The sequence below is a fragment of the Rhinatrema bivittatum genome, chromosome 9 (assembly GCF_901001135.1).
Source record: "Rhinatrema bivittatum chromosome 9, aRhiBiv1.1, whole genome shotgun sequence".
Classification (NCBI taxonomy): domain Eukaryota; kingdom Metazoa; phylum Chordata; class Amphibia; order Gymnophiona; family Rhinatrematidae; genus Rhinatrema; species Rhinatrema bivittatum.
In genome coordinates, this window is record NC_042623.1 from 31,740,257 (window position 1) to 31,811,886 (window position 71,630).

The 71,630-nt window shown below is 46.1% G+C and overlaps 1 protein-coding gene across 3 annotated transcripts; it reads right to left on the minus strand.

The window, feature by feature from the left end:
- Nucleotides 1-1,521: 1,521 nt before the first annotated feature.
- LOC115098745 (D(4) dopamine receptor-like) lies at nt 1,522-58,362 on the minus strand. 3 transcript variants are annotated; one of them, XM_029615620.1, is made up of 5 exons: nt 58,253-58,362; nt 26,606-26,889; nt 21,427-21,539; nt 18,951-19,549; nt 1,522-1,903 (listed from the first exon to the last, which is right to left on the minus strand). In XM_029615620.1, the coding sequence occupies exons 2-5, from the start codon at nt 26,852-26,854 to the stop codon at nt 1,698-1,700; spliced, it is 1,167 nt and encodes a 388-aa protein (XP_029471480.1). In that variant the 5' UTR covers nt 26,855-26,889; nt 58,253-58,362; the 3' UTR covers nt 1,522-1,697. The 3 variants fall into 3 exon arrangements, with proteins under 3 accessions (XP_029471480.1, XP_029471479.1, XP_029471481.1); XM_029615619.1 differs by lacking the exon at nt 58,253-58,362 and adding an exon at nt 44,255-44,353; XM_029615621.1 differs by lacking the exons at nt 1,522-1,903; nt 58,253-58,362 and adding exons at nt 4,547-5,013; nt 44,255-44,353.
- Between the last annotated feature and the right edge of the window lie 13,268 nt (nt 58,363-71,630).

The following is a 71,630-nucleotide window of genomic DNA, read 5'->3' on the forward strand; positions in this document are numbered from 1 at the left end:
GATCTGAGGTCTCTCCCATGAGTGGGGGGTCAATGCATGACTGCAGGGATGCAGCATTTCTGTGCTAGATCTGAGGTCTCTCCCATGAGTGGGGGTCAATGCATGACTGCAGGGATGCAACATTTCTGTGCTAGATCTGAGGTCTCTCCCATGAGTGGGGGGTCAATGCATGACTGCAGGGATGCAGCATTTCTGTGCTAGATCTGAGGTCTCTCCCATAAATGTGCGGCGATGTTCTGTCAACGTTTGCTTTCCACACTTGGAATAAACTCAGGTTTGAACCTCTGCGTGAGGAGGGAGCAAGAATTACTGGAACAATGAAACTTTCTGTGATCGCTCTATGGACTTTGTTACTAGCACAGTTGTTTGAGGACCTCTTACCTCAGGGTTTCTCAAACTGTGGGTCGGGACCCCCAAATGGGGTCAGTAAACTTTTAGCTGGGGTCCCGTGTCACAACTGGCAGCAGTCTTCAGGCACCAGCAGCAGCAGCATGAGCAGTGGACGTTGGCAGGGGGCCTGGGGTCAGCATGCTCACAGGTCCTGCAGTTCCTCTGCCCTTGCAGGAGATTCTGTGGTAACAGGAAGTCCTGCACGAGGAGGGATCAAAGCCGCTGCAGGGCCTATAAGTCTGCACTATCTCAAGGCCCCGTGCTGAATTTGTAGTAATGCTGCTGTCCCTTGAAGATCACCATTAGGCACTTGGGATCAGCTATGAGGGGAAGGGAGGGATGCGAGTGCATGGGTCACTGGAGATTGCCACTGTTCTTTGCTCTTCACCCAGCACTGAACCTACCCAAGAGAAAAGTGGTGCCCATGTCATCAGCTTACTCTCTCTTCCCACCAGCTGTCATCCACCTTTAACCCAGAGCCCAAAGAAAAATATTATCACTGGCCCTGGCCAGTGGCTGTTTGGAGGAGGGGCTATTTGAAGGGATGAGAGAGAGGAGGGCTTGAGGGATGGATAAGGTGGATAGGGATTGTCTGTGGAGGGTGAGAGAGAGAGAGGGGAATGTAAGAGGAGCAGAGTGGTGAGAGGAGATCAGCTAGGGGGATTGCAAGAGAGGATTAGAGAGGAGGAGGGAAAGCTAGGATGGGACAGAATGGAGCGAGAGTTAGGGGGTGACAGGATAAATTAGGGGTTATAAGAAGGGTTTGGGGGTGAGAAAGGATCAGCTGAGGGATGTGAAAAGGGCTAGAGGGGGTGAAAGAGGGGAAGGGAGATGAGAGGAGGTTGACAGAGTAGATATGTTGGAGGGGAAGAGATGGGGAGAGGAGGTCCGGTGGAGACTGAGAGAGAGAGGATCAGCTGGAGTATGGGGAGGGTGAGGAGTGATTGTTGGAGGGGACTGCACCCCCTTCTAAGGTCTTTTGATCATCCTCTGAGGTCCTGTGAACTTTCAAGTGCTAAAATGGGATCACAATGGCTAAATATTAGGGAAGTCCTGACTTATCTCAAGCTGTGTAAATATTCCTGCATTTTGATTGTCAAACCCATATATAAACAAATAAATGTCTTGAGGTAAAAAAAAGAAATTAAAAGTATAGTTATTGTACATCACAGTAAATATATCCTTAAGCTGTAGTATGAAAAGGATTCCCTGGAAGGGAGCTGTCTTTAATTATAGTTTTCATTTTGTGGAATAATCCACCTCTGTCGGACAATTTCTGTCTTTGCATTTTCCCCTTCCCAGCACTCTTATGTCTGACAGCCAAGAAGTTTCTGGAAAACTTTGCGGAACTCGATGTTGAAGGCCGTGTAGATGATGGGGTTCACAGCGCTGTTCACATACCCCAGCCAGGTCACCACGCTTATTAAAGTCGACCCGATATCACACGAGAGGGTACACAGGACCTTCATCACGTGCACCACAAAGAACGGCGTCCAGCACGCCAGGAACACACCTGCAAAGGAGGAGAGAAGTGAGAGTCATGGACCTGCAGAATTATCACACAGCTACAGCGTCAACTCTAGGCCGTGAAAGACTCAGGTTTGTCACAGAGAGGCGGAGCCTGTCGCCTCGAGGACCGCGGCTGGCGCAGCGCTACGGAGCCTCTCACGTCTAAGACTGCATTGCTTAGGGGAGGGGGCACAGGGTTGCGGATGGCTGAAGGGATGAGTCTAGGGGGTCCAGAATCTTTCACTCCTAGAACTGGAGCCCATCTTATCTTGGACCGGATGGCTCAGGAGCGGGCACCTTCTGCTGATGCGCCGCTGCCCATAACACTCCTTATGTAAAGCTTCTGCTTCCAGCCCTTCCCCAGCCTGCAAGCCCCTCTCCCCCCCCCCATCTCGTCACCTCTACGCTCCAGGGGAGTCATTGCTTCCAGTTGCTCCCCCCACCCCCAGCTCAGCCCAGCCATCTCAGACAGAAACCTCACTAACAATACCCAGGCATTTTGTCCTGGCTCACCCGCTCCCTTTCTGTGACTGCAGTTTGCCTTCACTTCTCCGGCATCCCCCCCACCCCCATCCCCCTTTTTCAGCACGTTCCCATTGCCTGCATGCTGAACAGAGTCTGCTGCTTTTACGGCTACGGTTTTCCAGGCTCTGCTCTGCCTACCTACTCTAGGGACAGGTGGGGGACCAGACGTGATCCATGCTGCCTGCCTTCCTTTGGGGTTAAAAAAAAAAAAAAGAAAATGTAGCTGTGGCCGAGATTACACGCATCACTGCTGCAGCCAAGATTGGGGAAAGCTACTGACTCAAAGCAGCACAGCTCCAAGTGAAATCCTGCTTTCCCACGTGCAGCCGGTGCAGCCAGGGCTGGTGCATGGGGATTAGGCACCCTAGGTGAACCTTTCAGCCTTGCACCCCCTCCCCACACAGAACTAAAAATTATGCATTTATAATGACAGATTTTACATAAAGGACATTCAAAGTACAATCTTCTGAGGTAAAATTATAATTTACAACAATATGTATATTATATTTATATGCACTGCTCTGCTGCCAACTAGTAAACCCTGCAAAAAAGATACTTGGAACCCATGTTCCCAGGCCAATTGGGACATGTGTTGGGAGTGAGCTTTGCATAAACTGAATTACAATTACTATATAATAAATCTCCCATACTAAAACAGCACTAACTGCCAGCTCTCAAACAGTAACAACCCTACCAATGAAAAAGCAACACGGCAAATATTACACCAGGCCCTAAAACACCAATACACCTCCTATTAGGAAACAGAACTGCTATAGATCCCTACATAGAAACTACACACTAGCAGAATATCGCACCTTGGTTACAAATGCAAAACACAGACTTTCAGCAAATACAGAATAAAGAGACCATACAGTTTAAATAGAAATGCGGAGACAAAAGCTGAACTGGAAAACACCACAAGCCAGACTTTGCATGCAGTGCAACAGTGGAAAAACAGAAACATCATAAAACATCAAACAATACAATCAAGAAATATAAAACATCAATCATAATAGTAAAATCATACTAATAAAAGGAATACATATTTCAAAACAGTTGAATATCAATATTCAAATGCCATTTAGACGGATAAAGTAATAGTAATCCATCTAAATGGCTTACATGGTTACATTAATGCCATATCCAGCTAAGTTCTAGCTTGGTAACGTTTTACCTGGCTAGAATTTAGCCGGATAACGTGGGAGGCATTCTGGGGAGGAGTGGAGTTAGCCGCATAAGTTAACTGGCTTACGCTGATATTCGGAGTAAGCTGGCTAACTTATCCAGCTAACTCTGGTCATGTCATAGGGCTGTCCTAGAGTTAGCAGGACATAACCAGCTAACTTTTAAGATAGCCAGGCATATTCAGCGGTGTGGCTATGCTGTTCAATATACACCACTGGTTAGCAGGTTATGTACAGGATGGCCCATGGAAAAGTAGCATCTTGTATTACTGGCTAACTAGCACAATCGCACAGCAGATGAATGTGAACCCCTTGATGTTTTTTAAGGAATGTTGTAAACCCCAGGGATGTTTGTCAGCACGGTCCAGGAGATATTCAGGCTTGCAATAGTGTTTAGTGCTGGTTGTGTGAAGAGCAGTGGTGGAAGCAGCTGAATTAATGTTGCCGAGCTCCCTGAGAAGCCTTACTTAGCTATGACATTACAGCTGTAGGACGTCTTCATTCCGGAAGGAAATATAAATACCCATCTTCACAACTTCTGAAACAGCATGACTGTGCGTATGAATGCAAAACTTTCCATAGTGCAGCCCTGGGACACAAAGGAGCCACTGAGTTGTGCCCTGTGAGAGGGGTTAGCATTTGGTAGATGACGAGTCAGAAGATCGTGTCTTTGGGGAAGCTGGGGAGAAGCTGAACGCTTTGAAATCCCAGAGCTTCATAGTGACTAGCCCCCGTCTGAAGATGGAGTACGAGACAATCACTGATTAGTCTGTGGATGTTAAAGCTATGCTAGAAAGAAGTCTTTAATGGAAGGGAAAGAGGAAAATATATGATCTCAATGAGATGTATAACACCGACAATCTGATTTACTCTGCACCGGAACTGAGACTTGTACCGCTCACTGCTCCTGTGAAAAGCAACTAGGACATCGGCTGAGCTAGATACCCAGAGTCCATTGCACCAGTGTTTCCCCAATCCATCCAGTCAGGCTGGTTTTCAGGCTTGCCACAATGAATATGCATGAGATAAAATGTGCATGCTGTGGAATCAATGCATGTAAATCTATTTCATGCATATTCATTGCAGATGTGCTGAAAACCAGACTGGCTAGAGGGTACGCCAGGACCGGCTCAAGACACACAGCACTGCACCACCTGACCCGCCACATTTGAAAAGAGAAACCTCATCCTAACTGCCAGGAGCTCTGGATTCAGTGGTGACATGAAGTTAATTACAGTTTCTTTTGAAGCAACCTGGATTTTAGAGTCTTTGATAAACAAACATGGGTTCAAGGAGGTCCTGAGATCTTTATGTCGGGCTTGGCTTGCTGCTAGATGTTGGTGAAGGGAGGTAGTGACTGATCTGAGCGTCTCTTAGCTGCAGCTTGATGTTGTAGAGCTGGTTTCTGGAAAAAAAAGATAATCCGCCAAGCATCCTGTATTAGAAAGCCAAATTTAGGGATGTACATACTCTGGAAAAGATCGCAGCAGAATGAAATATCAGACCACAGACAGTCCACAAAACCGGGGTTCTGTTTTTGCCTGCCATGGGCTGCCCAGTGGCTGAGGATCTTTATCCTTTCCTTTTCCTTCTCGTCTTACTAATAGGTTCTTTTATATATTTCTTTAATTTTCTTTTTTTCCCCCTAGGCTTTTGACCCTACTGGTTTGCATAATAAACTGAATTTATATCTTAATTAACAAAGAAATAAGCTTTCTAATGCCTTTACTAGTGTACAGACTGCAATGTTTGCTGATGCACTGGTGAGCTTGTGGTGCACCACTGATACCTTGGAGTTGCTCGGTACCAGTCATTTTGTACTGAATGACTTCAGTATGAAAATAAAATTTAAAAGAAACCAAAAAAAAAAAAAAAAGGAGGTCCAAATGCGATAAACCGGGGAGCAAACAAGTTACGTGACTAAAGTTAGCTCATCGCAAAGATTCGGCGGGACAAGTCTCCTGCCATGAAAATACTCAGCTAAAGCTACCTGGTAGTGCTGGATAGCTTAGAATTGAACTGAATTTATTAAGTATAGAGTCGATTAAGTAAAAAACCGCTGCAATTTTTTCAGGAAGCTGCAGCCAACGAACCTCATGGTAAAATGTGTCCCTTTTGTTAGGGGGAGGGGGAAGATCCGATATTATAACCCCACACGTTTTTCATTCTTTTGGAGGTGGAAGGGTGGGGGTGGGGAAGGGCTTGCTGGCAGAGGGGACATTCTTTTTTTTGTCTGCTTAGTTTCTAAATTATCCAGGTTCACCCTTACCCGAATTACTTTAGGACTGCTCTCCCCACAACCAGTCTTAGCCGGCCAACGCCGATATTCAGCCCTGCTCCTGGAACACCCTTGCACCACCTCCTTTATATCTACACTGAGCCGGTCATTGGAGGAAATATTTAAACCCCAGATTTGTCCAGTTAAGTCCCTTTTGTAGCCAGATAAATCCTTTTGAATATTACATGAGAACATAAGAAATGCCAAACTGGGTCAGACCAAGGGTCCATCAAGCCCCCAGCATCCTGCTTCCAACAGTGGCAAATCCAAGTCACAAGTACCTGGCAAATACCCAAACATTACTTAGATCAGAAGCTACTATTACCATCATAGCAGTTTATGGATTTATCCTCTAGGAACTTATCCAAACCTTTTGTAAACCCAGTTACACTAACTGCTGTAACCTCATCCTCTGGCAATGAATTCCAGAGCTTAACTATGTGCCCCCTGGTCCTTCTATTATTTGAGACAGTAAATAAACGATTTACATTAACTTGTTCAAGTCCTTTCATGATTTTGTAGACTTCTATCATATCCCCCCTCAGTCATCTCTTCTCCAAACTGAGCAGCCTTAACTTCTTTAGCCTTTCCTTATAAGGCAGCCATTCCATGCACCGAACAGGTCACATCATGCTGGTTTACATAGAAACGAGGGGTGCATAGAACAGTAGAACTAATCTGGTGCAAAGGGGAAGCAGTTACAAAAAACCAGGGGTAGCATAACTTGGAGAGAGAAAAAAGAGGAACAGTGGGGAGTAAAAAGAATTGTATGGGGATAAGATAAATAACTTAATGACTATTTACAGTACCAAATGGTAACATTGTTACAGGAGTTGGAGGTGGTTATGAGTTGTCCGGGAAGGCTTGTTTGAACAGCCAGGTTTTCAATCTTTTGCGGAAAGTTGGTAGGCAGGGTTCTAGGCGCAGATTTGTGGGGATGGAGTTCCAGAGTGAGGGTCCGGCTGACGAGAATGCCCGATCTCTTGTCGTTGTGTGTCGGGTGGATTTTGTGTTCGGTACCTGGAGGGATCCTCGGTGGACTTCTCTGATTGGTCTTTGAGAGATATGAAGGCTAAGCTGATACTGAAGGTCCAGGGAGGTGTGGTGATGGATTGACTTGTAGATGATGGTGATGGATTTGTAGAGGATTCTGGCTTGGATGGGGAGCCAGTGAAGATTTTTTAAGATGGGTGAGATGGGGTCTCTTCTTTTGGAATTTGTAAGGATTCTGGCCGCTGTGTTTTATACCATCTGTAGTGGTTTGGTGTATGAAGATGGAAGGCCCAGAAGTATGGCGTTGCAATAATCTAATTTTGCGAAGGTTATTGCTTGAAGTATGGTTCTGAAATCTTGAAAGTGGATAGAGGCTTAATTCTTTTTAATACTTGTAGTTTATAAAAGCAGTCCTTGGTGGTGCAGTTTATAAAAGCTTTCAGGTTCAAATTGTTGTCAATAATGGCTCCTAGGTCTCTGACTTGAGAAGATAGGGGGATGTTTGAAGTGTGAGAGTGGTGATTATTGCTTTCAGGAGTAATGAGAATTAGTTCAGTTTTGGAGGTGTTTAGGATGAGATTTAGGCTGGAGAGGAGGTCATTGATTTTTGATTGGCAAGATTCCCAGTATTCAAGTGTTTTGACTAGTGATTCTTTAAGGGGAATCACTATCTGAACATTGTCTGCATATATAAGGTGTTTGAGGTTGAGATCCGTTAGAAGGTGGCACAGTGGGCGTAAGTATATGTTGAACAAGGTAGGTGATAGGGAGGATCCCTGTGGTACTCCTATGGGGGCATTGAAACAGGAGGATTCCTTATTGTGTATTTTCACTTTGTATCCTCTGTTGTTAAGGAAAGTTTTGAACCATATATTAGTTTTGAGATGCAGTGACCAGAATTGCACACAGTATTCAAGGTGTGGTCTCATCTTGGAGCGATATAGAGGCATTATGACATCCTCCATTTTATTTACCATTCCCTTCCTAATAATTCCTAACATTCTGTTTGCTTTTTTGATCGCCGCAGCACACTGAACCGACGATTTCAATGTGTTATCCACTATGACCCTAGATCTCTTTCCTGGGTGGTAACTCCTAAGATAGAACCTAACGTCGGGTAACTACAGCAAGGATTATTTTCCCTATATGCATCACTTTGCACTTGTCCACGTTAAATTTCATCTGCCATTTGGAAGCCCAATCTTCAAATCTCGCAAGGTCCTCCTGCAATTCATCACAATCCGCTTGAGATTTAACTACTCTGAATTATTTTGTATCATCCGCAAATTTGATCATCTCACTTGTCGTACCCCTTTCCAGATCATTTATAAATAAATTAAAAAGCACCAGTCCAAGTATAGATCCCTGAGGCACTCCACTGTTAATCTTTTCCCACTGTGAAAACAGACCATTTAATCCTACTCTCTGTTTCCTGTCTTTTAACCAGCTTGCAATCCACAAAAGGACATCGCCTCCTATCCCATGTCTTTTTAGTTTTCTTAGAAGCCTTTCATGAGGGACTTTGTCAAACGCGTTCTGAAAATCCAAATATACAAATCTACCGGTTTGCCTTTGTCCACATGTTCATTCACCCTTTCAAAAAAATGTAGATTTGTGAGGCAAGACTTCCCTTGGGTAAATCCATGCTGGCTGTGTCCTGTTAAACAATGTCTATCTAAATGTATTGTGATTTTATTCGTTCTAACAGTTTCCACAATTTTTCCCACACTGAATTCAGGCTCACCGGTCTATAAGAACATAAGAAATTGCCATGCTGGGACAGACCAAGGGTCCATCAACCCCAGCATCCTGTTTCCAACAGAGGCCAAACCAGGCCACAAGAACCTGGCAATTACCCAAACACTAAGAAGATCCCATGCTACTGATGCAATTAATAGCAGTGGCTATTCCCTAAGTAAACTTGATTAATAGTCGTTAATGGACTTCTCCTCCAAGAACTTATCCAAACCTTTTTTGAACCCAGCTACACTAACTGCACTAACCACATCCTCTGGCAACACATTCCAGAGATTTATTGTGCATTGAGTGAAAAAGAATTTTCTCCGATGTTAAGCGTCCGATTAGTCTTAAATGTGCTACTTGCTAACTTCATGGAATGCCCCCTAGTCCTTCTATTATTTGAAAGTGTAAATAACTGATTCACATCTACTCATTCAAGACCTCTCATGATCTTAAAGACCTCTATCATATCCCCCCTCAGCCATCTCTTCTCCAAGCTGAACAGCCCTAACTTCTTTAGCCTTTCCTCATAGGGCAGCCATTCCATGCCCCTTATTATTTTGATCGCCCTTCTCTGCACTTTCTCCAGTGTAGCTATATCCTTTTTGAGATGCAGTGACCAGAACTGTACACAGAATTCAAGGTGCGGTCTCACCATGGAGCAATACAGAGGCATTATGACATTTTCAGTTTTATTAAACCATTCCCTTCCTAATAATTCCCAACATTCTGTTTGCTTTTTTGACTGCTGCAGCACACTGAGCCGACGATTTTAAAGTATTATCCACTATGAACCTAGATCTCTTTCCTGGGTGGTAGCTCCTAATATTGAACCTAACATCGTGTAACTACAGCAAGGGTTATTTTTCCCTATAAGCAATACCTTGCACTTGTCCACATTAAATTTCATCTGCCATTTGGAAGCCCGATCTTCCAAGGTCCTCCTGCAATTCATCACAATCCACCTGAGATTTAACTACTCTGCATAATTTTGTGTCATCTCCAAATTTGATCACCTCACTCGTTGTACTCTTTCCAGATCATTTATAAATATACAAGCCGTTAAGCCCGTTAAAACGGGCTACATCCCTCTGTCTCTCACCTCCCCCTCATTCTCTCTCCCCTCACTCTTCACCACCCCCTACCTCCCTCCCTCACACTCACCCACTCCTCCCCACCCTCCCTCTCCTCTCACTCAGTCCCTCCCTCCCACTCAGTCTCACTCACTCCCTTCCCCCTCTCTCCCTCCCTCTCACTCACACTCAGTCCCACTCCCTCCCTCCCTCTCTCTCAGTCCCACTCCCTCCCTCCCTCTCTCTCAGTCCCACTCCCTCCCTCAGTCCCACTCACTCCCACTCACTCCCTCCCCCCCTCACTCAGTCCCCCCTCTCCCTCTCACTCAGTCCCACTCCCTCCCTCCCCCCTCTCACTCAGTCCCACTCCCTCCCTCCCTCTCACTCAGTCCCACTCCCTCCCTCTCCTCCCCTCTCACTCAGTCCCTCCCTCTCTCTCTCCTCCCTCACTGCTGCCGCCTGTCTTCGCCACCGCCGCTGCGGCCCTGTCTCTCACCTCTCCCTCATTCTCCCTCTCCCCCTTCCACTTACTCACATCCCTGACTCTCACCTCTCCCTCATTCTCACTCTTCCCCACCCCCTACCTCTCTCCCACACACTCACCCACTCCTCCCTCCCCCTCACTCAGTCCCTCCCTCCCAGTCCCTCCCCCTCACTCAATCCCTCCCTCCCACTCAGTCCCTCCCTCTCACTCAGTCACTCCCTCCCACTCTCTCTCTCCGTCCCTCCCACTCAGTCCGTCCCTCCCTCTCTCTCTCGCCTCCCTCCCTCGCTACTGGCCGCCGCCGCCGCCCGCTGCCGCTACCGCCGCCGCCCGCTGCCGGTACCGCCGCTGCCGCTACCGCCGCCGCTGCCCGCTGCCGCTACCGCCGCCGCCATGTTTTGTTTTTTTTTTGACGCTGCCTAAGACCGACGTGCTCGCCTGCACATGCGCAGTAGAGCTGCTCTCTACTGCGCATTTGCGGCACGTCGGTCAAGCGTCGTTTATCTAGTTAGATTAAAAAGCACTGGTCCAAATACAAATCCCTGAGGCACTCCACTGTTTACCTTTTTCCACTGTGAAAACTGACTAATCCTATTCTCTGTTTCCTGTCTTTTAACCAATTTACAATCCACAAAAGAACATCGCTTCCTATCCCATGCCTTTTTGATTTTCTTAGAAGTCTCTCATGCAGGACTTTGTCAAATGCCTTCTGAAAATCCAAATATACTACATCTACTGGTTCACCTTTGTCCACATGTTTATTCATCCCTTCAAAAAAATGTAGGAGATTTGTGTGGCAAGACTTCACTGGGTAAATCCATGCTGGCTGTGTCCCATCAAACCATGTCTATCTAAATGTCTTGTGATTTTATTTTTTATAACAGTTTCCATGATTTTTCCCGGCACTGAAGTCAGGCTCACCGGTCTATAGTTTCCTGGATCACCCCTGGATCCCTTTTTAAATATTGGGGTTACATTGGCCATCTTCCAATCTTCAGGTACATCGGATGGTTTTAAAGATAGGTTACAAATTTTTACTAACAGGTGTGAGATTTAATTTTTAGTTCTTTCAGAATCCTAGGGTGTATATTATCTGGTCCAGGTGATTTACTACTCTTCAGTTTGTCAATCTGCCCTACCACATCTTCCAGGTTCAACGTGATTTGGTTCAGTTGATCTGAATCATCATCCATGAAAACCTTCTCCGGACAGGTATCTCTCCAATATCCTCTTCAGTAAACATTGAAGCAAAGAAATAGTTTAATCTTTCCACAATGGCCTTATCTTCTCTAAGTGCCCCTTTAACCCCTTGATCATCCAAAGGTCCGACAACTCCCTTGCGGGCAGTTTGTTAATAACATTAAAGAGTCTTTCTGGCTGTTCATTTATAACGCTAAAGAGTCTATCATTGACATACTCTGAGGATTGAGGATATTTCTACTAAAGACATAAAAAAGAAAAATAAGCATTTTTTAATTAAAATTAAAAAACTTTTTTTTGAAGATGAATGATTAAAAGACCGTTTGGTTTCTTTGAAGTTACACAATATCAGGCTTACTGGTATCTACATATTTATTTTGTTTTTTATTTAAAGTTTTAATACATTATTCTCTTTGGACCTTAGCATGGTTTGTATTAAATACAGATTTTATTTAAACAGGTGTATTGTTACAAGCGCGTCCTCCGGCTGCTGTTACGAACCGCGGGCTTGGGGGCTTCGGATTCAGTTACGAGCGTGAGGAGCGCGGTTGCCTCTAAGTAGGTGTGGTGAGCCCTTGGGCCACGGCGAGACTCAGGGAGGAGCCCCAAGCCACACCGTGGGAGGTGAGCTGGTGCGAGCATGGAGAACCAGACAAGGCATAGCTGAAGCAAGGAATAGAGAACAAGGTCTGACCCTCAGCCGGACCTGCACGCCCAAGACAACCAACAACGCAATGTTGATTGATGAACGGTCCTCCGACTGCTCCAAGCCCTTTCGGACCTGCCGCTAGGTAACGGCAATGGGCAGCAGGCCGGACAGAGGACGAGGGCAGACAGAGTCCTTAAAACACAGAAGACATCACAGGCGAGGGCTGAGGCGAAGACATCACAGACGAGACAGGAACTTGGGCGGAAGGACAATGGCACTGTCTCTCAGGGCGCCCTACTCAGCCCACCTACACGGGCGGACCCAATGAGCTGGTCGCGGACCACCCTGCCCCACTGCACGCCCTACACAGCCCGAGGAGGCTGGTCACGGATCACGCTGAGAACGGGACGAGCGCAGGGAAGATAAGGTGCTGCAAAAAGCAGTCTGAAACGGGTTACTGTACTCCTGGCAGTCTGAAGCTGGTTGAAACATCAGGAACTGGATCAGGAACAAACATCTAGGAACATCTGGAACCATCATCAAGGAAACAGGCAGAGACACAGGATAGGGCGCCATCAAGACAAGAAAAGACCACGGAGGACCTGGATCAATGAAGCAGCACAGACGACTGTGAGATTCAATCCAAAGGCAAACAGGAACTGAAGTGAAGGTCCTTTTATACTGCTGTATGCAGGCAACTCCTTGGGAGTACACATGGACCGCCCCTCATTGGCCCTATAACTGAGGAGGAGTGCTGCGGGCTGGCCCCTAGGGAGAAGGGCATGGCCCGAACCAGGAAGTCCAAGCAGAGCCAAGCAAGCCTCAGGCAGGCCCCAAGAACATTGAGGCCTCCCAGGCCCTGGAGCAAATCCTGGATAGTATGTAGACGAGGCCCTGGCTTCGGAGCGGCCTCCAGAGGAAAAGGTGAGATGCCTCCTGTGGTACAGCAACAGGAGGGATCGTATCATGTATTTTAAAAAAAACACCTTACTATTAATTTTACATTTTAAAAATAATATGTGGTTTAATAGTGAGGTGAAAGGCAATTAAAGCCAAAAGAGAATAATTTAAAAAATGGAAAGCAGACCCAAATGAGTAAAATAGAGAAGAGGATAAACACTGGCAAGTTAGATGTAAGAAAGTAATTAAGCAAGCTAAGACGTTGAAAAGAAGCTTGCCAGAGAGGTAAAAACAAATAAAACCTTTTTCAAGTAAATTTGAAGCAAAAAGCCAGTGAGTGAATGAGTTGGGCCCCTAGATGAGTAAAAGAAGAGGTAGGGAGGACAAGGAAATAGCAGAAAATTCTTTGCCTCTGTCTTTATTAAGTTGGATTTTGGGGTCATACTCACATCAGAAACATTTTTTGATGGTGAAGATTCTGAGCGACTAGATGGAATCACTATGAAAGTGGAGAACATAATAACTCAGACTGACAGATTGAAAAATAACCAGGACCGGGTGGTATTCACCCAAGACTTCAGAAGGAACTCAAACATGAAATTCCAGACCTGTTTTTGGTGATTTGCAACCTGTCATTCAAACAACCACAATACCAGAAGACTGGAAGATGTCCAATGTGAATCCAGCTTTTAAAAAGGCTCCAGGGGTTATCCAGTAAACTATAGACTGTTGAGCCTGACGTCAGTGCCAGGCAAAATTATAGAAGCTATTCTTAAAAACAAAATTGCTAACCACATAAAGAGATATGGTTTAATGGGGAAGAGTCAACATTGTTTTTGCAATTTGCCAATTTAATAGATCTTTTTAAGGGGATAAATAAACATGTGGACAAAAGTGAGCCAGTTGATATAGTGTATTTGTATTTTCAGAAGGCACTCATGTGAGACTCCTCTGGAAATTGGGAGGCCATGGGATTGGAGGCAGTGTCCTATTGTGGGTGGCAAATGGATAAAAGACAGAAAACAGAAGGTAAGACTAAATGGTTAGCTTTCCAGATGTAAAAACGGTATTAGTGGAGTGACTCAGGGACTGAGTACTGGGACCTGTGCTATTTAGCATATTCACAAATGATCTGGAGAAAGGAACAATGTGTGAGGTGACCAAATTTGCAGATGACACAAAATTGTTTTGAGTTGTTAAAATGGCAGCAGATTGTGAAGAACTGCAGAAGTATCTTATGAGACTAGGAGACTGGGCTTCTAAACGGCAGTGCAATCTAATGTGGACAAATGTAAGTAATGCACGTAGGTAAAAATAATCCCAACTGCAGATGCACGATGCTAGGTTCTGTGTTAGGAGTCATCGCCCAGGAAAAGGACTTTAGAGTCTTTGTGGACAGTATCCTGAAATCTTCAGCTCAGTGGGCAGCAGCGATCAAAAAGGCAAATAGAATGTTAGGAATTATTTGGAAAGTAATAGAGGGCAAAACTGAGAATATCGTTATGCCCTTGGACAGATCCATGTTGCAACTGCACCTTCAGCATTGTATGCATTTCTGGTCACCCCATTCCAAAAGAGGCATAGTGGGTATAGGAAATGTAAGGAACCATAGGATTCCTTACCAGAAGGAGTGAACCAAAACATCAGGAAGCACCAGGAGAAAAGCGAGTAGAGGTTGGGATATGGGCTCCCTCCCTCATGTGGGAGAAGTAGATGATGTGTGCTTGAGTCTCTATAAACCCTTGCTAACATTTTATAGTGTGGATTCTTAGTTCAAAAGTTTCCTGGGTTGCCCTGCTGTGGGATAGCCCTGTCTGTGCAGTCCCCACTTTTCTCAGATAAGGACTCAGTCTTCTTCACAGAGACCTGGGTAAAGAGAATTGGAAGAGAGTGCCTTAACCCTATTTTTGGTCAAGACGTTTGGTGATCCTCATTTGGTTGCTCTTTTGAATAAGATGTTTATGGACTGAGAACCCTAGGGCCTAGGGGCTCAGATTTTTGGATATTCAGAGAAAGAAGTGTATCTCACCTAGAAGGACCTGAAGAGAAGCTGTGTCATTGCAGAGGAATGGATTCACATCTGTTACCAGAAAGAAAGAGTTAAGAAGGTATCATTCAAGAGTATTTTTTTTCTACTGAGCCAGGTGTGTTGCACTTGGGAGAAGAGTGCCAACTCGGTCCTGCCAGAAGGAGATCTAGAATAGTGAAGACCACAAGAGAGGTATGAGAAATGGAACTTCCATTTCATTAGGACTAAATTTCTAACCATTACACAATGGGAAGAATCTTCTAGTAAATTTGGAAAAAAGTTTACACTTTCTTTAATCTGATTAATTGGATGGACGAAGGAGATAAAATTATTAAGGAACTGTTTTTTCTAAATTCTAAAGACTTACTGGAAGAGTAAGTTCACAAATGTATTGAATTCTCAACACTGCAATCAACTGAATTTAACATGAAAGAGTTGTAAATTCATCTTATCAACTATCAGTAAAAAGAAGTTGGAAACCACTCGGCTTCCAGCATGATTTATAGCAGCTATAGACTTTGGAAATGATCAGTGCTGTTTACGGAGGGTCTGAAGGGGCTGTGTAATGGTAACCAACACAAAAGGGCTTGAAGTTAAGCTTTCCCCCACAGGGGGCCCTCGACACTCAAATTGATTTGAACACCTTTGAGAACTTTGCAAATGGGGTCCAACCCTTAGATTATGAGCCTTTGGGTTACAGAAAGGTACAGAGAAGGGTGACAAAAATGTTAAAGGGGATGGAAAAGCTCCCTTATGGAGACAGGCTAAACACATTAGGGCTCTTTAGCTTGGAAAAGAGACAACTAAGAGGGGATATGATTGAAATTTATAACATCATGAGTGGAATGGAACGGGTAAATAGGGAATGGTTATTTACTCTTTCAAGCAACACTAGGACTAGGGGCACTCCATGAAACTAGCAGCCAGCAGATTGAAAACATATCGTAGGAAGTATTTTTTCATTCAGTGCACAAAAAAGCTATGGAATCTGTTGCTGGATGATGTGGTCAAGGCTATTAACATAGTGGGGCTCAAAAGAGGCTTGGACAAGTTCCTGAAGGACAGGTCCATAAGCAGCTATTAGCCAGGTAGACTTGGGGAAAGCCAGCACTTATCCCTAAGAAATAGATCAGCTCATGGGTATCTGACGGGTAACTTTCAGAAACCAATTGAAAGCCCATTACTTTCAATTGGCTTTCACCTAAAGTCCTGTGTTCTTATGATTAATGTATGATATTGTTTTATTGTATGCTTTGTATTTTGATTGTTCTATTATTTGCCTGTATTTTTACTTTTGTTGTAAACCACTCAGCACAGTTTGTCTGATATAGGCGGTATTTTAAAAAATCCTGTAAACCCTGTAAACATGTGACTCAGCATGGCCACTGTTGGTGACAGAATGCTTGGGCTGGAGGGACTTTGATCTGACCCTGCATGACACGTCTTATGTTCTTAGGACAAAATCCATTAATTAGCACCTGGTGCTTATGCTTACTTGACCCTGCAGTTAGAAAGCTCTTCCTTGTGTCAAACCCAACTTTGCTTGCTGCAATTTAAGCTCCTTACCTCTCCTGTTCCCAGTGGAAACAGAAAACAACCGATGGTCATCCTCACCCTGAAGCCCTGCCCCCTTTAGGTGTATATTTTTTTTTTTTTTTAATGGTCTGCCCTTTGAGCACACATTTCCAGCTAGTTATGTACCCACCTTCCCCCCCGTGGTATAAATCATAAAATACAAATTTCTATATGAGCATATCATGAGCCAAAATAAAACATCTGACTGAAGTAAGCTCTACGTGTTATGTTGTGTTTGTGTTTATAAAAGAAAATAAGACTTGAATCCAGGAACCTTACTGAAGTTCCATATGTCACAGCTCCGGCTTCCCCCTGATCTACAAGACTTGGTTAATCTGGCCTGATCTTGATCATCAGAAATCCTTATTAGGTGCTTGCAACTTGATAGTTTTAAGAATTCGCTCTGGTATCTTTTAGAGATGTGAATCGTGTCCTCGATCGTCTTAACGATCGATTTCGGCTGGGAGGGGGAGGGAATCGTATTGTTGCCGTTTGGGTGTTTAAAGTATCGTAAGTATCATGAGCCGGCACACTAAACCCTCCGTTCAGCGGGGGTTCCGGACCCCCGCTGAACGACCTCCTGCAGTCGATCTCCTGCCGGCGCCATTTTCCGTACGGAAAACGATTCGCGGCAGGAGATCGTTTTCCGGACCCCCGCTGGACCCCCAGGGACTTTTGACCAGCTTGGGGGGGTCTCCTGACCCCCACAAGACTTGCCAAAAGTCCAGCGGGGGTCCGGAACGACCTCCTGCAGTCGAATCGTGTTGGTCTATGGCCGCCGCCATTTTGCGCCGCCATTTTGAAAAATGGCGCCGGCTGAAGACAACACGATTCAATTGCAGGAGGCCGTTCCGGACCCCCGCTGGACCCCCAGGTAATTTAAGGCATTTGGGGGGGGGGGTTCGGGAGGGTGGGGGATTTAATTTAAAGGGTCGGGGGTGGGTTTTAGGGGGTTTTAGTGTGCCGGTTTTCCTGCCCTCCCCCTTCCCCCGATTTACGATTTTTTGACGATAAATCGGGGGAATTGGTATTGTATCGTGGCCCTAACGATTTTTGACGATTTAAAATATATCGGACGATATTTTAAATTGTCAAAAAACGATTCACATCCCTAGTATCTTTCCAGGTAACGAGCTTAAGAAGATGGAGTCACAAGTCCCAGAAATCTCTACCTGTCTCCAGGCTTTGGAGCTCCACTCATCTTTCGCAAAAAAAAAAACAAAACACAGAATGAAGAATCACCCATGGAAGAAGAAAAGAGGAGGGAGGAGTAGCAGAAAGCTTGTAAGTCTCAGGTTGGGAGTTCCTGACACAGGTTCCCCGGGTATAATGACAATGCCCAGTATCCACCAATATCACCAGTAAGTGGCTCAAAAAAAACAAATGCTGTCTCCACCCCTCCCCCCCTGAAACTCAGTCAGTGTTGGGAGGAATAAAGACACTCGTGCTTTTAGATACTCTCCAGTCTGTAATGTTTCTTACTGACCTCTTGCTCTGTCCATTCCTTGGTGCATTTCTGATGTCCTCTTTCCGTGATCAGTCCTCCCTCCCTGGACAGTCACTCCGGCTCTGTGCCTGCTCTCTCTCTCCCCGCTGGAGTCCTGTTCCAGCCATTTTACCCAGGCTGGTTGGCGAGGCTGCAGCGGGGAGCCCCAGGAGATGGTTTTAATCTTTTCTCTGCCTTTCTGGACTTCACACACCAACAGTTCTAATTCCCCTAGAGCTGAAACCCAGAGTGCATGAAAGCTCATATTTTCTGTAAAAAATGGCTGAGAGAAGAAATAGAGCGAGAGGAGAGTGTAACACGCATTTACCTTGGAAAAAATGACTGCAATATACAGAAGATCTGCCTTTTCCTTAGGCTGCGGTCAGTGTATCCTGCAAAGACCTGGACCTGAGTGGGTGTTTTCATTATCGGACTAGGAGGAACCTATTGTAGGAAACTGTAGTGAAAGTATTCTGCGGGCGAAGGAAGCACTTGTACTGCTGTTGCTTGCAGGGTGGGTACATGGAAACAAGGAAATTGATGGTAGATTAAAATAAAATAAAACCGCAAGGCAGCAGGCCTGTCCACACTGACTGTTTCCCCTGCCTACTGCAATAGCACTGCTGGGGCTAGGTCTCCAGCTTTACCTTTATCCTCTGGCCTTGTGCCACGCTGATTTCAGTGGCAATGCCATTTTTTCCTCACCGCCTCCACTGCCAAACTGAAGCCTGCATTCTCCACCATTGTTCGGAAGAAATACTTACCCATGTTGCTTCTGAGTCTCCCCTCCCCTCCCTTGACATTGTGACCCCTTGTTTTAGGAGGAATCCAGTTTGCAGCATTACTGATCGGGCTTCACGACTTCAAAATTCACCAGAAACTATAAGACAGTACACTAATAACATTAGCAGTGTAGTCGCTCCTCCAGCACCTACCTACAACAATGGGCAGGACCTTCATTGCCTTCCTCTCCCTCCCACTGACCCGCCGACTCTTGGACTGCGACCCCTTGGCTGACCGCAGGCTGCACCGGACTCCATTTTCCTCGGGGCTCCCCTCTTTCGCCTTTTCGGGGGCCTCCATGTCGGAGACGCTATCCAGCTGGGCGGGTGTCAGGTCGTCTTCCGGGGTCCCTTTCGTGGCGGGGCTCGGGCTGAGGCTGGGCATCAGGTACCTCGCCTTCTCGCTCTGGTCTCTCTTGATGCTCTTCAGGCTGAAGGAGAACTTCCTCTGGGTGTGGGCCAGCTGCCCCTTGCGGCCCACGCTCCATTTCCGGAGGCCACGGAAGATGCAGTAATAGAGGAGCAGCATGACGGGGCAAGGCACAAAAAAAGAGCACACCGAGGAATAGACCACAAAGTTATCGTCTTCCAGCTTGCAGAACCTGGGGTCCCGACTGGCCACGTCGTTAAGCCCAAAGATGACAGGGCTGGCCACGCCCAGCGACAGCACCCACGTGGCTGCAATGAGGACCAGTTGCCGCACACTGAAATGGTTCCTGTTGTATTTCAGTGGGAGGATGACAGCAATGTACCTGTTCCCAACGAGAGAAGAGGAAAGGATCATTAGGAATTTTCACAAAGGAAGCTCAGAGATTTTTAAGCAACAGTCCTGGTAGGGAAAGGGTTTTTTTGTTTTTTCTTGGGTAATTTACTAAAGGGTCAATTTTAAAAGCATTGCTCGTGCAAAAATGCCCACATATGCTCTTATGTGGGCAGCGTGTGAGCAATGCGGATTTTTAAAAGCCGCAAATTAGGTGCGGATCTACCTGTGTGCGCGTGCGCGAGGTATAAAGGGGAGGGGCATAGGTGTTCCAGGGCGGGGCCAACACTCATGCATGTAACTCCGTATTTTAAAAATGAAAACCTTAGAGTGGGTACGCAAGATATCCAGGTAACTTTACTGCTGCTCCTGATGAGGAGCAAGTCTATAGATCTCGAGTTTTAGAGCTTATAGGCAGGGCCAGTGCACGGTTATTAGGCGCCCTAGGCGAACCTTCTGCTGTGTGCCCTCCTCCCCCGGTCTCAGCCCCGACTCCTACCTCATTCACGCCCGCCGAGTATGTGCTTCTCTGGGCCACGAGCAGGATGGGCACTGCTCGTGGCCTGACGAATCTCTGCTCCTCTTTGCCGCGAGCGGGATAGGCTCCGCTCATGGCCCCACATGGCTGCTCTTCGGGCGCCCCCCCCCCTAATGGTTGGCGCCCAAGGCGACCACCTAGTTCGCCTAATAGGCTGTGCCGGCCCTACTTACAGGACAGGGTGAGGGGTCCAGGTCAACTGGACAGCATGCAGGATGAAGATCCAGAGGAGTCTGGAAGACCTTGAAATGAACTGGACAAACGAGTGGACTAATTGGAAAACTGGGAATGTGCCCAGAAGAAGCAGGTTTTAAAATCCACTGGCACACGTGCGTAAAAGCCGACAAAGTCCTATGGAAGACATAGCCATGTGCTAGCTGTGCTCCAGTAACCTCATAAAATTAGGAGCATACTTACACACGGTTGGTGCATTTTAAAACATAGGCGAACAAGTGCGCACACAATTAAAAATTATAGTCTATCTTCGCTCGCGTGCCCATATGAACATATATATGTGCATGCGCCCTCGTTTTAAAATTACTGTCTTAGCAGTTAGATCAGGCAAGAAGTTCATTTAAAATTGTCATGATATTCATTCAAATCTTTAGAAAATATTACCGTATAAAGCTTTTGTTAGCTGCTCATCCCTAACTACTAACCTGAGTAAATTCACTGTCTGACCTGACCATGCTGTCATACACGAGAGCAGTAACGGGGCCGTCAGTGGTGGTGGCCTCTCCTGTCCGTGTTGTGGTACACGAGAGCAGTAATGAGGCCGCCAGTGGTAGTGGCCTTGCCTGTCCATGCAATTGTACACAAGAGCAATAATGGGGCCGTCAGTTTTTGTGGTCTCTCCTGTCCATGCAGTTATACACGAGAGCAGTAATGGGGCTGTCGGTGTTGGTGGCCTCTCCTGTCTGTGCAGTTGTACACGAGAACAGTAATGGGGCCGTCGGTGTTGGTGGCCTTTCCTGTATGTGCTGTGGTACACAAGAGCAGTAATGGGGTGATCAGTGGTAGTGGCCTCTCCTGTCCATGCTGTGGAATATGAGATCAGTAATGGAGCTGTCAGTGGTGGTGGCCTCTCCTGTCCATGCTATAGTATGTGAGAGAGGGTGGTGGCCTATTCTGTCCACACTGAGCATGCCAAGGTACACAGCAATGGGCAGTAAGTGGAGATGGTCTGTCCTGGCCATGCTGAACTGCACAAGAGCTGTAATGGACTAAAAGTGGGGGTGATGATGATGTCCAGGTGGTGTCCTTTCCTGTCCACACTGCCCGTGATGAGATACAAGAGAGCAGTTATGGGCTATCAGCGGTGATGGCCTTACCTGTCCACGCTGATGGCACAGAGGTTAAAGATGGAGGCTGTGCACAGCATCACATCCATGGTCATTAGAGTGTCACAAAGATACGTGTTCAGGGTCCAGACTCCTCCCTGGAACTGAAAAAACCCCACAAAGGATTGTTAGAAGTTGGAGTGGAAAAAGGATGTTTCTTTGTCCCAGAGAAAAAGTCTGCTGGTAGACAAATGCTAGAAGGGTTGAACAGAGGAACATTTTGACAACTGTAGTGCACGTTACTTCCAGAGTCTTCTAAAAGGTGCAGGTCACAATCACAGACAGGAAGGTCGTTTTTTGCTTATTTTTGTTTTACTTCTAACCACAAATCGCAAACAGTGCAAAATCAGAAACCAAGAGCAAAATCTTGTACAAATTTTATCCGAGACTGGAAGGGAGGGGGGTTCAGAGAACTGACAGAGAAATGCCCAGCAGGTGATAAAATAAATGTTATTTGTTATTATTTGCAAATTAAGGGGGTGGCGATGAGGGCTACTGTTGCCCCAGATATAGCTAACCTCTTTGTAGCCCAATTTGAGGAGGAAGTGTTATACTCCTCATCATGCTTTAGTAACATTTACATTTGGCGACGCTATGTTGATGATATCTTTTTTCATCTGGTTGGGAACATGTGAGGAACTTCAGAGTTTTGTAACATGGATCAATGGCCAAAATGTTCATTTGAAATTCTCTTTACAATATCATCCCTATTCTCTCGCTTTTCTGGACATTACTATAACAAGAGAGGGGGAAGGGTTATCAACATCCCTATATCGAAAGGGACAGATAGTAATCAATTTTTGCAATGCTCTAGGTGTCATCCAAAAAAGTTAAAAGATAGTCTTCCGATCAGCCAATTTTTACGCTTGAGGAGGATCTGTTCCACGTTGTCTGAATTTAAAATACAATCAGAAGTCATGTGGTTTCAGTTTTTGGAAAGAGGATATCCCCGATCAGTTATAAAAAAAAAGCCTACAAGAGAGCATTATTTGCCGACAGATCATTACCATTGGGGTATAAGGCTGTTTGGGATAATGAGGGATTGACATGTGTATTGCATTATAGTCATCAAGTTAAGGAAATTATTACCATCCTACAGCGACATTGGACTTTGTTATCGTTACATGAAACATTGAACATCCCCCCACGGTTTGCTTTTGCTAGAAACCAGAATCTACACAATAAAGTTGTGAGAGCTTGTTTGAAATTAAAAACTGAAGAGGGTTCCCAGGAGAAGCTCAAAGGGAATTCCCCTTGTGGCGCGTGTGCGATGTGTGGGTTAGCTTTGGTTGGATCAGAATGGCAACATCCCGGTTCAAAATGCAGAATTTTTTTAACAAAGTCTACAAATTGCAATTCCAAAGGTGTTATTTATGTGCTACAGTGTCCATGTAATTTGATTTATGTGGGCCGGACCAAATGCAAAATCCATATGCGGTTGCTTGAACATAAAAGCTGCATTAAAACGTCAAAATTGACAGGTCCGGTGGTAGCTCATTGTATTGAGAAGGGTCATCAGTTTAAAGACTTTAGGTGGACGATTTTGGAGGCAATCTGTTTTCCAGCTCGAGGAGGGGACATTCAATCATTATTGAACCGATGGGAACAATTCTGGATTTCTGATTTAAAATCGGTGCATCCAGATGGATTAAATGAAATAATTAACTGGTATTCCTTGATTTAATTAGTGACATCATTATGTTTGATAGATATAAAAGAGAGGTGGATAGACGCCAAGTTTTGTTAAAGGTCTTAAAAAGAGGATGTTTAAATAAAGTGAATCATTTCGGGGAGCAGACGGATGGATTGAAGACTGAGAGAGTGGACTAAGTTATAGAGAAGCCCCCTGAGCAGATGCAATATCGAAACATGGATCCATGTCAGGGCAGTGATTGAACAGGATACTAAAGCTAAGTTTTTGCTCTCATTGATAAAAAGTAAACAAGACGTTAACCAGTAGGCTACCCGGGAAGGAACCTTCTTAATGAGTAATAAGATTAATATGATGATTTAGAAAGTTTTTAATAATACAAAAAAAGGAAATCCAATGTGGTATGATATTGATAAGTTATAAAATAAAGCAAAAGTGGACTTAAGGGGAACACATTTGGTAATAATTTCCAAGCTGTACTCATGAAGGTCCTACAAACAAATAATAAAACAAAAGGTAAAAAAAAGGTAAAAAATATGAAAAGAAAAAGAAAAGTTAACTGGGGAATAGTGTGTTGTTTTGGAATCTTGGTGATTTCCTCAGATTTCTGAGTTGTTTGGGCTAATTATTGTTGATCCGATAAAATAAATACTGCATTCTGAGTAGCCATCTGGAAAATTAAGATATATGAAGAGCATTCAGAAGGAAAGTCTGAAGAGGTGATGGAAAGGGGGAAGGCAAGGGAAGAGGGGGCAAGAGCCACAGGCGGGGAGCCAGGAGGAGAAGGGAATCTAAGCAGGGGAGCTGCCCAGGGGAGCGTGGGACTGAAGAAGATGCTCAGGCATGGGATGAGAGAAATGCAGCGATACGCTGAGGTGGAGGTCAGTATGGAGAATCCGTACAGGGTTGCGTGATGTGGGTAACAGCAAACATCTTTTCCTTTGCTTCTTCCACAATTCTGGTTCTCTACTCTGGGCTGAGGATACCTGGTTGCTTGGTGCAGGCTCTAGTTAGACATTGAGAGGTCCGAATTCAAAGGCTTTGCCTGGGTGACTTTTTTGAGTTTAACTGGACAAAAGCCAAGGGTAGGTCTCAACAGGGATGTGGACCCTTAGTGCTTGAGGCGTGGCTGATGCTATCTAGTGAGCAAGACCATTGTGTGCCCACTATCAGCTGGTGGGGAAGCCCAGAGGCAGGACCAGCTGGAGCTTTGCCTACACCTGCCACCTCCCCTGCCGGTTGAGCCCTTGGGTTCTGGCAGCTGGCAGGTCTTAGGTGAGTCCCTAGGGCAGTCCTGAGAGGAATCCAAGGTGAGACGTGAGTCAGGGCAGGCGGCGAACAACAGAACCAGAAGACAGGCCACGGATCGGGGCAGGCAGCGGACAAAGCAGAGTTGAATCCAAGACCAAAGTCAAGGTCCAGGAAGTCAAGCCAGAGGGACAAGGGTAATTGACTGGACAAACAAGACAGAAGGAAGGACAAAACAAGGCAAGGCAAGGACTGAAGAACAGCATGACAAGGAACAAGGCACGGACAAGATGGAGAATAAAGCACAAACAGGAACAAAATGACTTGGGACAAACAAGCTCCAGGGGACCTGTTGCTGAGGTGGTGAGAGAAGGACCAGGGAGCCCTCTTACAGGGCACAGGAAGTGATGTCATCTGTGGGCGCCGCGGCCTGTCCCCGCCACGGGTCCTTTAAGAATAGGTGCGTCGGCCGTGTACGCACTTAGGAGGCCTGGGAGGCAGATGGGAGGCGGCATTCTCTGCTGCGTGGGATGGTCCTAGCATGGCAATGGAGTTTGGGGCCTGGAGACCATCATGTCAGGGGTAAATGCAACGGTTTGTAGAGCCATCCCGTGAGCCGCCAGTTGTGACACCAAGATTTGAATATTTACCCACACAAAACTTACCCAGATAGAAGAAGGTGGTGTCTGGTGGGGCTTCATTTTAGCTAGTGAGAGCTGATATTTTTATGCTATCTGGCTAAAGTTAGCCAGGTATATTCAGCAAAACACTTACCCAGCAGGAATGTTCCACTGAATATCTGGGTAAAGTCACCCGGTTAACTTTCCCGCTGACCACCCAGCTCTGCATGATTCTCCTGCCATGGGTCTGTTGGAGCTGCAGTCCTTGGCAATTGCCTGGAAGCTGTGCTGGGTTCCCTGCTCCGGGGACTCAGCTCCAGGCACACTCTAGCAACAGCTAAACAGGACTCCAGGTTTGTCTGGTCAGCAGTGCCAGGAACAAAGTAAAGCAACTGATAAATTAGTAAAGGCGCGCGCTGTACGGATTTGTAGTTTGTAAGAGGTAGTCTGGACGCTCCTCCCCCACCGAGGAGGCAGAAAAACAAACAGGGAGTGACAGCTTGCCTTCCTACAGGGCTCAAACCGATGCAGGACTGAGCTCCATTTTATTTTATTCATTTAAAATACTTTTTTATGCATGAAAGATTTCTCCCTTGGTGCTTATTCCACTATTGCTTGTCATCCTTTCGCTATTTGGCTTAAAGCGCCCCCATCCACCAGTAACGGGGTGGGTTTTGAAGACTGTAGATGGATGGGGACTATGGGAACAGGATACTGGGACAATTTCCCCCTGCTTCTCGGGGATTTGGGGAGTGGTGTCTGAGCCATGGGACAGTAAGTCTCTTGCTGATGCTTGGTTGCCTCCTTCCCTCCCTAATCCCCTATCGTTATCGGACTCGTCTAGTCTCCAGCATGTGTTTTGCATTTTGCTGGCGTCTCCAGCTTTTTTCAGTATCAGAGAATCAAAATGACCTGTCTGGGTCTCTCTAGGGGTCAATGAATCTCAAGCGAGCTGCCTGAAAAAGAGCCCATCCATCCATCCATCCACTCTGCCATCTGTGTAATGTCCACTGTCGAAGAGCAAATGCTGAAACTGAGGCTAACATCAGCCTTTAAAACAGGAAGTAGTATTAAACATTAAAATTGAAACATGATGGTATAAAATCATGGCATGGATGTTTATGTTGTTTAAAATGTTTTTACAGTGGGGTTATTATACTGATATATTCTCCATGCACCCCACCATCCTTCCACTTATGAGGAAAAAAGCAGAATCTGCAGCCTTTGCCTGTCTCTCTTTTTGCCCTTCATTCCTGGTTCCTTCACCCCTTCCCTCTCCCGGCTGACTCCCTGCTTCTTTCTGTGCCTCTCAGCCCTTCATCATCATCATCATCCCTTTCCTTTTTCTTTAGTTCACCTTCCTCCTTTCCCCTCCCCTCCCCATCTCCCCTTTTCTTCTTTAGTCTCTTCTTCTCTCCCCATCCTCCATTTCTCACCTCCTGTCTCCCCTTCTCCCTGACCCTCCCTCTGGCCCCTTCTCTCCTTTTCCCTTCATCCCGTCTTCCTGACCTTACTCTTCCCCTCCTCTTCCCCTCCTCCACCCCCTATCCCCTGAGTCTTCCTCTTGCCCCCCCTACCCTACCCTACCCCTTCCCTTCTCCTGCCATTGCCTTGCTCCCCCCCCCCACCCCCGCCATTGCTGCAGTCTTACCTCAGAGTACACGTAGAGAGGTAACACCAGCACGGCCAGCAGCAGGTCGGCCACAGCCAGACTGACAATGAAGTAGTTGGTGGCGGTTTTGAGAGCGCGCTCAGTCAGCACGCTTAGGCACACCAGGACATTGCCCAGGATGATGACGAGGATGAGAGGGATGCCGAAGAAGAGGGCCAAGTAGTTGTAGCTGGCGCCACCGACACCGACGGCTGTGTCCTGTGTCTGGTTCTGAGTGTCATTGGCCATGGTACCGTCCCTCTCTGGCTGCCCGTCATGAGCATCTGGCGGGAAGAACACAGGAAGCGAGGTCAGTGCACGTCAAGATGTGAGGCGTGGTTAGATACATGCAGAACTTTATAAGAAGAACTTTATTGAAGATGACACTTTATTGAAGGTTATAACGGAGGCTGGCTCTCCGTTATAAAGACATTTTTTTTTGCATTACATGCAAGGCTTTTTTTCAGGGGGGGGGGTTACTTGCCAATACTGAGTACCGGCACCGTTTTCCTCCACCTCTCGATTTGCCCTGTGGTCCCTTAAATTTACACCGTGCATCCTGCATGTGAGTACTGGCACCTTCCCCCCCCAGAAACGTTGATTAATTGTAATTGTATTTATATCTGCATTTGAATGTAGAGAATTCTACTAAGAAGAACCTCCCATCTGTGTAGGTAGAGACAAGGCCTTGTAAGTGGATTACAGCTCTCCCCATGTGGGCTGCTGTGTTGCTTGCTTCTTGCTACTGTAAAAGAGGGAGATATCTAGAGGGGGTAGTGTTTTAAACTTCTGAGCAGGGGGAATGCTGCTGCTCCTGTTCCAGTGTTGTTTTTTTCTTGCTTTTGGGCCTTAGGCCCGAGTATGGAAAAAGTTGAAAGGGTTGCCTTTTCCCCAGTTTTAAGGAATACTGTTTTCCCCTTGTGTCATTTTGGTTGAAGCCAACTAAATTCCTCTTGTCCATGGGAATTCAGAGGCCATCCTCAGGAGAGGAGTCTCTGACCCAGAGAGATCCAGGAGCCCTTCAGAGGACTCTGCATGGAACGGAGCTTCATTCATCTCTGGGAGCAGGAGAAGACTGGGAAAAAAGGAGAACATTGGCGCCAACCCAATATTAACCACAGGACCCACATTCTGCAATTCAATGCCTCTGGAGATAAGACTGCAGAAAAACTCCAAACGTTTCAGACTAAGCCTTAAAACCTGGCTCTTTAAACAGGCTTTTTTTTATAAAGAGAATGAAGAAAGCAAATAAGAGCATAACCCGGCACCAAACAGGTAGTTTGTAATTTCCTTTTCTTTCCCACCTTTAAATACACTTAAGATTAGTTTCTTTATTATATAAACTGCAATAGAAACTTCAACCTAACAAAATCAATACTCAACAAATAGTTTATACTGAAAGAACCCTGTTATCCCGCATTATTGGCACGTTCATAATGTTTGGGCTATCCGAATTAATTTCTATTACTATATGTGCCTTTATGTAAACCGTTGTGATGGTTAATTTACTGAATGACGGTATAGAAAAGTTTTTAAATAAATAAAGTGCGAAGCCTGCTCTTGACATCTGAATCGCAGTATGAGAAATGAAACTTTGAACTACGCCGCCTAGACTCATTCAAGTATCAGGTCCACCAATTTGGGACGAAGCTCCAAAAGTGCCTTTGAAATTGGGACAGACATGGACAGACAACATCAGATGAAACCATCAGTATAGAAGCAAAGGTTTACTGGCAGAGGACTGGGTAATGAAGTGCAATGAACAAGGACTGTTACTTTAAAATCAACCATCAGTAAAGTTATGTTGGAACCACATTCGTCGTCCAGCGGGATTATTGCTTGATATGTTAAGTACTATTAAGCAACGCTCAGGGCCTTGGAGAAAAGTGTCCTCCCCCACCCCCACAGGGAATCTTGGAAAGAAGATGGAAAATTATAGGAATGTTGGACATCTTAAGCCCTTGGAATTGGAGGTGGCCATTGAGGTAAATGAAAGACAACTATTCTTGCAGCATTGAGACTAGATCCAAAAAGCAACGAGGAAGACGGTCTGAAAAAGCCATGAGGAATTAAAACAAGGAATAGCCGAGAGCCCTTAAAAGATCTGTTTATTGAATAAACGGTCTTTTAAGGACTCTTGGCTATTCCTAGCATTGAGAATAGCACAGAAAATTATACGTAGCCCCATGTGGCATCTGATAGTCCAGGCTAACACAAATTGTTTTATATAGAGGCTGTCAAAATAGGTACCTAGTTTTATTCTTTGATATCCTCCTATGTAATATTTTCAGGTATTCTGGGATGCCAGAAATATTTTGCTGTGTCTGTCTCAATGGTTCTGAATTCTGGTCCTCATGGCCTCCAAGTGGGTCTGCTTTTTAGGATAACTAATGGGCCAAGAATGGGTAAATTTGCATATTCTGTTTACTCTGAAATTCAGACTTATTTGGAGGCCACAAATCGATCTCTCTGGGCTTCCATACACGAAGCCTCCATTACCCAAGCTCTGGAGGACAGGCAGCCTGTTTGTTTTTGGTGCTTGAAAAGTTTTTATCTGTAAGCTGGCTTACTAAATGCATGTTCTTAATGAGGATGAGAAACTTGAGCATTGATCTAAATGCACCAGCTGATGTGGGAATGCTTTTATCAGCTTTTGGCATGGTGTTTACCTAATCTGGGAGCCCTCAGGATGTGCAGACGGACTCCAGCTTTCTTTCCCTTTAGGGGGGGGGGAGAAACACATTGCTTCAGAGCCCCGCTGCTGATTGCTTTCATGTTTCTAAGAGCAGGAGACAAGATGGACTGAAAAAAAAAATCAGCTCCACATGGATTCCCAAACAGTCGTTTACTTAGCTAGGAAAATCCCAAGAAACAACAGATGAGGAAGGTAATGTGCATTAGGTACAATTACTTCCTGTCCTCAGAGGGTTGGATACTGTATAGGTACTTTGCTGTAGATAGAAGATATTCCCAGTATTCCATTCTGGGAGTTGGGAGACTTTGCCAGGCCGGGATCGCCTGAAATGTGTAAAGTACTCGCATGTTCAGAACCGGACAAGTCACCGACTCCGTGCCTCTGCAGACAATCCTTCTATCCTTCTTTCAACTGCAGGTCAAAGCCCCTCGGCTTATTGCTCTCTGAGTCCTTCTTACTCACTCCCCAGACCCATATGAACAAAGAAATCGGGCTGGAAACTACCAGAGAAAGTTGTTTTGTGCTAAGCATTTGGAAGTCTCTACCTTTAGCAGTGCGGCTTGAAAAAGAAAACAGAAAATTTAGGAAAGCACTTAAAGGTTTTCTTTTCTCCCAGTTTGATTAACTATGTTGTTAATCACTGTACATTTTTGCTATATTTTACCTCTGCATATTCGGGTGTTGTGTCTTTGATTCTCTGTTAAGTTTACTGAACCTAACTGATACTACTGTCCTCTTTTACTATGAGGAATAGAAGCTTCTTACAGATGTATTGCCCATTCATTAAAGATACAGATAAAGTGGTAATGGAGGAGACCAAGATAAGCTCACATCTAAGTAAGGGAACTAAAGTGGACTGGAATGGTTTCCAGAATATCCATGAATGGGAGGAACGGTGAGGGAGCAGAACACTGTAATGATCTTGACCAAGCCCTGCTGGGATTGCATCCAGTGGCATAGCCATGGGTAGGCTCAGGCCCACCCAATCAGGGCTGCCCGAAACCAAATGAGGCCTGAAGAATGGCGCACCAGTCTGAAGAGAGCCCGCCGAAGAAAGGCTACCACGGAAGCCCATCCTGGTAGTGGCGAAGAAAGCCTTGTTGAAGCAAGGCCGCTACAGAAACCTATCCCCATGGCAGAAACAAAAAAGGCCTCGTGGCAGCAAAGAAGAAGGCTCTGATGAAGCAAAGCTGCCACAGGAGCCCATCCCCGTGGCGGCTAAGAAGGCCCCAACGAAGCAAGGCCATGATGGGAGCCCATCCCCACGGCGGCAAAAAAAGAAGGCCCATCATTGTAAGGCCATGGTAGAAGCCCATCCCTGCGGCAACAAGAGGCCCACCAGAACAAGGTAGCCACTGGAGCCCATCCACGTGGTGGTGAAGAAGGCCCCACCTGAGCAAGGCCACCATAGAAGCCCATCCCTACAGCGGCAGAGGAAGAAGGGGTTTGACGGTAAGGCCCAATGCATGTGTGTGAGAATGGAAGCCTGAGTGTATGGGTGTGTGTGAGATTGGGAGCCTGAGTGTGAATGTAAGACTGGGAGCCTGAGTTGTTTTTGTGTATAAAAATGGGAGACTAGATGTTTTGTATGTATGTGTGTGAATGGGAGCCTGGGTGTTTCGGTGTGTGAAAATGGGAGACTGGGTATTTATGTGGGTGAGAATGGGAGCTTGCGTGTATGTGTGTGAGCATGGGAACCTGAGTGTGGGTAGAAGACTGGGAGCCTAAATTGTTTGGGTGTATAAAAATGGGAGCCGAGGTGTTTTGTGTGTGTGAGAGAATGGGAGCCTTGGTGTTTGTGAAAATGGGACCCTGGGTGTTTATGTGTGTGAGAATGGGAGTTTGTGTGTATGTGTGAGAGAATAGGCGCCTGGGTGTTTGTATGGGAGAATGGGAGCCTGGGTTGTGTGTGTAAGCATGAGGGCCTGGATGATTTTGTGTGTGTGTGTGTGTTTGTGAAAATATGAACCCAAGTGTTTTGTGTGTGTGAGAATGGGAGCCTGGGTGTGTAAGTGAGTGAGTTTGAGAGTGGTAGAGCATGTGAGAATGAGTGCTAGTGTGTGTGAGAGTGAGAGCTCGTGTGTAAGGGAGTCTGTGAGAGAAAGCATGAGCTTGTTTGTGTGAGAGAGAGAGAGGAAGGAAAGAAGATAGAGGAGAGAGAAGAAACAGAAAGAGAAGAGTGACCCTGGAGAAAGAATTAGGAAAAGACTGACATGGGGAAAATGGAAAAAAAGAGACTGGGACCAACTGAGTAGAATAATAAAAAGATCAGACAACAAAGGTAAAAAAAAATATATAAATATTTTGATTTTTTTAGCAATTGGAATATGCCATCTTTGGGTATGTGCATTTCTTATATTTTTTTATTTTGCTCTTTAGAGTTCCAATGTTCAGAGTCTGATTTCTCAGGCTTTTTACTTCGATTTTGTTTGCATGTTTTAATTTCTAATTTGTAGTCCTTTATTTCTGAATTAGGTAAGGGTCAGTCCGTGTTCTGTCTGTGTCTGACTGAGGTGCAGTATTGTTGCTAGTGTGTAGTTTCACTGTAGGGATTTGTAGCAGTCCGGTTTGTTCTGTTATCACAGTAAGTGGCATATTAATGTTCCAGGGCCTTGTGTAGTATTTGCATTGCTGCTTTTTCATAAGGTTGCGCTTATTTGAGTCCTGAGAGTCAGTGCTGTTATATGATACGACAAGGTTCTAGGTGCCTTTTTATTTTTTATTTGCAGGGGTTTGTGTTACTTCACAAAATGTTTAGCAGTGGAGAGAGTCATTTTTTTGCTGAGGTGACTCCAGAATTTGAATATATTTCTTTTTCATGTTGGGTTGCAATGTGAACTGTCGTAGTTTTGCCCTGCACCCATTCTTATGATTATTGCTATTTTATTGTAGTTATGATGATATCTGCCTTTCTGGAAAGAGGATTCATTGATATTTGTTTTATGACATGATTGATTGAATCTGGTGTTTGTGTTCTTTGCTTTTTTCCATGATATTCTTGTGTATTTATAAATGGCAATAAATAAAATACATTGATACAGATTAATTAGGAATTTTTAATGTTGGTAAGTGCTTGAAATAATTGAGATAAAATATTCTAAAAGGTTTCGCGCATGATGCATAACAGATGTTGCAGACTACTTAGAAACCCATTGTAGGGTGCATGCTAAGGCATTATTTATCAATAAGAGTACAAGTGTTAGGGCTCAGACCTGTATGCTTACAGCCCACCCATGTTAACCTTGGGCCCACTCAAAATATCAGTTCTGGCTATGCCACTGATTGCGATTCCTGTAGCATACAATGGGTAAACTGGGAGAGACGCCAAGTTAGATCTAGGTCAATAAAACAAGAAACAAAGAGGTATGCATATACTTGCCAAGTCAAAGTGCACAGACATGCTCGGAGGTGTGTACAAAGGAGCATACAATTATAAAATTATAAAACAATAGCATAATTAATACAAGATAAACATATGATTCAAAAACCTTCGAAAGAATAAATGCACAAGAAGCTTCTTTGGCGTGCTTCTTCATGCACACAGTGCCTCCAGTATCATCACGAGGACTAAGGCTCAACAGCCCTCGATGTCATCAAGGGATGTCATCAAGGGATGGGACTATAGACCAGTGAGCCTAACTTCAGTGCCGGGAAAAATAGTGGAAACTATTCTGAAGATCAAAATCATAGAGCATATAGAAAGACATGATTTAATGGAACACAGTCAACAAGGATTTACCCAAGGGAAGTCTTGCCTAACAAATCTGCTTCATTTTTTTGAAGGAGTTAATAAACATGTGGATAAAGATGAACCGGTAGATGTAGTGTATTTGGATTTTCAGAAGGCGTTTGACAAAGTCCCTCATGAGAGGCTTCTAAGAAAACTAAAAAGTCATGGGATAGGAGGAGATGTCCTTTCGTGGATTACAAACTGGTTAAAAGACAGGAAACAGAGAGTAGGATTAAATGGTCAATTTTCTCAGTGGAAAAGGGTAAACAGTGGAGTGCCTCAGGGATCTGTACTTGGACCGGTGCTTTTCAATATATATATAAATGATCTGGAAAGGAATACGATGAGTGAGGTTATCAAATTTGCGGATGATACAAAATTAGTCAGAGTAGTTAAATCACAAGCAGACTGTGATACATTACAGGAGGACCTTGCAAGACTGGAAGATTAGACATCCAAATGGCAGATGAAATTTAATGTGGACAAGTGCAAGGTGTTGCATATAGGGAAAAATAAACCTTGCTGTAGTTACACGATATTAGGTTCCATATTAGGAGCTACCACCCAGGAAAAAGATCTAGGCATCATAGTGGATAATACTTTAAAATCGTCAGCTCAGTGTGCTGCAGCAGTCAAAAAAGCAAACAGAATGTTAGGAATTATTAGAAAGGGAATGGTTAATAAAATGTAAAATGTCATAATGCCTCTATATTGCTCCATGGTGAGACCACACCTTGAATACTGTGTACAATTCTGGTCGCTGCATCTCAAAAAAGATATAGTTGTGATGGAGAAGGTACAGAGAAGAGCAACCAGAATCATAAAGGGGATGGAACAGCTCCCCTATGAGGAAAGGCTGAAGAGGTTAGGGCTGTTCAGCTTGGAGAAGAGACGGCTGAGGGGGGATATGATAGAGGTCTTGAAAGAGTAGATGTAACTCTGTTATTTACACTTTCGAATAATAGAAGGACTAGGGGACACTCCATGAAGTTAGCAAGTAGCACATTTAAGACTAATCGGAGAAAATTCTTTTTCACTTAATGCGCAATAAAGCTCTAGAATTTGTTACCAGAGGATGTGGTTAGGGCGATTAGTGTAGCTGGGTTGAAAAAAGGTTTGGATAAGTAATTGGAGGAGAAGTCCATTAATGGCTATTAATCAATTATACTTAGGGAATAACCACTGCTATTAATTGCATCAGTAGCATGGGATCTTCTTAGTGTTTGGGTGATTGCCAGGTTCTTGTGGCCTGGTTTGGCCTCTGTTGGAAACAGGAGGCCGGGCTTGATGGATCCTTGGTCTGACCCAGCATGGCAATTTCTTAACAAGAGCAGGCAAGCAGCTGTGGTAGCCATGGTCAGGGATGAGGAACCTGTGTTTGGTGGCCAGCAGCAATCCATGTAAGAGGGATTTAAGTCCTTGGCAGCCTTCTTTCTTTGTTCTCTTACTTTTTGACCATGATGTTACTGGAAGCTATTGGAGTACCACTAGCCTAATCAACGGGCATCACTGCATTTTGGCAGTGGGTTTTTTAGAACTTTCTTTTTGTTGCAAGAAAATGAATATGGCAACAGTAGAGGGTAAATAACACGCAACTTAAAGAATGTGAGCCACTGGCTAAAACTACTAGCGTCGATGGTCACTGATGGTTGATCCTTTACTGGTAAGGGAATGCACGTCAACTAACACAGAACAGAGAGTCTGAGGGCACGTATGGACCCAAAGGTTAACCCAGTCTCATTCCTGATGCAACACTATAGATTCCAGCTGATCTTCAGCTTTCCCCGCAGTTCTTATCTAAAGCTTTCTTAAATTCTGTTACTGTTTTTGCCTGCACCACCTTCATTGGGCGCCTATTCCATTCAGCCACCACCTTCTCTGTGAAGAATTATTTTCCCACTTTGCTGCTGAGTCTGCCTCCTTAGAGCTTTCTCTTGTCCTAGAGAATTCTGTAGTTGAGTTTAATTTATCTTAATATACTGCCTTTCACAAGGTAAACTGAAGCCATTTGCAGCAGATAAAAAAAAAACCAGTATCAAATACAGTAAAAAAGCAAAACATGCTAGAATATTCAGCATATATTATAAAACAATAACAATTAATACAAGGTAAACATGATTAGAAAAATAGAAAAAATAATTACTCAGCAATATAAAACCACTGTTTAAGATTCCAATCTGAATTTACCACATTCAGTTATTTATTTTAAAAGATTTATAGTCCGCATGCTCCACAGTTCGCAGAGGGTTACAATCATACATAAATAATAAATAAAAGCATATAATACAAATAAATCGCAGGAAATAAACAATCATGAGGGCAAAACAGAAAGACTGCAGCTACAAATGCACACTATGGGGTAGATTTTCAAAGGGTTACGCGCATAACCCTTTAAAACCTACCCCTGCGTACGCCAAGCCTATTTTGCATAGGCTCGGCAGCGCGTGCAAGCCCCGGGACGCGCGTATGTCCCGGGGCGGCGGGCAGGGGGTGTCCCGAGTCCTCCAGCACAGTGGCTGCGCAGGTTACGCCTGCCTATCTCCTGCAATAAAGGCAGGGGGGGGGGATTTAGATAGGGCAGGGAGGTGGGTTACATAGGGGAAGGGAGGGGGAGGGAGGGGGGGGAGTGAAAGGAAAGTTCCCTCCGAGGCCGCTTCGAATTCGCAGCGGCCTCAGAGGGAACGGGGAAAGCCATCAGGCCTCCCCTAGGGTTCTGCGCGCGCAAGGTGCACAAGTGTGCACCCCCTTGCGTGCGCCGACCCCGGATTTTATAACACGCGCGCACAAATGTACCCCGCACGCGTAAGATTAAAAATCTGCCCCAAAGTGTGGAGGGAGGGGCTACATTGCTGAATGGGAGATGAAAGAAATGGGTTTTCAGGGCTTCTTAAATAAATAAATAAATAAATAAAAACTTGAGACACAAAGTTAGATGAAGCCCAGCTGCACAATCTGGTTCTGATATTCTTCCCAAAATTATTGTAATTCCTTTCAAAATGAATATGGATAGGCAATGAGTTCCACAGTAAGGGTGCTTGGTAGGAAAATGAAGTGTGTTGCGTACATTCTAATCTAAACTTTAAAAAACCCTGCTGAGGAGATCTTAAAATTCTTCTTAGAGCAAACAAAATTCATAAATTTGCTAAATAAGCCGGTTGACCTGTAGGCAAACCTTTAAAAGCTTCTTGTGCATTTATTCCTTTGCGGTATTTGAATGTCTCAGTCATATCTCCCCTGTCTTTCCTCATATTTATGTACTTAAGTCTTATATCTCAAATGGCTTTTGGCGCAGATCCTGCATCATTTTGTTAGCCATTCCCTAGCCTGCCTACAACATGTCTATATATAGGCCTGGATTTAGGGACTAGGCAGCTGCTTCTGCTTGTCTTAGGGTAAGGGGTGGCCAGCTCTGGTCCTCGAGAGCCACAACCAGGCCTGGGTTTTCAGCATATCCACCAAGAAAATGCATGAGATATATGTACATACAGCGGAGGCAGTGCATGCAGAGCTCTCTCATGCATATTCATGGTGGATATCCTGAAAACCTGACCTGTTTGTGGCTCTTGAGGACCGAAGCTGGCCACCCCTGCCCTAGTGTCATGTGAGCTTCAAAGGGGCGCAACTGCAGCACTCCATCTGCCAAAATCTTAATTCTAGCCTTGGGTCTGTCTGTATCCTCTCAGAGGTACAGTCTCCAGAACTGGACACCGTATTCTAGGTGAGGTCTCATCAGTGATCTGTGCAGATTCTTTATCACTTCCTTTTTTTTTTATACAGGTAATCTCTATGCAGCCTAGTATCCATCTGGTTCTGGCCACTGCCTTATTCCATTTTTTTCACTACAAGGCCTCCCTCCTGATTAGGCACATCAGAATCTCACCTTTGCTTCCTTGGATTCCAAATGTAGGATTCTGCAGTTTTGTTTTTTTTTTGCATATCTGAACTGCCAGGCAGTCAGCCACGTTGCAAGCTTTCTTACATTTCTCCTTATTCTGCTCCCTCAGGGGTGTGCATGCTGTTGCAGATCTTAGTAACATCTGCAAAAAAGGCAATCTTTTCCTTTTAACCCCTCTGTGGTATTGTCCCTAAAAGGTACTGAACAAAATCAGCTGCAGGAAAGATCCCTGATGCGCTCTACCACTCGCCTCTCTCCTCATTCTGAAGCCCATGTAACCACTACTCTCTGTTGTCTATCACTCAACCAGTTTCTAATCCAGTCCAGCCCCAGGCTGCTCAGTTTATTCACTGGGCTCTTATGAGGGACCGTATCAAAAGCTTTGCTGAAATCCAAGTAAACCACACCCAGAACCTGCCCTTAATCTAATTCAATGCTCAGCCAAAGAAATTGACTTCTCTGACACAATCTCCTTTTGGTAAAATCGTGCTGCTTCAGATCCTGCACCCTGATGGGCGTCTGGGACCGGGTGTCAAAGTCTGCCCCTTACTGGTAGAAGTTGCCCCATAGTGGTATGGCATTAGTGGCCTCATCAGGTCAACTTGCCAATAGTGTGAGTCAGAGGTCTCCATCCAGACTCTGCCCCTAAGAGTGAGGTCAGTGTAGTGAGGTGTGCTAATGTAATGTACCGCTCCATATTGGGAGGTGTACCCATGTGACGCGGTGGGGGGTGGGGATAGAGAATTAGCCTTAGAACAGGGCTGAAGGTGTCTCTCCTTGAGAAGGATGCTTTGGGGGCCTTATCCCTCCATGGGGAAGATCTGGGAGAACAGAAGCAGGAGAATTGCAGGATTCCAGGAAGGGTGAGGTCCTGGGAGTCCAGAGTGTACTGAACCACAAGACAAGAAGAGAAGAGACCCAAGAGAGGAAGGGATTCCTCAGAGAACTGATAGAGTGCACCAGGGAGATGTCAGAGGAGAGACAACCTGTCTGGGAAAAGACCTAGCAAATAATTGTGTCCAAAGCTCTAGAGAAAGACAGAAGTGAGGCTCTGAGGAACAGCGAAGAATATTCTACCACGAGGGCCCAGGAAGGAAGGGTACCTTCCCCAAAGAGCTTATATTTGTGGGAAGGAGTATGTGAAAGAGACTGGGTTTGATTTTTTTTCAGTATTTTTGGAGCTTGCTGCTGTGGAACACTAACCCCTGGTGTTCCAGATTATTGGACTTTGTTTTCCTCCCACCAGTTTCAGTAAAGTTTTGTAGTTTGAATAGCAGCTTTTGGAATGATGAGTGATTTTTGGTCTGACTGACTGGTGGGCAGAAGAGCCCTAGAGTGAAGAAAAACCATAATGGCCTTGAAAAGATTTGCCTTCCCCCTCCGAGCGGGAATGTCAGTGGGGTTGTGGGGGCCTTGCATGGTCCATGATCCTCCTCAGGAGCTGACCAGGACATGGGACTACACCAGATTACTTGGTCGGTCTTTGACTCTGTGGATTTTCCCAAACAGGTTGTCTCTCTCCTCTGACATCTCCCTGGTGCACTCATCCAGGTCTCTGAGGAATCCCCTCCTCTTTTCGGTCTCCTCAGACTATCTTCTTGTCTCACTTCTTGTCTTGTCTTCAGCATGCTCTGGACACCGAGGCCTTCACCCCTCCTGGAATCCTGCAGTTCTCCTACTTCTCTTCTCCCAGACCTTCCCTGTGGAGCGATAAGGTCCCCCAACAGTTGTAAGATCTTTCCTGACGCAGAATGTCCATTAATTTAGCCACCACTGAGGTGGTGCTAAACAGCCAGTAATTTTCATCTTCCTCCCTACTACCAATGTTATGAAGAGAGGCAATATTCGCCATTCTCCAGTCCCATGGGTCCACCCATCTCCAAAAATCAATTGAAGAGATCCGTCAGTGCACCTGGCAGAACGTTTCTGAGCTCTCTTAACATCCTAGGATATGTCCCATCTGGCTTCATAGCTTTGACCACATTTAGTTTTGATTGTGATCCACTCTGATCAATCACAATTGGATATAGCAGAATATAAGTTTTATAAGTAAATTACTTCCTCGCAAACATTCTCTTCTGGAAAAGATGTTGCATCTACCCACAGTCCCGTGTGTACCCCTTCCAGCCATCCTGTGGGCCCTCTGAAGCCCCTTCTTTGCTGGACATGGAGCAAAAGTATATGCTTAGCATTTATGGGCCCAATATTCAGCTGCTATCTGGCTGAATAAGTTAGCCGGATACATTTATTTGGCTAACTTATCTGGAATACACCCAGATAAGTTAAATTTAGCAGGATAAGTTTATCCGGTTAACTTTAGACCTGCTCAACAGCTTAGCCAGCTAACTTAGCCAGCTTAGTCTAAGTATCTCTACTTATCCGGCTACGTTAGCTCCTCCCCAGAACACCCCTGTTCTGCCCACCACTTAGCTGGCTAAAACTTAGCCAGATCTTCAGATGCTGCCAATTAGCTGGATAAGTTGGAATTGGTGAATATCGGGCTCTTTATTTTTTCTTTGTAACCCTCCACACATTCCTCCTTTTCTCCTCTCTGTTATATTAGCCCATCTCTATACTTGCTCTTTTCACTGACATATCTGAAGAACGTCTCGCCACCTCACTTTACCAACTATATAAACCATACAAAGTTACTTGTAATTCCCATTTCTTGTCATCCTACCTTAGCTAACTCCCATCCCAGTGTATTCCACGCTTCTACTCTTGGTGTCTGGACTTCCTCCCCGATGCATTCCAGTCCTTGTCCTCTTGCTACCCCTGTTAAGCACTGGGCTGCAGATGGCAGAAATGGACAGGAATAAGAGAGCCCAGATTGGAAACAGATCCTAGCATGCTACTGAGCTCCGTTAGCATCGGTGTGAGCGGAATCCCAGCTCGCTATGTGACGGATTTCCCATGTATTATTTGCAATCCTGCTTCTAAAGAGGTATTTTGTATGTAAATGACAGCAGATGGCTGAGGTGATTTCCATCTTGTCACCATGACAACTCCGCTTCAAAAAAAAGAGCCTGAATGAGAGAAAAGGAGCTAATGAAATTCATTAAAAAAAGAAATTTGAATTTAAGTCTTTCAATATGTTATTTGTTAGCGATTTGGGTGCCCTGCCTCTTTGCAGAGTAGCATCTAGGGGACCGTATCTCCCTGGGTCCCTCTGTCTCCAGTGCGATTAGTGGGTGATTTGCTCTACAGAAACCTTCTTTGGCGCTAAAGGTACTGGCCCTTTAATAAAAGCAGGAAAATAGCTGATCCTTATTTTTCCTGCAGTAGGGCACATGCGACTTAGGGAGCCATGCGTTCTTGAAAGCTCGAGTTAAACATCTTCGGATAATTCTCATGTTGCTCCAATAAAAAGGTGTCACAGCCTGCAAGGTGTCCAGAACAAGTTACATACAACCCATCTCAACCAAATGCACGACAGGGGTAACACTCAACTATTACAAAACATATTGTTGTGCCCGGTCGCAGACGGCTGCGACCTCTGCTGCTCACCTCTCTTCTCCCTGCACCAGCGATTCTCAGAGCCATGGCGCCCTCAGCCTGCAAACGCCGTCTTCCTCGGCGTCCCCGGGATGGCGTGGGCAATCCCATCCGCCATCTTGAACCAGGGATTACCTAGGGCACGCGCGTGCGCGCCAGACCCTCTCTTATTCACGTCACGGTGGGAACCTTGGGGGCGTCCCCTATGCATGACGTCACCCGCCAGTGTATTTAATCCATCCAGCCTATGCTTCCTACGAGTTAGCAAGGACTTCCTTCCTGCTTATTCCACTCCTCTTGGAGACGCTTTGCTTCACTACTCTGAATTCATTCTTGAACTCCTGGACTTAGAATGCCTTAGGTACCCGCTCCTCGGGGGCCTTGTCATGTTCTGGCTATTCGCTCCTCGGAGGGCCTTCCTGCCTGGAGAATCCATCTATCCTTGCTGAGGATTCTGCTTAATTCACCTTGCTGACGGAACCGCCGGTGTACCCTGTACCTCAGGCCACTACCATGCTCATCCCAGCTACCTTCATCTACACTTCGGAGTGAGTACCGTCATCTACCTTGCTCTGCTGACCTCCTGCACTTCTCTGTTCTGCTACTTGCTGATCCTCGGCGTACCCTGCGCTGTGGGCCACTACCAGGGATATCATCATTGAGCAACCTCACTACACTGGACTGTGTTTTCATTCCACTCTGTGGGTATTACCCACGTTCCAGTCTAATAAAAGTCTCTTACTTCTGTGTCCATCTCAGCTGAGGCCACGCCTATCGTGGTGAGTCCCCACAGGGCTCCTCCCTGTGTGTGGAGTCAGCTCTCACTGCGATCCAGGGTCCACAACCACACCAGATTATAACACATATCATCAATACAGTCATTACAAACACCCACACCATTTCCCCAGATAAATAACAAACAAAAATAGAAATCTTCAAATTCTAACACGGGATACCTTCCCTCTCTGAGCCTATTTCCAAAAACTTTCCCCACCAAACAGTTTCATCAAACTGATCCAAAAGTTAATAATCTAGTAAATATATGTGAAAAAAGCCAGGCCTTCAGTTTTTTTTCTAAAAAAATTAGATAATTTCATTCAAGGCACAATTCCAGAAACATAGCATTCCAGAGAAAAGGCGTGAAATAGCTGAGAACTCTGTGCCTAGTAGTGGAAGCTAACTTAACTTCTGCAAGAGCAGGCATACATAAGCAAACTTGCTGAGAGAAGTGAAGAGTCAATAAGTCAGCCTCTCCCCCCATGTAAAAATAATGCGCAATGTCAACTGGTAACCAATGTCAACTAACCATTAAGGCCATAATGAGATCACTTATCTTTTTCCCCAGTAGCAATCTGGCTGTCATATTCAGCAACATTTGCAACTGTCTAATGCTCTTTTTAGGTAACCCCTGGTATAAGACGTTATCGCAATCTATTTTATTGGTCATTGTCGAATAAGTAATAATTGCAAGGTCTTTTTTTCTTCAAAGATGGGCTATATATGCCGAATCACACGCAAACTGGCGAATTTGTTCCATGCACCACTGAACTAATCTGCTTTTGCATAATCAGTGCAGAGTCTGAATAGACTTCCATGGCTCTTTGCTGCTTCCTTTGGCTGCAAATTTACAACTTGAATAGATGAGAAAAGCACCAGCTCTTGCCCTTGTCCTAGTCAGCCGCAGCAGCTCAGTCTGCTCAGGGTTCAATTTAAGTTTATTCCATCCATTCGTTGCAATACTAGGACCTGACCCACAGGTGAAGGAGCACCAGTATCTCATCCTCGCCTCCATCTGCAGCCGTTTGAATCTCCTAACAGACACTGACAGCAAAGGGACCAGTTCCTGTTTAGAATGGGGATTGGCCTATTCACTGCTATTCAGCTGTCAGTGAAGGGTCCAATCATTGCCTGGGTGCAGTGAATAAACGAAAACCAAGTACCCGTAGCTGTCAGAGCTCTGGCACTTAGTACTAAGTGAGCTGGAGGAGGGTAAGAGCCCCTGTACAGTGGGGACTGTTTTGGTGGGTGGGTGAGAGGGTGGTGAGATCAGCCACTTGGGCTCCGCTACTGTTTTTTTCTCTATGGGGGCAAGCAGCAGTAGGGATCGGCTGCTCGAGCATGCTAATTTTTTAAGAATGTTATCTGGCTAACTTTAGGCCGGTGATTTTTCTGACCAGAGTTAGTGAGATGAAGTGCAGCCAACTTTTATCCAGGTGGTGATTCACCTGGCTAAAATGTATCCATTTAATGGGGTGTGGAATTCAAAACTCAGGATCTGTCTGGCTAACCTCCAAACGCTTACCAACATCTTCAAACTTCTTTCAAAGTACTATGAGAAAGGGTGGCTCTATCTACCTGGTTACTGTTATAGAGCAAGCTTGTTCTAATGTACTCAAGGACAAGAGGCAGCAGGAATCAAAAACAGGACTATATTTTATATAGAGGCCATTTCATCATGTTACAGCTTGAGACAGGAAGTGAGTAAAATCTCCTTAGTAAAAGATCAGTAAGATCGGTAACTGAACTAACTCACAATACTTCAACCCATAAAGCAGAATAGTGCCAACTAGTAGCACTACAATAGATTGCATCTTCAATATAGTAGACATTAGCGTGGGTTGTTCTATAACTGGGCCTTCTGCTTTTTTGTATATTGTCTTGCGGCCTATCCAGGTCTCTCTAAACATAGGGCCTTTGGGCGTATAGCCTAGTGGGCTTCAGGCCTCCAGCCTTGCTGCCTTCTGGCTTTTATGTTCTTTGTTCAGTGTTATATTGCTTAGTCCCTGTCCGGTCCTGTCTTCCGTGTCCAGTCCTGTCTTGCCCTGCCCAGCCTAATGTCCTATCCCTGCCTTACTTCTGTCTTGCCTTGCTACAGCCCTAGTTCATGCCCAGTATTCTTGCCCTGTGTCTGTACTCAGCCCCCAACCCTTGTCCTGTATCCAGCTCCAGTATCCAGTCTAACCCTGCTCCAGCCTGTCTGTCTACAGGACCAGCCTTGCCTTCCAGCATTGCCTTATCCAGCCTTGCCAGCATTTCTGATTCCTGCCTCTTTCCTTGCCTTCCTTCAGCCTTATCCAGCCTTGATTCAGCCTGCCTGGACTCACCATGATGTATTGCTACCGCAAAGACCTCTGGGCCCCCACAACGCAAGAGCTCAATTTGTGGGAAAGGGGGCTGGTTAGGCAGAAGACTGGCCCTTGTCTAGCCCAGTGTCCTTCCTTGTAGTCCTACACTACTCCTCAGGTAAGTTACCCAGATCACAGCAACTCTGACAGAATGAAAAGGCCAACCCCTACCCAAAGATGTGGCTCCAGGACCCTCAGCCAAGCCAGTTAGTCCAAAAACAGATTTTTCTTCTACCAATAAGAGTGGTTATGTTCCTGCCTTAGCAACTCAATTTGTTTCTACAGTGAGTTTTGCCTGTCCTGTTTGCAAAGCATAGAGTCCTTCTACCTTCTCTGAGTGCACCAGCTGTTAATTATTTAATCCTGATACTTGGAGATGCTAAAAATGTCAGTATGTTACTCCTTACTATTCACAGATGTGCCTTGTTTGTAAGCTTTTGAAGCCATAAATACTGCAGCCTGCTTGTATACAGGCAGCAGTATTTGTGTCTAAAGGAAACTCCCAGTACAAGACTTTTGAAAAGCATAGATCTGAAAGCCACAGTTTGACAACAATTACTGCAGCCTGCCTGTATGCAAACTACTAAGGAAACTCCTAGCACAAGCTTTTTGAAAAGCACAGATCTCTTGAAAGCCACAGTTTGCCAAGTTAATTCTAACTATACAGCTAATACAACCATAGCTTGTGCAAGTGGTTTACATTCCTTACCTGGAAAAGTACAATTTTCTTCTGATTCCAGCTTAGAAAACCCTGGGCAAGTGAAAACACGGCTTAATCCAGCTCTGTCCCCATCAGTAGAAATCCTGAGTTAATTCTGGCTCTAGAGTTCAAAGTACCACAGCTGGTTGCAGCAACTTATTAATGAGCTCTGCTCAGCCTAATGGAAAAGCAGCATGTAGCCATGTTCAAGCTTGTCCTTTTCGGATCCCTTCTGAAAGTTCATAGCTCAGAGACCAACTTCAACCCAGTAGCACTAACTCCAAGTCAGACTACTGTTTCCTCTCCAGCCCTGGTTTTCCCTCCTGCTGAACCCAGATTCTTGACACAGTCCTTATGCAAGGAGAAATCTTCAGAGATAAGGTCCTGTCTTGATGATCCATTCTGGATGGAACAGTCCAATGCAACAGATATTTCAGTAGATATACTCCATTCCAGTTGAGCCGCTCCAGAAGGAGCCTGCAGCCATAGTCTTGTTCCAATGGGAGCCTGTCTTGTCCAGCCCTCTACTCTTGACTCCGAGAGATGTCTGTATAGATGCCCAGTGTCCAGGAGGCACAACTGTTCCTGACATCAAACACACAGAAGAGGGTGCTGTTCCAGCTTCGGAGCACCCAGAAGAGGGTGCTGTTCTAGACTTCGAGTGCCCAGTCCGTCTGGAGACGGACATCGGCAGACCGCGGCTCCCCTGCCTCCAGCTGCCCTCGAAGATGGATGCATCGCACGGGCGAAAGCGGCCCCTGTGTGTGCAATTGGGCCGCTCAAGACGTGACGTCACATGCCGTGACGCCAAACGTCGTGACGTCACGCCTTGAGCGGCCCAATTGCACGCACAGGGGCCGCTTTTGCCCATGCAGGCGTCCATCTTCACAGGCAGCTGGAGACAGGGGAGCCGCGGTCTGTCTTCGCCGATGTCCGTCTCCAGAGGGGGGCTGCAAAAAAAGTAAGTCGCTTCGTTGCTTTACACTGTCAGTCCTCTCTCCCCTCCTCCCGAAGCAAGGCTGCTTTTCGCGCCTTGCTTCGGGAGGAGGAGAGAGAGGACTGGCAATCCCGAGTGTAAGATTGCCCGTCCTCTCTCCCCTCTCTCTCTTGCAACTTTTTTTTTCCGCTTTTTCCCGATTTCGTTGCTTCGGGGGGAGGGGAGAGGACTGGGGCTGCCTCTAAAGCAGGGGTAAGGGTAGGCGGTAAGTTAGCAGGTTAAACGCATGGAAAAACGGCAGGGTAAAAAAGCGATAGTCGGGGCGCGCGTTACTGTATGGGAGGGAATAGCTAATTCGATCGTTAAATGTAATATACATGCCGCGGGCGGAAGGGGTTACCCGGTGATTTAAGGACGCAGTAAGAGTAGGTTAAAGGGGATAGTGTATCGTGGGTTGGACTAACGTGGCCGAAAAGTGGGTAGAAAGGGGGTTAGGAGCAGGGTAACCGCGGCCGCACTTTACTGTATTGACCTGTAGGTTAGGACTTGTAAACTTTGCTTCTTTTTTCTGTGCAAAGAATGCAAAAGTAATTCGAGTCTCAATATAAGAGCAATCCATGATGTGAACATTCAAAAGTCAAAAGTAAAAAAAAATCCTTCCTGCAAATCAAACAACCAACCAGTCCTTCAAGATCTTCTGGACCCTCTGACTGCTGAATCACATCCTAACGTGGTCGGCACTTCGACAGCGGCTGTAATTCCATCAGGCAGAATGCATTGCTTCTCTCTTCCTCCGTCATTGTGATGGAGAACATGGTGCTTCCTTTTCAGATCTTCTGTTTTCCCCGAACGAAACGGGTCTTTGTCCAGAACTCTTTGGCATGATGGATCAGGAACATCAAGAAGTTTGGAAGTAGGGACTTTTTTTTAACTGTTTATTTATAATTTTTGATATGCAGTTAACAAGTAATACTTGACAAGAAATAATGTACAGAGGTTCACAAAATAATATATCTTAAAAGGTAAACAACCTAAGAAATGTTATAAAGTAAACTATTTGCCGCTGTTCCATCAGGTCAGACCCCAAAATTGTGGAGGAATCCAATGGAATTACGTAAGGAAAAAAATAGAATACACTATATTTCAAAGTTATGAGACATACACGCTAGTTATACATTTCCTATAATGAGTCAGCATAGCTTATTCAGAGCTAGTTCTAGCTTGGGAAGGATGTGCTTTAACTTTACTATTCAAAAAAGAATGTATGGTAATTGAATGGGATCAAAGAAAACATATTTTACTCCAGCAAGCTTAACAACGCATTTACATGGCAAATATAACCGGAAAGAAGAATTTTCAAAGCACCCACGTCCACATGTAAAGGGAAGGCCTTTTAAAATTGCCCTCCAGGCTCCTAAATTGGCTCTTCCTAACATTTACTAGGGCCGAGTCCCCATATTTAGGATTAGAGTTTTGCTAGGCTCTTAAATTTAGGAGCCTGAAAAGTGGATGGGAAAAGGGACAGAGTTAGGACAGGGAAAGAGAGGAGCTTAGCGTTGATGTTCATCACTAGGCACCCAACTTAGAATCCTAAATCCAGGCAAATGAGTTGCAGGCCTGAATTTAGTGCCCTACATTGAGATGAATTTTAAGCCAGAAAGTTAGAATCCTATGTTTTTCTGAAAGTTAAGCACATTGGGACCCTAAATAAAATGCCCAGTTTTTTGTTTTTTTATGTCAATCTCATAGTAAAATAGTAAATGATAGCAGGCAAAGACTAAATTGCTCCATCCAGTCAGCCCAGTTGAGATTCATCCAGGAAGAATCACAAATTCCCAAATTCAACCTAACACCCATTTTCCACTCCCTCCACCCATCCCCTCCCCCCCATCTCCTACCCAACCTCTCAAAGCTGTGCCATTGCCATCAACAGGCTGAGAGAGCACATGAACGGCTCCATCCATTTCCATCGAATGTGAGAAAACAAGGCTGAAGTCAATCCATTAAAAACCTGCGGCTCTCTGTTTAAAAAAGGTGGCCTCTTGTTCCATGCACCTCTTTCCACTCTCCCTCGCCACTGCATATAAACAAACCCACTCCAGCTCCTAGCACTTAAAGCCACATAAACTAGAAAAGAGCTATTTCTGGTTGATTAATAAATTAGGCAATGCTGTAGTGTCCTTTTGTTTAATGATCTTATGTTCTGCTGAGAAGGTTTGCCTGGTCCTTTCCTGTGCAGACACTGAACAGCAAATCATTCGGTCAATTATTTATGCTTTGATGAAATTGTCCCATTAATCATCAAGCTTGACTGCCTTTTGGTAAAGTACAAAAGCAGAAAATGTATATTTTAATGAGTACAGCTAACAGGTATTTTTGAATTGCAAGAAGAATTTACTGAAAATGAAAAAGAGAATTGCAAACAGAAGAAGAGAAAGTCAGTGAACCAGTGCTTTTTTGCATCTCAATCTGTGGCTGCAAGCGACATTGCTGAGGCCAAAAGCAGATCCTGAACTCCTGCCTGGCCAGGGAAGCTTCTCCCTGACCGCTGCTCTCTGGCAGAGGGGTCTTGAGCTGTCAGCTGTGGTAGCGCGGAGCGCGGCAGGGAGTATGGGATCCTTACACGCGGTTGCTTGTAAGTCTGGGGAGGTTGCAATTTGAGCACGAGATACTCGCATCTAGTTTTAGGACTTAAGAGCTCTGCAGGGATCTTGGGGGCCTTCCTCCATGACTGCAATACTGGGGTGTGCTACAGGCAGTAAGGGACCCTCACATACGGCTGTAATTATCAGGGATATAACTTACGTTAGCCCCACCCTGAGGTGTGGTCTGTACGATGACGGATCTCCCCCCTCGGTGAACAGACTTCTGAGGGGAGCTGTCCCTAAAATCAGCTTTCTGGTACTGCACACCACCCCCTCTACCTGTGAGCCAAATTGCACACCAAGGTAAAGCAGTGCAGCTTTTATTATTTCAAGAACTAGGGCTTCAGTAAGAGAAATACACAAAGGGTTAACCATAAACAGATGTAATGCACCCATGCCAAGAAGTGCAGAGTCCTGCATCTGGGGTGCGGGAATCCAAAAGAGCTGATGTGATGGGGGGTGAAAGACTAATGTACGCGGACTGGGAGAGGGATCTTGGTGTGATGGTGTCTGATGATCTGAAGGCGGCAAAGCGATGTGACAAGGCGATAGCTAAAGCAAAAAGAATGCCGGGCTGCATAGAGAGAGGAATATCCAGTATGAAAAAAGAGGTGATAATGCCCTTGTACAGGTCCTTGGTGAGGCTTCACCTGGAGTACTGCGTTCAGTACTGGTGCCCGTATCTCAAAAAGGATAAAGATAGGATGGAGGCGGTCCAGAGAAGGGCGACCAAATTGGTGAGAGGTCAGCATTGGAAGACTTATGAGGAGAGGCTGAGGGATCTGAATATGTACATCCTGGAAGAGAGGAGGTGCAGGGGAGATATGATACAGACCTTCAGATACCTGAAAGGTTTTAATGATGCACGTTCGACAAACCTTTTCCATTGGAAAGAAATCATTAGAAGTAGGGGTCACGAAATGAACCTCCAAGGAGGACGACTCAGAACCAATGTCAGGAAACATTTCTTCACGGAGAGGGTGGTGGATGCCTGGAACGTCCTTCCAGAGGAGGTGATGAAGATGAAAACAGTGAAGGAATTCAATGGGACATGGGATAAACACTGTGGATCCCTAAAGGCTAGAGGATGGAAATAAAGAAAAGAGTGCAAGGGGGGAACTTGCTGGTGTGGCAGTTGCTGCCCTTAACAAATGAGCCTTGACACTGTTAATGCAACTCCATCACTGCTCTCTGCTTCAACCGTGGTAAAAGGGGACTTGGATTCAGAGAGCAACCAGCGAGGACCCTGACTTTTACGGTTTGGGGAACAAATAAACATGGGGGTAACTTGCTGATGCGGCGCTTACTACCCTTAATCACTAAGCCTGATACTTTTGATGTCGCTCCAACATTGCTCTCTGCTTCCACAGCAAGGGTTAAGGGACACTGAATTCAAACAACATCCGAGGGCTCTGACTTTTATGGTCTGGGAAACTAAGTATGAGAATAACCTGCACAGTGGAGCAGATACTGGGCAGATTGGGTGGATCATTTAGTCCTTTTCTGCTGTCATTCCTATGTTTCTATATGTTCAATTGCCTGTTGGGAGCATTCCTGAACATAAGAACTTGCCATGCTGGGTCAGACCAAGGGTCCATGAAGCCCAGCATCCTGTTTCCAACAGAGGCCAAACCAGGCTACAAGTATCTGGCAAGTATCCAAACACCAAGAAGATCCCATGTTACTGATGCAATTAATAGCAGAGGCCATTCCCTAAGTCAATTGGATTATTAGCAGTTATTGGACTTCTCCTCCAAGAACTTATCCAAACCTTTTTTGAACCCAGCTACACTAACTGCACTAACCACATCCTCTGGCAACAAATTCCAGAGTTTTATTGTGTGTTGCGTGAAAAAGAATTTTCTCCGATTAGTCTTAAATGTACTACTTGCTAACTTCATGGATTGCCCCCTAGTCCTTCTATTATTCGAAAATGTAAATAACCGATTCACATCTACTCGTTCAAGACCTCTCACGATTTTAAAGACCTCTATCATATCCCCCCTCAGCCGTCTCTTCTCCAAGCTGAACAGCCCTAACCTCTTCAGCCTTTCCTCATAGGGGAGCTGTTCCATCCCCTTTATCATTTTGGTTGCCCTTCTCTGAACCTTCTCCAGTGCAAGACGGAGGCATTATGACATTTTCCATTTTATTCACCATTCCCTTCCTAATAATTCCTAACATTCTGTTTGCTTTTTTGACTGCCGCAGCACATGGAGCCGACAATCTCAATGTATTATCCACTATATCACCTAGATCTTGTTATTGTTCGGTGTGGTTGTGGACCCCTAGGTCATAGTGAGAGTTGGCTCCACCCACAGGGAGGAGCCCTGTGGGGACTCACTACGACAGGCTCTAGCCTCAATAGGAAGACAACAGTAATAGATTTTATTAAGCAGGAATGCAGGTATTCCACTAGGTGGGCATAGACTCAGTCCGGAGTGAAGTGGTGCGAAGCTGGTCCTCCTGGTAGTGGTCCGCAGAGCGGGGTACGCCAGGGCAGCTCCTCTGGAGTGGAGATGCTTCTTAGATGTGATCCGGTAGTGGCCCGCAGCACGGGTTATGCCGTGAATCAAGTGGAGATGAGAGAGAAGCACTCGGTAGTGGCCCGAGGTACGGGGTACGCCGGAGGTCTTGTCACCAAGGTGGTAGATAATGGTACTCACAGACAGAAGTAGTAGATGCCTGCAGAAGAGATGGCCCTCCGAGGGGCGAATAGCCAGAGCACAATAGGCCCCCAAGGAGCAGGTACCTTAAGTCCAATAGCAGTAGTCAGGAACGAGTACTGCGAAGCGAAGAGAATATCTCCGTAGAAGTGGAATCAGACAAGACGGAAGTCCTTGCTAACTCGCTGGATGTCAGGAAGTGTAGGGTTTAAATAACTCTTGGCGGGTGACATCACAGGTGGGAACGCCCCAGAGGTTCCCGCCTTGATGGGAATAAGAGAGAGGCTGATGCGCGCGCGCACTCTAGGTAACTCCGGCATGAAGATGGCGTCCGGGATCACCCATGCCGTCCCAGGGATGCCGGGGAGAGCGGCGTTTGCAGGCTAAGGCTGAAAGACTCCTTGAAATCACTGGAGCAGGCAAAAGAGAGGTGAGCAACAGAGGTTGCAGCCTTCTGCAACCAACAGGTGCAACAGATCTCTTTCCTGGGTGGTAGCTCCTAATATGGAACCTAACATCGTGTAACTACAGCAAGGGTAGCTTGGATGCCCAATTTTCCAGTCTCACAAGGTCTTCCTGCAATTTATCATAATCCGCTTGTGATTTAACTACTCTGAATAATTTTGTATCATCTGCAAATTTGATTACCTCACTCGTCGCACTCCTCACACTCCTGGGTGCGAGAATGACCCTGGTGGAAGCCCCTCTTGGACAGACTCTGTTGTTCCTTGTGAGTCTGGTGCCTCCACCTGGGGAAAAAGTGGGTGGGATTTCCCTCTTTTCAGCCTGGGAAAACCCGATGAACAGAAGGGACTGTAAACAGGGCTGGCAGTATTTACACGTATGCACAAGTTTCATTAGACTACATGACTGTATGCATATCTAGACAACATCAAAGAGCACATTTATTAAAGACTCGGTGGTATTAGTCCCCAGAAAGTATCACCGTATAGAAAAGGAAGGACCTCCTGTATTCCCGTTGATCCCATACAGTTACCTCCCCTTTTTTCCTTCCCATTATTTCCCAAGCCTCATCCATGTGAAGAAATGTAACTGGGTCAGTGGGTACTGCCAGTAATGAAGGGGGGGGGGTGTAGAGGAGATCTGCTGCTACTTCTGTCTCCTCTGTTCTGCCTGCACTTTTTGCAGGGTCAATGCCCTCCTGGGGGAACTGACCACCTCGCAACCCAATGGTGGGGTTCCAGCCCTCCTGGGTTGCCCAATTCCACCTCCCAATCTTCTGCTGGGATCAATGTCCTCTTGGAGGATCCAACCTCCAAATCAGCCCCTGGGGTCCACACCTCCTGGGGGACCCAACTTCACCTCTACATAGCCAACATCCATAAGCCTTCTTTCTCAGTGGGAGGGGGTTTCCACAGCTAGCAAGTGACCGCTAGTCTCTTCCCAAGTTGTCCACTAATCTACCACTGCCCACTCTAATTGGGTTAAGTACCGTGTAAATCCCTTGAGGCGAGAGCAGGCCTAAAGGGCAGAATCACAGGCAGCACTTCTGCTGTCTTACTCTCTCTCCCATTGCACTCTGAAACCAGGGGGAGATCTGAAACCTTTGTCCTGTCAGCTTTCTCATTGGTCAAATCATTTCCTAAAATCAGGTGATCAGGTGTATATGGCAGTCCAATGAGGAAATGACAGGCTGAGGCAGCCATGTTGAGAAGGGCTGCAGATGTCCCAGAAGGAGCAAGCCATCAGCGTACTGGCTGCACTTTTGTGAGACGTATGAAGGTGTGGTGTGACTGCACAAAAAAGCAAGGTAAGTGGGCACCACATGTACAGTATGTGAAGTTAAGAGTATATCTGAACTGAGGAGCTATGATTTCTAGTCCTGGTGAGCTACTTTAGGGTTGATTTGCTGGTAGGAAATAAGAAAAATGTTTTTACATCAATTCACTGTACATTTCTAACCCTGTTACCAATCAGCCTCCTGGCAAAATTATACTAGTAGTCTTGTACTGTTCTTGGCTAAAGGACCTTCCATGCAAATAAGAACTGCGTGCACTTTAGAGTGATCATGCATCAGGGATACAAAATGTGCTGCATTCTGGTGCTTATAAGGTTATCAAGGCTAGCTACTTCTCTAAGGAGTGCAGAGTCCAACCCGAAATAATGCAAGTCGAATCCCTGAGCCTTTGGGCTTTATTCAAAAAGGACTATTTGCTTATAGTAAAAAAAACAACAACAAAAAACCCCCTCTTTATTGGATAAGGCCCATCGTTTGAAAAAGTAGGCTGCAGTTGTGCAGAATGCTGCGCCAAGATGGTGGGTCCAAGACAGAGCTGTGGTAATGAGGACAAGCAGCACCATCACTTGAAAGCTTTTTTACTCCTCCGGAGCCTTCTATCGAGTCTGGGAGAAGCCAACGGGACAAGAAAAAAAAGGCCTTTGGTTATCCAATCAACAGCTTGAGTTTTAGCTGCAAAGCTTTACCTGCAGAGCTGGCAGAAACTTAAAGAGCTAGAAAACCAGAAAGCGTGGTCTAACCATTGTCAGACCCGGGGTGCTGGTCCGTGGATTCCGACATCGGAGCTGGATGAAATGGAAGAAGAGATTCAGAGAAAAAGGGAGAAGGAGAGAGAAAAGAAAGGGAGACAGAGCAATAAGAGACCGGGTGGGGAAGAGGAAAACTGCGTAATTACCGTACTTATAACCTTACTTATAACCCTGTCATTACCGTTCTTATTCTTATTCCTTTAATTGTACTCCGATTTGTCTCTCATATCTCTGCACCTCCTTATATACCCCCTTTTATACCCATTATATACCCCTTTCCCCTGTCCTTAAACCCTACCTTCCCAATAGCAACCCCTGCTGGACTATATATAGTTGCCTTTCTGAATGTATAATTTGTAATGTCATTTATGGTGTCTTCTGTATGTACTAGTTAAAGATAATGTATATTGTTGTACATAGTGCTTTTTGGAGTGTATAATTTATATATATAGTGTATAAGGTTATCCACAGTGTATAACGTTATACACAGTCCCTTTTTGAGTGTATAATTTGCAATGTCACATATTATGTTCTTTGGTTGTTTTTCCATCAGGTACTGTTCCTATTCTCCTCTTCCTCTTTTTCCCTCTCTTCTCTCGCCCCTTTCTCTCTTCCTAGCTGCACCCCTCCCCCAACCTGTTTTTTTGTATTTTTCTCCTTCAGTTATATTGTAAACTGGCATGATGTACCCACGAATGTCGGTATATAAAAGCTAATAAATAAATAAAATAAATAAATAAAAGTGACTAATAGTGACCGAGAAAGTGGGGGAGGAGCAAAAAAAAAAAAAGAGACAGCTGGAAGAGAGAGAGAGAAAAGTAAGGGCTAAGTGATAAAAAAAAAAAAAGGAGGAAGAGGAAGGAATGAGGTTGACTTAGAAGTCCCTGCATCCCCTCACAGAGTTTCCCTTTGATGGTGGAGCTGGCGTGCACAGTGCGGGTTTGCACCCTGGCACGGAAACAAGCGCACGGTGTCTGTGTGCAAAAGACCGAAAAATGAAATCTTCCCCTGAACTCACGCCCTCCCCCTCTTTTGCAGGTGGGCAGAAGTGCGCGTGCCATGAAACTGTGCCCATGCCCTTACCTGCATACTTGGGGGAGGTGACCGCATGTGTGTACCTGCGCAAAAAACCTTTGATTATTGCCCCCTAGATGTGTAAGGGTAAAGTGTCAGTTTAGTACACCTATCTGCTCATGCAGACCCATGCAAGTGCAGTGTGAGGCGTCTTCCTCATTCCAGCATGCAGCGTGGTGCTAGGGCCCTGTGCTACGGGCAAGGCCAGTGCATGGGCATTAGGCTCTGCAGGTGAATTTTCAGCCTTGGGTGCCTCCTGTTAAGTTTGAGAAATCATGTCATAGTGTCTGATTAAGTATTCTCTCTGATTTTTAGGGGTAGACTGCAAAAAAAAACCCCAAAAACCCCCAAATTCATTTCTAAATTAAAAGAAATCCATACTGCGTTGCCTGAATGTAATCTCTGAAATGGCTGTCTGGGCTGAACTAGGATGCTTGCCCTTACTATTCGCAATAGAAACAAAATTCAAAATCTGTTGTCCCCTCAGTAACAGTGTCATAGATTTCCTCCATTACCAAATACTTTGAATTAATAGAAAACCCTGCAAAAAAAATCACTCAACTTTATATAGCAAACCTGCCATACAAAACAGCACTAACTCGGAACTCAAAACAGCAAAAATCTACTTATGAAAGGACAACACCGTAAATATATCAGGTCTTAGAACACCAATATACTTCCTAATTGTAAAACAGAACAAGCTGGACTACCATAGATCCCTACACAGAAACTACACACACACTGGCAGAATACTTCACCTCATTCCCACACGCAGAACACGGATCCTCGCCAAATACAAAATAAGTTGCCACAAATAAGATATAGAAATAGGCAGAAAAAAACTGAATATTTATTTATTCTGCTGTTCACTCCAACCTCACTCATCTCCTTCTGTTCCCTACAGGCAGGAGAGAATGGGGGAATAAGAGGAGGAAAGGGGCAGAATTAAAGAGCAGGGTATCTATTCTTTGCTCTGCAGTGTCTCCTCCAGGCTCATCCATCCCCTCCTGGCCCTGAATGACAGGGAGGGAGGGGCTGGATTAAGGAGTAAAATGGGTCTTCTTTGCTCTGCTCTGTGCTTTCTCTGCTCCAGGCTCCTACCAGACTGCCTGAGAGGTGAGGGGCTGGAGCAGGAAGCCCAGGGCTGCTGCCTGAGATTAGAGGCACAGGCCATTAGACTCATTGGGGCAGATCCCTGTGTGCTTATGCAATAAGGCCCCTGCTATGCAGGGCCCAGGGCAGCTGCCCCTTTTGCCTGTAGGTAAAAAGCGGCCCTGTGCACATTCAGGCCGATGCGATACCGTGCGCTCAGGATAGCACACAGGTTAACCGGCAGCTGGACGCGAGTTTCTGTTAAATGTAAAACGCTCCGGCGTAAGTTCCTGTTCACTGTACACCGACGTGATATCTTTGATGAGCGGCGGTATATAAAAATTTATAAATAAATAAATAATAAAATAAATAATAAATAAATGCATCCATAACCCCCGATGCAATAAGGGGATCAGTGCGTCTAAAACGCGCGTCCAAACCAGCGCATAGCTAACAGCGCTCATCGCCTGTAAATGCCACGTTGATGAGGCTACTAGCTAGTACCCTCAATGAAAAAAAATAACTGTGCGCCTGACGAACACATTTTAACTCTCAAAAATGAACACAGCCCCAGAGCTGGTGTTAAGTCTTGAGGAGCCCCAAAGGTTTAACAGAAAAGCAGAAAATGCTGCTTTTCTGTGGTTCCTCCGACTTAATCAGTTGCAATTTAAAGTTGGAGGGACCACAAAAATCAGCAACATGGGAAAAAAAAATAATTAAAAAAAAAAGTCTTGACGGCTGTCAGGTTCGGAAAACAGATGCTCGATTTACCAGTGTCCATTTTCCTAACCTGTGGCGTACGATGCCGAGCAGGCACTAGGGATGCCCAATTTCCCCTGGCGCCTCCTTTTTAATGCAGCAGCTCATTAGCACCCTGCATTGTGCACCTGGGCGAGGTGGGTGGGTGCGCATTAGGACAGCGGGCTGCTCAATCCTGAGTGCCCATTTTTCGCACATCCATATTGCATCGGCCTGGATCATTGGCTTGATGTGCGTACATTTATGCTGTGTTAAATGATAATACTACTACTGCTGCTACCATCACAATTTACCATTCCTAAAGCACTACTAGACATACGTAGAAGAGACACGTCTTGCTCCATGGAGCTTACAGTAGAGTCAAGTCAAACAAACATGACAAACAAGTCTATGGGAGATACATTGTAGAGAACTACTTAAGATTTGAAAGTAGCTTCAAAAAAGTGAGTTTTTTTCAGGTGTATCTGAATATGGCCAGAGAGTGGGCATGACGGACAGACTGGAGGAGTTTGTTCCAAGTAAGGATGTAGCAAAATGGAAAGAGTGGAGTCAGGAATTGGCGGTGGAGGAGAAATGCATAGATAAGAGCAACTTGCCGGTTGCACGGAGTTCATAGGGCCGGCATAGAGAAGAAGAAGAGGTAATGAGGAGCTGCAGAGTGAACAGATTTGTAGGTGAGTCAGAGAAGCTGGAACTGTGTGTAGAGGCAGACAGGGAAGCCAGCGTGGCGACTGGTGGAGAGGAGTTACCTGGTCATGGCAGCACAGAAGGAAGAGAAGAGGCGCAGCTGAATTTTGAATCCACCGCCATGGAGAAAGGCAGTTTGTCCATAAGGTAGCATGAAGCATGCATGTTAGTGGCTTGCCTGCGATGGGCAGAAATTTTCTAAAAGAAGTGGACAATGCCTCTTTCAGAATGTGTGTGTGCTTTGGGCTGCACAGAAGAGCAGGTGTGGCCTTCTTTTTGGAGTCAGCAGTTTCCTCCTGCTCCTTTGTACTTTCAGCTCCATCAGAATCAGAACTGGGATCTGGCACCATGAACCTTCATTTGCAACTACCCGGGGATTTCTTTTCCTCTCACTGTACTTTATATATCGGTGTACTTTATATATCGGTCCTTGGCAGAGGGCCACGCACCCTAATGGCCCAGTCAATGGCCATCCGGAATCATGCAATTCAGACCTTAAATCCAGCCACTAGGTGTCACCATTGTGCAATTATTATGATCCCCCCCCCACCCCCCCCAGCTCCAACCCTGTGTGATCCGGAGGAGGGAACTGGGAATGAAACCGGGGTCTCTCCACACGGCGCTGCCTCCAAGCCAGCCCAGGCGCTTCCGGATGGCTCTACTTTTACCTACAGAAAAGGCTCCTAAGCCTCTGAAAAGCTACGGGCGGTGCTGACGGTCTAGAGTCCAAATGTAAAGATTAAAGAGAGTCCACGTGTGGATAACTACAGGGTCCAAATCAAAGTAACACAGCCAGCGTCCTGGATCACGCTTGCAGGTGCCTATGCACGCCCCCCCCCCCCTCCTTATCTGGATCCAGAAAAAAAAACTACCCGACTCCGAGTCCTCTTGGCCCCGCTGACATCTCTCGAAATTTTGGGGTGGATTGGATGCAAGCTCAAGAAGTTATCGGGTGGCATCAAGGCGCACACATTCGTGGAGGACATCGATTCCTTCCCCCCCCCCCCCCCCCAAAAAAAAAAATCCTCCTCGCACTCCCCGACGTGATTGACTGCAGGACGGCGGCAAAGTTATCCGGGGGCGACGGTTGCGCGCCTACTCGTGGAACGCCGGCCCCCGACGCGCCTCGAACATATGGAAGGTTCTGTGGGAAAGTAAGCGCGGAGCGCAGAGAAACCCCAGGGAGGATAACACAAGCAGGAGGAGTAACAAGAAAGAAAAGAGCAGGGAGGAGGACCAACGCAGGACAAGAAATGAGAGGGGAGAGAGAGGCAAGGAAAGCGGCAAAGAGGAGGGGATGGGAGAAGCGAGAGTGGAAAGCCAGGAAAGGAAAGAAGTTGCGATACCTTTTATACCATCGACCGAGAGAAGCTTTGTCACAGAAGCTTCCAGAAAACTGCAAAGTAAGTACCAAAGTCTTAAGTGTAGAAATAAAATCAAACAGCCCTCAAATAAAGAGCAATACCGAGAATGGGAGAAGAGAGCATGGAGGGGGGGGGGGGAGAGAAAGGGAAAGGGTAGGAAAAGTAGGGAGAAGAGAGAGGGAGGGAGAAATGTCCCAGGAAGGTGGGTGCGGGCAGAGCCGAGAAAGCGCGGGAAACGCTGGCAGGGAAGCCCCCCCTCCCCCTCCGCCCCCTACCTGCCTCGGGCGGGTCGGCGAGCCCCCCGCCACCTTCCGTGCCAGACGAGCAGAGCCGCACCCCGGGCTCAGGCGTCCTCCGGTGCCGTCGCCAAGAGCCCGCGCAGCTTCTCCCCTTATTATCCCGAGCGCACGGGGAAAGGGTGCGCGCAGAGCGCAAAAAAAAAAAAAAAAAAGGGAGGAAAACTTCACGGCTGATGCCGCCGGGGCTGCCTATCCCCAGGATCTGCCGTGCCGTGGGCTGCTTTTCTCGCTAGAATTTCTCCCTCTCCCTGCCTCTCCCCGCTGGACAGTGGAAAAGTGTGGCTGGGTTGCACGGATATCTTATCAAAGGTGCAGACTGTCCCTCCCCATTCTCTCCCTTCCATCCCTTTCTCCTTTGCCTATCCTCTCAGGCGATCTCCTCCCGCCCTCCCCCGTCCCTATAAAGAGGCTGAGTCGCATCCTATACACAGACAAGTCTGAAACGGCCAACCCCAGGCACAAGGCAGCCTGGCCGGCAAACAGGGTCTGCAGGGGGCGGAGGAGACACCCTGTCTCGGTCAGGGAAGATGCCAGACACATCGCAGTGCAAATGCAGGCAAAGACACCCTGGACCTGCCTGTATCACGCACACTGCACGCACAACTCGTGTGCACACACAGACAGATACATTGATTCTAATTTTGGATTTTTATTGGGCAAGTTTTAGGAAAGCGCTTTATTACTACTACTATTCCTTTTTGAAGAGCTGCTAGAGACATTTGCAGCACTGTCCCTGCTTCATAAACCCGAGGCATCCTGGCAAGGAGGCACGGAACCAGGCTGGACTTAAATAAGATGATGCAAGGGAGAAAGGTGAACACGAGAGAGGTGAATGGCAAAAATCACTAGGAGCAGGCCAGGCCCGTGGCTCAGATGACAAGGTCTGGGCGCTGCCATGTGGAAAGGACCCTGGTTCGATCCCCCAGTCTGCTCTTCTGCTCCCCGAGTTGGCTGGGGATGCTGCCGAGGTGAGAGGGGGTCATGCTCGTTGCTTAAGGGCGACACCTAGTGGTGGCTGGATTCAGGTTTTATGAGCCTAAGGTGCATCAGGGGGCTCCCCGGCCCAGGGCCATCCCTAAATGACCAGGCTGGACAAGGGGAAAATATGTCAGGTAGTTGCAAATGAAAGCTGAAGGTGCCAGATCTGGGGCCTGGTTCTGACTGAGCTAGAAGAAACCAAGGGGGATCAAAAGTTACTGGATGCAGAGATTTTAGAGTCTGTCTTCCTGTTTGTGTTAATTGCACTGTAATGGTTGTTCCTTTGCTCTTCTAAGATATTAAAGTTTCTCATATGAACATGTCTCTTTGTTTTTATTGTGAATATTTTTGTTGTAATCCACCCAGTTCTTTTAAATAAATAAAGTAAGATATCTTCCTTGGTCTTGCTTCAGTGGCTCCTCACTCATTTTCTTTACATATATTTAAAAACATTTTTTTTAAATATTCAGCCTCCTTCCAACTCATTATTGAGGGCAAATTATATAGGGTACATTCTTAATAAAAATACATATGTAACCACTCCCCAGTGTGCCTGTCCTGCACTGGTGGGGCCATAAATGAGTTTGTAAGTTCTTTGGGCCAGGAACCCTAGCTAGCTCTTCTCTGTGCCCCTTTCCCCAGGGGGTGGATCCTTTTCACTGGGGGACAGAGGTTAACTTTATCTCAGACTCGGTCTCTCCTCTGGACCCCTGAGGGGAGGGATCCCTGGAGGCAGGTTTCTTACCCTGCTCCAATGCAGGAAGGAAGGGGGCAGCCAGCACAATCTTCCTCCTGGATGTCTCAACTTATTGTCCTTTTCCCTTAACCAAAGATAACAGCAGAGCTCCCCCTTACAGCGGGTCACCACCGCAGATGGGCAGGTCTCCCATATCCCCGGGCATCCCAAATACAGTGTTCCCTAGGTGTCCAGCAAGGCTCCTCTCACAAAAATCTCACAAAAAAAAGTCCCGAAAACAACCCAGAGGGATATCCAAACCAGCTGGTGAGTAGACCGGATGGAACCCTCTCCCAACCCAGGTCAGGGTTCCCGGGCTGGGTTAGCCTGCTTCTTCTGACTGTGCCTGGAAAACACAAACGAAGGTAAGCTCCTCGCTGCCTCCTAACAGTCCAAAAACTATAAAGGTCTGCCCACAGACTCTCGGAAGAGAGCAATTAAAAAGCCTCTCAAAGGGACAGCTATTCCCAGACCCCACAAAGGGAGGGACTGAATTTGAATGGATCCTTCCCCCATTCACTAATCTGTTCTGTCTGACATTTCCCAGGGCACACTGATAACCAACAGGGTAGTCGGGTTACACATAAAATACATATAACATTTATAATAAAATAAAATAATCTTAAAAAACAACATAGGCATATTATAGCTCTATGTGGCCCCTGCTTGACCATTAGAGGTGAACTAGCTGCGTACTGGAGTGGGGTCTGTGAATTATTATTATTGTTACATTATTTTATTTATATTTGCAAAGTTTGTTCTTAACATTTATTGTTATATTTCCTCTTTATATCCCTCCTCTTACCTCCCCTCCTCTCTCGTTCTAATGTTAACATGTTATAACAGTTCGATATAATTCTGTTGGATGTAAAACGCCTTCCCAGGCGTCTGTTTGCGTTACACTGTGAACCGATGTGATATCACTTGATGAATGTCGGTATATAAATATTTTAAATAAATAAATAAATAAATAAATAAAATTAAAATGGAGCATCTTCCGGAAGTGGAGGGTTCACTAAAGTCCAGAGGTTCTACGGAATGAATTCTGTTTGCATGGGGGAATCTTCTAGCAAAGGAGGTTCAGAGTTAGTTCAAGGAGGTGTCTTAACAGGAGTGGCAAAGTAGTTCTCCCCCCAAAGAGGATGTGACTTTCTGGGAAGTATGAAAACCGCCTCCCACAAGGCACTGGGAGAGTTTTGGGGAAAATTATGTGAAGGAGTTTTACTGAAGAATCTTGAAACTGAAAGACCTGAGTAAGCTGTACTGGGAGACAGGGAGGAACAGCGAGGGGCTGTGTCCTGCCCTGGGTTTCCAGTTCTGGAAATCAGTGGAAGGCAAGGGAAAACTTCTACTAGGAAGACAGGAGGGAGCCGACAGTGGGGAGGTTGATCTGGGGCTCCTTGAGGCGTGAGTCCTTGGATAAGGTTCTGGAGGGAGAAGACTGCATTATATAAGAACTGCATTGTGGAGCACAGAGGGGGTCTTCGCCTTTGACTATGGAATTGTTGGGACTGTGTTTGGAACCTGCTTTTGTATCTGCTGAGCTTTACTGTTTTTTCCTGGAGACTTTATTCTGGCTGGTTTTTTTTTTTTTTTACCTGTTTGGAGCACCACGTTTGTATAGTCTGTGTTATTTTTTGAGGTATCCTCTACCCAGTTTGGCCTTGCAGGAGTTCCTGACTCCATTCTACGGGACCCTAGAGTCTTTATCCTCCCCCCCTCCCTAGCTGAGTGAAATTTGGTGCTCTGCGGGGCGGGGAAGATGACCCCTGGCCGAGAGCGCCGGTTGGTTATGTGTAATTTTCTTTCACTCGCAGTATGTCAGACTAAAATATGTGGCTCTTTATTGCTTCTATGCCTCCTGCTTTAAAATAAATCTGGCAGAGGTGGAGAGACTCCTGGTTTATGATAAAATCTTAATAGAATGAGGAGGAGGAGGATCAAAGCCTCCTCTTTTTATATTCATCTCTTCCTGGCTTTGTTCAAGGGGATGTGGCTGTATCTCTCAGTTCCCCTTTTACAGGGAGATTAGCAGCTGTTTGCATGTCAAGAGCTGTCTGCAGGCAAGGTTGGCACATTTAGCTTAAACCATCCTTCCCAGCTGGGTCTGCCGTATAATAATAGCAGGTTATGCCGGCCTCTCTTCCACCGGGCCTGCAGCCATTTAGCAGCAATTACCGACTCAACTCAAGACAGCTTTAAATAAACCACAGAGAGGAGCTGAAGCTCGGGGACACTGGACTATCACATGCAGCACGCCATGGCTCTTCCTGATGATGCAACCGCAGGCTTGCCCTGCAATTCTGCAGCTGTCAGTGGTAGCAGGAGCAGCTGGTTCTCTGTGGTGGGTGAGGAAGGATTGCCAGTTCTCTGACCTCGGGCGCTAAATGCCTTTAAGTTTCCCCACATCCCTTCCGCAACACACCTGTCCGGTTCTCTCTTTTCAAAAGGAGGCTTCTGCACCGACAAAGACAAAGAAATGAATAATACCAGTGATAATTATCCAGTTCTCACAAGACTCAATAAGTTGCAATGTGGCATCTTGTGCAAGCAGAAATTTAAGGTCACCGTGCTCCCCAGGCAAGAGCACAGACGCACAGGATGGAAGAGCCAGGTGAAACCCATCCACGGAAAGAATAAGCTCTTTTAATTCTTAAATTATGCTGAACACCTTTGTCTGGGGACTTTTGAGTGGAAACTGCTGATTTTCTGTTTCTGGTGCTGCTGAAGGAAGCAGGTTTGTACTTTTTATTTAATTTGCTTGCGAGAAATAAAGAATTCCAAAAGGACAGCCAAGAGTCCAGAACGAATCCGTCTTCTGGCAAAGCCAAAGGCCGCTCACGGTGCCACAAGCATTAACAGCCAAAGGGCGCCCGCAGGAGGGGGAGGCAGTGACATCCTGATCTACCCAGATTATGAGTATAGCGTGCACAGCTGAAGGCAGGGAGGAGGCAGCAGAGGTACAGAGCGGCCTCAGGGGACGGGATGGGTGCTCAAACACAGGGTCTGCCATCATAATGTAAATAAAGGAAAATATTTATCAATACAGTATTTTGTCATTTGTTTATTGGAAAGAAGAGTGCGATTGGAAATGAAGGGTTAGACGTAGTCGGGGGGTTCTCTCGTCGTGATGCGGAGTATAATGCTCGGTTGATCAGCATGTGTAGTGTTCAGCCAGAGGCAGTGTTAATAAAATTGTCCGCATCAGGGGACGTTTTCTGGGAAGTAATGGAGTGCTTCACTTTTTCTGTTCAGACTGTATGGTCAAGTCCCTTTGGGATAGGGCCTAGTTTTACCTAAATAACCAGCGCATAACTGAGTGTCTATAGGGTGATGCTCATGTCTCACTTTTTGCATTTGCAAGAGAAATGCCTGTGGCCTTCATGTAAGAAAGCCTGTCCGCCGTAGCTCTGGGTTTCTAATCACAGATGCCATTAAACATGAAGACTCCATGGGAGCGGTCCTCCATCTACCAAGGTACAAAATACCCATGGTCCATATTTATCATATTAGGACGTGGAAGAAAAAGGATCTCAGATCCAGCTGTGTGTGCATCCTTGTGCCAAAGCATCGTCCTTGCAAGACCCTCCTCGTCTGTTCATCTGCATCTGGAGCCTCAAAGATTTCGCCCTCACCATGTGCTGCTGCTCATGATTCATTCTAACAAGATCAAATTACAACATTCAGGGAATCAGGTAACTGTAAAAAACCAGATTGGGGGAAAATACCTTTTTCTGTTCTGTCACAAATAAGTGTCATGAAACTGACACAATTCTACCCTTAAATCAATGCATAAAATACATTTTCAAAGATACTATAGTAATCTAGGGCCAACCCTCAGATCCTTGTATTGTAGGTTAACTTCCTCCTTTCATCCTAAACAAACTACAGTGGCCTCCAGTCTAATGATAACATTAATTGCTTAGATCAGACAAAAATGTAATTATAAGAAGAATGATCTTATAACAAGAATTGCTCCCACAGGAAGGGACGTGACGGGACTGTAAAAAGATATTCCTGTAAGGCAAAAGGTCTTGAGCCACTTCCATAAGAAGGGATACAAGAAAAAGGTTTTCTGAAATAACAAGGGCATTGTTCATAGAACAAGTGCTTTTGTAAAGTAGGTTAAACATCTCAGCCCAGGTCAGAGACATTGGCCAAACCGTAACAGCTCGACAACATAGCTTGATACAATCAATCTGAGAGACAGCAAAGGCTTCTGGGAAGCTTAGGGAGAATGCTGAAAGCAAAAAGAAATGGCCCAGTATTCAACATGAGAGCATATTTATTCCAATACACGAAAACCTTGCAGCAAGGGAGCTAATCAAGGAGGTGTGTGTGTATATACACAAAGACATTTCAGCATCCAGTAGGCAGGCTGTAGGTTTATAAAACACTATTCATCAGAACCTACATGGTCGAGATGTATGGGGGAGGAGCCAAGATGGCGGCTTAACCGGACACGGCTCTGCTCGCTCATTTCTTCTCAAGATATTCCCTCTAATTTGCAAAAAATGCCGGCAAAGAGAAAGGGGAAGATAAGGTCATATCCCTCGGCTCCCCTAGCCTTACCCGGGCAGTTGACGAAATGCTGTTCAGGGACAGCATTTCTTACGGGGGCTAGAGCTCCGGCTTCCTCGGCATGTGGAGGAGAACCCGCCGTGACTTTGGAAGAGGTGTCGCTAAGCCCCCAGGATGATCATGGTCCGCCGGCAGTGCGGGTGGCCTCTACATTGGGCCCCACGGAGAGTCCCAAAGAGGAAATTCAGCCGTCGGAGATCGAGGGAACAGCCTTCCAGGCTGCACCCGTGCTTACTTCCTCCTTGATTGAGAGTGAGAACGCCAATGTAGCTGCACCGGTGGCTACAACTCTCCAAGTTATGAATGGAGGTGAGAGTATATCAGCTTTGACTTCACCAAATAACGTAACACCATTTTGTTTGGAAAAGCTTACCCTAGATTCATTATGGGAACTGATTTCGTCTATGGGGAAAACGTTTTCGTTTGAAGATTAGTTCACTGTAGCAACAAGTGGATTCTCTGGTTAAATTTAATGAGAATCAGAAAAAGGAAATTTCAGACAAAATTAAGAATGTGTTGAGGAAGGAAAACGGCACGTGAAAAAAGTTCAACCTACAATCATTCAGGATTGTTCTGCTCTGAGTAGGAAAGTGGGATTTATAGAAAATCTGAACTTGCGAGTTTTGAATTTCCCAAGGGTGGAAGGAGAGATTCCTAGAGTTACCATTAGAAGATATTTCCTGGAAATTTGGGGGTTTACAAATGAATCTGCTCCCCCTCTGGATAAAGCATATTTTTTATCAAACCCCAAAGGAGTGCAAAAGATTTGAAGGTCCAAACTTTTAAATTCTTTCAAGGCAGATATTTGATTTATTTTCAATGTGGCAACTCCATTGCTCACAAGTCAGACTAAACAAGTTCTCTTCCAGGGTCCCCCGACACGGACCCTGTGTTTCGCCCAAAGGCTGCGTCAGAAGGGACAAAGTAATTTTAAGAAACTGAAACAAAAGAAACAAAAATTATACATAAATCAAAACCTTAGACCAAAAATAGGGTACATAATTTTCACAATAGCGCCGGGAACACATACCTTTAAACGCAAAGAAGAGTTCTTACAGCTGACACAGCAAGGAGAGCGGGAGGAATTGACAAGACACAGGGGCGGATTTTAAAAGGCGCGCGAATAGCCTACTTTTGTTTGCGCTCCAGGCACAAACAAAAGTACGCTGGATTTTAGTAGATACGCGCGAAGCCGCGCGTATCTGCTAAAATCCTGGATCGGCGCGCGCAAGGCTATGGATTTTGTATAGCCGGCGCGCGCCGAGCCGCGCAGCCTACCCCCATTCCCTCCAAGGCCGCTCCGAAATCGGAGCGGCCTCGGAGGGAACTTTCCTTTGCCCTCCCCTCACCTTCCCCTCCCTTCCCCTACCTAACCCACCCGCCCGGCCCTGTCTAAACCCCCCCCTTACCTTTGTCGGGGGATTTACGCCTCCCGGAGGGAGGCGTAAATCCCCGCGCGCCAGCGGGCCTCCTGCGCGCCGGGCCGCGACCTGGGGGCGGGTACGGAGGGCACGGCCACGCCCCCGGACCGCCCCGGGCCGTAGCCACGCCCCCGTACCCGCCCCCAAAACGCTGCCGACACGCCCCCGAAACGCCGCGATGGCCGGGCCCGCCCCCCGACATGCCCCCCTCGGAGAACCCCGGGACTTACGCGAGTCCCGGGGCTCTGCGCGCGCCGGGAGGCCTATGTAAAATAGGCTTCCCGGCGCGCAGGGCCCTGCTCGCGTAAATCCGCCCGGTTTTGGGCGGATTTACGCGAGCAGGGCTCTGAAAATCCGCCCCACAGTGTTTAAAGCAGTCTGTTTTGGCGCAAATATTTTAACCAATCAGAACACTGAAAAGCTAGCCAATCAGGGTAAAGGTAAACAATACAGTAGCAGAACCGGACATAAAAAAGCTAATTATGTCAGATAAAATACTGCCACTCAATTTCATTCTTTAAACCCTTAGGGGCGGATTTTCAGAGCCCTGCTCGCGTAAATCCGCCCAAAACCGGGCGGATTTACGCGAGCAGGGCCCTGCGCGCCGGGAAGCCTATTTTACATAGGCCTCCCGGCGCGCGCAGAGCCCCGGGACTCGCGTAAGTCCCGGGGTTCTCCGAGGGGGGCGTGTCGGGGCGTGTCGGGGGCGGGCCCGGTCGTCGCGGCGTTTCGGGGGCGTGTCGGCAGCGTTTTGGGGGCGGATACGGGGGCGTGGCTGCGGTCCGGGGGCGTGGCCACGCCCTCCGTACCCGTCCCCAGGTCGCGGCCCGGCGCACAGGAGGCCCGCTCGCGCGCGGGGATTTACTTCTCCCTCCGGGAGGCGTAAATCCCCGGAGAAAGGTAAGGGGGGGGGGTAGACAGGGCCGGGGGGGTGGGTTAGGTAGAGGAAGGGAGGGGAAGGTGAGGGGAGGGCGTTAGATGATTCCCTCCAAGGCCGCTCCGATTTCGGAGCGGCCTTGGAGGGAACGGGGGTAGGCTGCGCGGCTCGGCGCGCGCCGGCTATACAAAATCGATAGCCTTGCGCGCGCCGATCCAGGATTTTAGCAGATACGCGCGGCTCCGCGCGTATCTACTAAAATCCAGCGTACTTTTGTTTGCGCCTGGAGCGCAAACAAAAGTAGGCTATTCGCGCGCCTTTTAAAATCCGCCCCTTAGGATGGAGACAGCCTAGTCTAAAAATCCACGTTTGTTCTTTACGGATAAGCATTTCAGAGAAGTTACCACCCCGACATGGTGGAAGTAGCAAGTCAATTACCAAAAACTTCAGGTCATTTTCTGAATGCCTCGCCGATTGCCAATGTACAACCAAAGGTGCCGATTCACGGCCAGTGCGGATGGCATATTTTTTTGCCATCTCGCGCTGGTGTTCAAGTTCAGAATCCTCCCATGGACTTAAATCATTTGTCAGAATATTTAGAGTCATCCATCTTTGAAATATCTGAGAGAGCCACATTGTTGATATCTCTACATACGGAGAAAGATCTTAGTACTGTGATGAAAAGCTATTTCAGGAATTCTAATGTATTATTTATGGGGCAAAAAAAAAATTCAGGATTTTTCTTGATTTAACAAAAACTACCCAAGAGAGAAGGATGGGGTTCCTTGCCTTGTAACAGGATACCCTAGCCATTGGAGCAACCGTCTTTCTAAGATTTCCTTGTAAATATACTGTAAAGTGTAAATAGAGATAGTTTTATATTTTTTGTACCAGAACAGCTCAAAAGCTTCATAGATTCCAGGAAGGCTGTGTTTCAAGCTGGCAATACTTAATAGTTCGGATATCATCCTATGATGAAATAGTAGTGCTTGTAAGCTATGTCATTTCTTTCTTTGATTTCCTTGTATCTCCTATTTTGCTGATATCCTTCCCCCACGTTTTGTGGTCTAATGGGTATTGCTTGTTACCATATGTGGTTATTTTCCTTGTATATTTATTGTTTTCTGTTTTAATACCACTTTTCTTCGCAAAGTGGATGCTTTGTATGATTCTTGTAAAATGAATAAATAAAAAAGAAAAAAAAACACTATTCGTATATATGCATATTGTAATACTGATCACTGCAAAGGCCTGATTTTCAAAAGCATTTACACACATAAAACTGGGTTTTAGGCGTGTAAATGCACTTTACCCGTGTAAGTGGGCTTTTGAAAATTACTACAATATATGCCATTTAATTGTTCATTGAATTTGCTTGCGTAAGTGCACTTTACATACATAAATGGCTTTTGAAAATTGCTATGATAGTATGTAAATCCTTTGAAAATTCACCTGTATGAGTGAAACCTTGCGATATTGTGCATTACTTAGCGAGCAAATATGCATGTAAGTTACACCAATTTTCAGGGTGGACTTGCGCAGATAAGTCAGTTTTGAAAATGATCCCACAAATGCTCCTTCAGACGCTTAGGCAGTAACTTTCATATGGCCATGCAGCCAGATATGCAGCAATGTTATATCCTGCATGCACACATGCACATGCCATAAAATAGTTCCTGATTTTACGAGCGTGCATGCACAGCCGCACAATGTAGGCTTTGAGCTGTGCAAGTGAGGTTGCGTCCGCGCCGTGACCAATTTTACCAGTTCATTCACCAGTCTAGAGCTAGGTCCTCCAAACCCACCTCGTTCCTTAGCCTTCACTCCCCCCTCCCCCCCGCCAGTTATCGCAGACCTCTCAAACACTTCATAGATGCCTGGAAATAGTTTTATAAAGGTTTTTACCTCCTCCATGGCAGAAGTAAATTTGTGCTTAACAATACCTGGGCGCGCACCCCAGAATGCCCGTGCCATGCCCATATTCCACCTCCCCTTTTTCCCCATGTGAGATATTCACGCATCGGGACTTCTGCGCCGCGTGTGGGCGGCTTATGAAATCAGGTGCACACGGGCAAGTGCTACATGCACACCCATCTCCCGATTTTAGTGCATGCCCGGCTTTTAAAATTCACCTTTATGAGCGTGGAAATTTGGGGGGGAGGGGAAATGTACACATATAGGTTTGAATATTCAAATGCATGCACTTAAGTGCAAACCCCGTGTCCAGGATTTCTGCTCAGTGCGGGTAAGCTTACCTGCAAACAGGACTTACGGACGGGCAATTTATTTTTTTTTTAAAGTCCATTTCCGCATTCTTACCTGTGGAAAAGCTTCTGAAAATCACCCACCTTGTAACACCGCTTTATAATGCCTTTTTGTAGCAGGTCAAAGAGACTGTAAAACTGGGAAGAAAAGATGGCAGGACGTAGAAGGAGGAATAGAAAAACCTGATAGGAAAGATCAGCTCCCGGCTGGAAGAGGACTGCTTTTGATGCATGAATAGCAAAGGGCGATACCGTGACCCCTGCAGAGCTGCAGGGCACGTCCTTTCCTTCCTCTCCTCTAATGCCATCCTCAGGCTTAAGAAAGAAGCAACCTGCTAGCAGAATAAACTGAAAGAGGCCCGGAAGCCAGGCAATGGCTCTTGGCCACAGGATCTGAGAACTGGGAGCCACTGAAGGGCCCACAGGCAGAGATCTGATGTCGGTGAGGGTGTTTTACCCCAAGTATTCTTTTCAGCCCCCTGGTAGCTAAGCTGAAGTGTTTTATGTAAGTCAGTCAAGAAAATCACAATATTGGTACTTGCTGGTTCTCTGCTGCCACTTTCTATTGCCTTTCTGGTACTGGGACTTACAGTAGGTGCCCGGTGGGAGAAGATCCATAGCTGTTTACTAGCTAACAGAGGCACCTTGTTCTGATGGGTTAATGCATACCCAAACTGCCTGGGAGGATTTAATACCAACCAACATGCAAAATCAGCATCAGTTGGCCAGCCCATAGAAAAGAAAGAACAGTTTTTAAAAAGCTGTAGATACAGAAGAAATGAATATTAAGATGACCCCAGGAAGCTCTTAATTAAAAGAACCCAAGCAGACTCTGCCAGCTGAAAGGAGATGTGTAATTCAAGCTCCTCTTCTTGCTTCATGTCCTGTCACATCATCTGCATATTACAAACAAACTACTAGGGGCACTGATTAACTTTGAACACTACGTGCACGATGGCTCCCTGGCGAGTGCTGGAGAAAAGAGTCGATCGATCGTGCGGGATAGTTCCCCGGTGAGGCTGGGATGGGAAGACATAAGGAGAGAGAGCCTGTGTCGGACGGCGCTGAAGAATTGTGTGGGAAGGAGTAAAGAGAGAGCCTGTGCCTGATGGCTCCCTGATGAACGATGCATGGGAGGAGTAGGAGGGAAGCAGAATAAAAAGCAGGAAAGTTCTTGGAATTCTGCTTATAGTAAAGCTGTGGTTCCAAGCTGTCATCTGAAGAAATCCATATGAAAGTATTCCCCCACTAGATGTAATTATTTATTCTTTTGGCAGCTGTATCCACTATCCAGTAGGAATGTTGCTTCTGTTTGTTTCTTGCCATTTTTTAAAAAGAAATAATAGAAAAAAACCGACAAAATGTCAATTTTTTTTCATTTGCTTTTAGTGTGCATTATTTCTGAATAGTGCATACTATTTGATACAAAGGACTTCATTAAGAAGAGGTTGGTCCATGATAATGGCGCAATCTCGGTCCCACTTGCCTGTTCTAGTATGTTAACCTCCATGTGGAACGCCAGATCTTGTCATGAGCTGGGGATTTAATCACCTGTGTAAACTCGATTTCTGCTGCCATGGTGCTGACAAAATCACGGGTGCTGGATGCGGAAGATGCACGGCTTAAAGCCGCCCATAATCACTGGCTTAGGAAAACTCAGGGAGTATTTTTTCACTGAAAGGCTGGTGAACACCTGGAGTGTTCTCCAAGAGAAGGTGGTGAAGGTAAAAATGGTAACCGAATTCAGAAGGTCATGGGGGTAAACACAGAGGAGTCCTATGACAAGAGGATGAGAAATGATGCACTGGAAGATATCACGGTAACTTATCTGCACAGAGTGGCAGTCACAACCCTAAATACCAGGCTGGCCAGACTGGATGGGCCATTCTGGTCTTTATCTGCTGTCATTTAGCATGCTACTACGTAATTTGTTTCAAGAAGCTCTTGCACGGAAGATGTGTTGTTGCAAAGGGCTCGATAGACCAGGAGAACATAAGAACATAAGAAGTTGCAGTCCTGGGTTCATCAAGCCCAGCATCCTGTTTCCAACAGTGGCCAGTCCAGGATACAAGCACCTGGCAAGTACCCAAACATTAAATAGATCCCATGCTACCAATGCCGGTGATAGGCAAGCAGCGACCGGGGCTGGGTGTCATGGCCGCCGGCCGCAGCAGACCGCGACTGAGGCCGGGCCAGCGGGTGCTGAAGAAATAGTTACCCGGGACGTCAGACAGCGTTCGGGGCTCCTGCGGGGCAGGCTTCTCTCCTGCTTCTTCCTGCGGCCGCCGCCGCGTTGCCGGGCTGGCTGACTCCTTGGGGTTTGGCTCCGCCCCCATTGCTTCCCCTAGGGCCGCGCGCGCGGCTGAAGATTGTTCTTAAAGGAGCCATGACAGGAAGTTGTCATGGCTCCTCCTGAGTCTCCTCCCCTGGCTTCTGGTACTTAAGACAAGGTCTGAGCATTCAGACCTTGCCTTGGTATTGAGGTTCCTGCTTGAGA

Excerpts from the sequence above, each read along its gene's own strand:
- LOC115098745 (XM_029615620.1), bottom strand. The coding sequence starts at position 26,854 with ATGGCCAATGACACTCAGAACCAGACACAGGACACAGCCGTCGGTGTC. Across the intron at positions 21,540-26,605 it reads CTCTCTACGTGTACTCTGAG|TTCCAGGGAGGAGTCTGGAC; the intron begins GTAAGACTGCAG and ends GGGTTTTTTCAG. Across the intron at positions 19,550-21,426 it reads TGTGCCATCAGCGTGGACAG|GTACATTGCTGTCATCCTCC; the intron begins GTAAGGCCATCA and ends CGTTGGGAACAG.